Source organism: Taurulus bubalis (genome assembly GCF_910589615.1).
Source record: "Taurulus bubalis genome assembly, chromosome: 3".
Classification (NCBI taxonomy): Eukaryota; Metazoa; Chordata; class Actinopteri; order Perciformes; family Cottidae; genus Taurulus; species Taurulus bubalis.
The window spans coordinates 28957086-29029174 of record NC_136591.1 but is presented as its reverse complement, the minus strand read 5'-3'; the positions used below and the strand labels follow the sequence as shown (position 1 = coordinate 29029174).

Genomic DNA, 72089 nt, shown 5'->3' with positions numbered 1-72089 from the left:
GATTTAAACAAATTATACTAGAGCTGTCTGTAATTTTCCATTTTGTACTTCTCCTTTAATTCCTAGCTACACAGCCATTTTACAACACAAAAGACTTGTGCTGGAATAAAACATCATAAAGAAGCCGAACAGTGTTATGCTTTTCTTTTAACAAGTTTTAGACACATTTTAAATAGTGTATTCCTTTTGATTTTCAGTTCCTCTGTAGTCAAAGGTTTTCGGTATGAATGCATTGGACATTTGAAGGGAAGCTTAAAGGATTCTTTTTTTTTATTGGCATTATGCATCTTGCTGAGAATTAGATGAGAAAATTTATAAAAGTGCCACACCTGTCTGTTAAATATGTAGCTGCAGCCAGCTAGCTGAGCTTGGCATAAAGACTGCAAGCAGTGGGGTGAGGTAAGCTTAATAATCTTTAAGAATTATATAAATGTGATCAGGAAAAGTAAATATGGATTGATGGAAAAATAAGGAGAAAGAGAAAGAAAAACATATTTGCTTTATTTAACTGATTGGAGGTTGAAGGGAAAGGTATAAACCTTTTTATATATTTTTTTCATTTCATTTTGATTATCTAATATTTCTTGGTTTATTCTGTTGAAAAAGTCCAAAACATAATCTCTCGAAAAATCACAACTTGTAGCTTTAATACATTTTGTATGTATCATGTTAATTGACCTTGGAGGTATTTGTAACGTAACGCTCATTTAATCAAGTTGGCTTCGTATTTAACATGCAGGAAGTCGTATCAATTATCTCATCTCAAGTGAACGCTGCAAAAAACAATAAGCATGTTTTCCATGTCAAACTATTTAATTATTCTTTAACAGTATGTAGGAATCCTGAGGGTCTTAAAAAAATGTAACTGATTTTAAATCACACTTTTGTTCTAGACGTTCTCTTCTGTCTGCAACTGTAAATGTCAACTTTCCCATTGTCTCTTCACTCAGTTACTGGCTGAGAATGGTCTCCAGTGTGTGCTCAGTCCTGTGCTGTTGTTTAAATGATATCAGTCACCAGCTATTGAAAGTCACTGGTTTGTTACAGAGTTCTGATTTCAGCTGCGACGCCCAGTGGTGGACTCGTGTCGGTGTGAACTCTGACCCTGGCAGACGGTTGACTGCTGCATCAACCACAAAGGGATTGTTAGTGTTTCCTGTCTGGAACAACCCTATTGTACATTTGTGTAGTACTGTATGGAGAAAAGATATCCATTGAGGTGGAGTTGGACTGAGGGAAGCACTCTCAGGAGGCCCAGTCAGAGAAATAAAGAGGTATTTAGTAAAGGGTAGTAATACCTCAATGTAAAGGAACTCAGGCCTGCATTCAAAATCATACAGTATTTTTAGCAAAATAAAGTTCATGTAACAAAAGTGAAAGTACTTGCTAGTACTGTTATATACAGTATATTACAGAATGTATTATCACCTGTGCATTAATATGTGGGCAGCGTTTTTGTAAAGCTTTTTTTTTTGTGCCACAATATCGAACAATTTCTTTACAGTACTTGAGTAAATGTATTTATTTGCAATTCACGGCTGACATGAGTTTCCATCAGCACCAACAGTTTGAGATATGTGGAGGCTCTCACGGAAAGCCACACGCTTCAAGCAACCAATGGCAATTGAGGTTGAAAACAGCAGGATGTGAGCTGGAAAATGGGATTAAATATGCACAAAGGTTCAACAACCAAAGGGCTAACAGTCAGGAGCCGTGGTCCCATTGGGACTCCTGCTCCTCAGTACGGCTCCTCCGAAGGTCACCCACATTACAGACTCATTACATTGTCTCCAGAGGAACTTTTGTGTCCTCTGCAGAAGAGGTGTTCCTCTTCGGACGACTGCAATGAACTATTTCACGGGTACTGCTCCCCCAGGTCTTTTAATGTCACACTTTGATGCCTGCTCCCTCGTGAATGCTGCGGTGGTGGCCGTGTCCCTTGAGTCAGCAAGCATTAAAACATCCAGCTGTGAAGAGGAGGTCACAGGAGAGCATGATGGTGGCTGGTCGGACCCTCGGTGCCGTTAGGATCACAAAATTACAAGAAATATATTGTCTCCTTTGCTCCTATCTCAGTATTCAGTTTTCTGTCTCCAGCCCAATACAAGGGAGGTGAAACATCTCACCAGAGACGTCATCTCTCAGTATAAACCTCTGCACATAAAAAGGAAATTCTTTTTATTGTTATAATTGTTGTTGTAATCACACTGTCTTTTGCACAAATGAAACAACCATTTATATGTATTGTGGGAGCTTTAGAGGTGCAGGCAGGTGATTGTTGTGTTCAAAGCCAGGCTCGCCGTTTCCACCCGTTTGTCTTTATGCTATGCTAAGCTAAGCTAAACGGCTACTGGCTATAACCTCCATTAACCAGACAGGGGCGGTATCAATCTTCTTAATCTAACTCGCCGATAAAGCAAATGAAAGTATTTCCCTAAATGCCAAACTATTCCTTTAATATTACTGTTATTAGCCTAATTATCAGCATATTCTGGAGTCTGAACGTCCAAAGAAAAGAAAGCACCCAGTGGAAACCCCCAGTTATCTGGTCTTGAGAAGGCTCTTTGAGGGAAACTGTACCCAAAAAGAAAGTAAAAGAGAAACCTTCACAACAGCAGCACGGTGACCCCGGCAAAGGTGAGGAGGTCATCCTGTGATGTAGCTGTCTGTCACTCTTTCTCAACTCTTGGCCTTTAACAGGGTCAGCTGACTCTGAGCGGCCTCGGGCACCTGACTGTCTGTTGTTTTTAGCCGTCAGTTCTCCACTCTACCTCCTCCCTCCACTGTTCCTGGCTGATGTCCAAACTCCTCCAGCTCTTTGTAGGAGTAACCTTTGCAGAGGCAGACTGACAGACCGGCTCTGGCGCTCACTCTCTCGTGGTGTGAGTTTTGTCAGTGTGTGGTACAGGCAGCAGAGAGCAGAAAGAGGATCATTTGAACACAACTGTTACTGAGGCTTCCCCACTGAGAAAGGCGTTACCGATAGAAGACTCAAGCAGGGATATCAAAATGAACTTGTAATGAGAAAATAATCCTGTATCTGTCACATGGAGGAAATCTGAAATGCAATTTTAAAAAATCATGATATTACTGCAGCCAATAACCAGATCCAACCAGTTTGTTCTCAGAATGTTTCAACAAGAGGATATTTATGTAAATGAAACTTAGACATAACACCAGTATATAATATATTACCAACATCAGCGAGATAAACTCAGTGTAGAGTAGACGGAAGTTGTTCCTTGTAAAACTGTAAATTGATATCTGGGCGTTCATTTACCTTACATTTTAGGGGAAACAACATATTTGAATATCTAAAAAAGGGCTGTTTGACTATAATAACGTAAAGATATAAGTAATAAATCCGTCAGTAACTTTTACAATCAAGCTTGGTTAGTAAAATGTCATTTTTGTGAAAATTGCCCCTCTCTCAAGGTAACGTCTCAAAATAGCTTATTTTCTCCGATTAACAGTCCAAAACCCAAAGATGATACATTTACAGAAACATATGAGAGAGAAGCAGAACATCCTGCCATGTGAAAAGCTGAAACCAACATATCTTTGGAATTCTTGCTTTATTTATGGCTCAAGCAATGAATCGATTATAAAAACTTTGGGGATTAATTGTCTGTCAATAGCAGGCATAAAACTGCTCTGACGGCAGCCTGCAACCTTTTCCTGTAATCAGGAATATCGATGGATTACACAGTGAGGAGAACAAAACCCTGAAGATCAGCCACTAGACTTTTTAATACAAAATAGTATTTACTCCTGCTATTTACAAACATATTCATCACGGAAGGACAGTTAGCCTGTTCATTTCAATTGAGAAGATAAAAGAGTGTTGAAATGTTATTTGGTCTTTGGATATTTTTAGTGAGCTATTCTTACCTTTGCTTAATTTTCTAGACAGCTACTTTTACTCTGCCTTGAGAAAAACTGAAGTCCCAGGGCTTCAGCTGGAAGAAAACGTTCCCAACGTGATCAAATTGTGATCACTGTTCAAAACATGTAGGCATATATCTTTAAAAAATGAAATGATTAGTCATGCAGTTTATATTGTTTATTATCACCATTAGTTTTTACTTTTTCAACAACTACTACTCTTGTGGTCTATAGTAAGATATGCAGTGTTATCATCAAAGAAAAAACATTTAATATTGTAAACACACCTTGAACCAAACCAAACATGGATTTGCAGACATTGAGTAGAACGATTAACAGTAAACCTAAATAAATAGGCTACATTTCTATATCCATACTCTATATCTATATCCATACTGCAACGGAAGTAAACTTATACATCTAAGTGTATTTACACTTATTTATTTTGTCTATCTTGAAAAATAACCTCTTTAATGTTTTTGGATGCTTTTTAAAAATTAAATAAGAGGTTCAGGCAGATTATTCATTGAGCTCAGGCTCTGTACATAACGTGCATCTTTTTTTAACCGTTGATAAAACAATGTATTTCATTTTGCATTACACCGCTCTACTCTACTTAGCATTTGTTAAGGTGCTGGAAGCATCCGTGAGTCCAAACAGATAGAAGAGATGTTCACACACATTTATGCAATGTTTCACTTTGCGCTTTCGGTCTAACAAGCCTTCATCGGAGCATACACGTTTCAATCATGGGCCGGCAGGTAACCATTCCCACTATCAAGGGCAGTATGTAGCACACCTGTGCACATGGGGGATGATGCTCCACATCTTTAATTGAATTGTGTTAAGTACTGAATGTAGAACTGTCAGGCGCAGGCTAATACTAGAAGCGTTGTTATAAAATACAAAAGAGGAACAGTTAATGAATCAATCAGAATCTCTTTAGCATGCCTACCATACAATTGCATCACACAGTATGTGACTATGCAATCCTGTAATTTCCCCACTGCGGGACTAGTAAAGGATTATCTTATTTTATCTCATCTTATCAAAAGGTGCATTTAGAGTCGGCTGCTGACATTGTCCTATAGACAAGGCATTCATATATGGTGCAGTGGTCAAACAGGAATTAACCTCATTGGTCTAATCAACATCAACAAGTTTTCCAAATACTACCAGCTGCAGCATTCAAGTGAGACCTTGAGAAATCTATTGAACATTAATGAACAAAAATGTCCCATCATCCATCTTATTTTTTTTTATCAAACTATCTACCATTTCCAGGAAACATGGCTATGACTTGTGTTTCTAGCGCCATCCCGTGGCGAAGTGAGCGCGCGCCATCTACCCGCTCTACTCTCGCGGGTTTCAGACGCTTAGCAACCTCCGAACTGTATCATCGCATTATCCAATCAGGAGTCCCCATGAGGAGACAGCTGACCAATCACGATTGAGGATTTGGGCACCAATTTAAACGGAGAGCAAACGCTTCCTGTTTTGGTTAGCGTCTCTTCAGTACACACGAGTGAACAACCAAAGAAACCAAAAGCCAAACATTTGGTCTATTTCAGCCTCTTCACCGGCAACAAAAGCATCCCCAGCAGAAACGTAAAGTTAGAGGCGAATGCGGAAGTCGCTGATTCAACTGCAACCCAGTCAAACTTAACGTTCGCTTAAGTCCGGTAACTTTCAACGTTAGATTCGGGTTTAAAGATGCCCTCCCGTGTCGAGGACTACGAGGTGGTGTTCACTATAGGCTCAGGCTCCTATGGAAAGTGCCAGAAAATAAGACGGAAACATGATGGCAAAGTGAGTAACGTTCACTCGTTTTGTCTGCACTTAACCACTGCCCACCTGTACATCAGGTGTACCTGCCTGCCGTCTGTTATCGGTGCTCGATTGAACTTTAACGTGTAACCTCCTAGATAACGTTAGTTGAGTTAAAAGCTGACCTGCCGGCTGTGATACTAGTGATGGTGTGCTATGTTTAATATAACGTATATGTAACCTGTGTTTCCTCCGTCCAGGAACTGGAAGATGAATGAAAATGGTGTTTAGACGTATTTTTGGCACTCAAAGTCAGTATTTTGGGGGTAATTGGTGCTGAAACGACATTATAAATGGATGACGGGTAATGTTACGTTGTACTTGCCAAAGCCAAGAAATATCCGAATAAACGTTAAAACCTAGGAAAAAAGGTCAGTCCTGTTGGTCGGCAGATGAACCCCAGGTGTGCATAGTTAAGTCAATTCATTAACATGTCATGGCGGCTTCTTTCCATTCAAGTTTTGAAGTAATTGCCGACACCTTGATCTACTGCCTAAAGCTGAACAGATTAGTCTAGTGGGCTGTGGGGGGTTAAAGGTACTTCTGTATCTGACAAGTAAAAATGTATAGCTGCTGAAAGGCAGCCTTGGTATATACAACTATGTAGCTTTTGAAACAAGAATAAACACAAACCCTTAATTGTAACAGTGGCAACTGTTGGGGAAATCATGATGGACTCAACGTCAGTTACTTAAGCTTGTCTGTTAGTTGATCTTTGACTCTGCTTGCTTGACGCTACATTTTTATCATAAATGTTAAGTTCTCTTTTAATAATTCAACTTCTTTTGTCCCTAGATCCTAGTGTGGAAGGAGCTGGACTATGGTACCATGGCGGAGAGTGAAAAGCAGATGCTGGTGTCGGAGGTGAACCTCCTGAGGGAGCTCAAGCACCCAAACATAGTGAGGTACTACGACCGCATCATAGACCGGCCTAACGCAAAGCTATACATTGTTATGGAGCACTGTGAAGGTGGGGACCTGTCCAGTCTCATCACCCGGTGCATCAAAGAAAGGTGACTATGATTCTTTGTCTTGAATTGCACCAAGTACTGCAAGTTATGTGTTTTTATGTGCATTATAAAGGGTATCGGTTATGTTTCCTTTCTTTCTACATCTGTGCTTCCTGAAAATACTTGCAGAATTAAGAGTGTGTGTTCTTACCATGGCAGGCGTTATTTGGAAGAGCCCTTTGTTCTGCGTGTCACGGCACAGCTCATGTTGGCCCTGAAGGAGTGCCACAGACGCAGTGATGGCAGGGCAACGGTTCTTCATCGAGACCTGAAACCAGCCAACATCTTCCTCGACATTAAACAGAATGTGAAGCTCGGAGACTTTGGCCTTGCAAGGATCCTGAACCATGACACCAGTTTTGCGAAGACATTTGTTGGGACACCTTACTACATGTCTCCAGTGAGTTTAATCCTGCTTTTTTTCTTTCTTTTTTTTTTAAATATTTGGAAAATTTGACCTGATCCCTTGGCCTTCCTGATATTAGTCTAATTAGCCACATTTGCCACTATCTTTCAGGAACAAGTAGACCGGATGTCATACAACGAGAAATCTGATATTTGGTCACTGGGATGTTTGCTGTATGAACTGTGTGCATTATCGTAAGTTTAAAATAAATGAATAAATAATGTAATTTCCTCGACTGGATTTTCTCACTTTGTGGTTTGTTCACTGAATCTGACATGTTCTCTGAATTCCTTCTGTTTAGCCCTCCGTTTACTGCTCGCAACCAAAAAGAACTGGCAGAGAGGATCAGAGAGGGCAAGTTCAGAAGAATCCCATACCGGTACTCTGAGGAACTGAACACCTTACTCTGCAAAATGCTCAACCTGAAGGTTAGAAATTAATTATTTTGTCAGAAACTTTACTTGTGCTACCAGCTAAACAGATTGGGTTGTCATGTAAGTAGGGCTCAGGTCTGTTACTTTGTTGACAGGACTATCTGAGGCCCTCTGTAGAGTCTATTCTGCAGAGCCGTCTGTTGGCTGATGCGGTTGCTGAGGAGCAGAGGGTCGCACAAGTGCGACTCCGAAGGAAGTCGGCAGACTCCGACTGTCCCCATAACAGGCCGGCTGAACCGATGCCCGCCTCTGCTGCAGAGCTCAAACTCAGGGAACAGGCACTGCGAGACCGAGAAAAGGCACTGAAGGAACGTGAGGAGAGGCTGGAGAGTAAGACTTTCTTTATTTCTACTCCCCTCTGTCCCACGCTGGCCCTCAGCTGTGTGACATTATGGCTCCTGCTCACCTGTAGCTGAGAGTCACGTTGAAAAACATTCTTTTGTGAAAAGTATTTTTTATACCATTATTCTGGCGTAACATTTTATTTAAATGTTATATATATGTGACTTAGTCGTTTTAATGTTAAATACACATTGAGGCCTAAAAGTGAAATTAGTAAGTAAACTTGTAACTGGAACAGGTGTTTGTGTTGCTTGTGACAAGCAGCCGAATGTTATAAAATGTGTGCAAATGAAGAAAGGTTACTGTCACATGGCAAGTGCTACAAATTTGAAAAATAAAGGCTTCTATTTTGTCAATCGCCACAGAACGAGAGCAGGAGCTTTGTGCACGTGAGCGACTGTCAGATGAGAGGCTTTCCAGGTAAAAAATAAAACTATCAATACTTTTGTAATTTATGCTATTTTGATCATTCGAAAATATCAATCTTAATGCCAACTAATTGGTGTAAACTCTTTATCCCAATATACTGTTACAGAGCCGAGACCTTGCTAAGGAATTACAACGGTCTACAGCAGCAGAGGGGTCTGGCACCGCTCTATGGCAAAGACACAGGTATGGGAATTAGACGAAGACCTCTGGACTTACTCAACCAAAACAAGAACTGAGCAATTTGTATGGGTTCATGCTACCGTTTTGAATGTGGATGATTTAAATTATGTTAATGTATTACTTTTAAAATCATGTAAATTGTGTTTTTGTACATCAATAAAGAATTATTACACACCTAGCTGTCATGTTGTATTGTTATACCTGATGTAAAGTTGATCCTTATTAATCGGTGTCTCCTTACTGTTTGGTCCTAGATGTGGAGAACCTCTCCCCTGGCAAGAAGAAGGTCCACTTTGCCGGTGAGAGTAAAGAGAACCAGAGGCCTGACGGCCGTCAGAGTGTAACATCCCAGGAGCTGATTTTCAAGAGGCTGCAGGCGGCTAAGCTACGTGCTCAAACACTGAATGAAGTGGAGAAGACCTGCCAGTTCAAGAGCAGGCAGATTCTCGGCATCCGCTGATCATACATCTGCCACTGTCTGACTTGTGACTGATATGTGGAAGCGAATAGTCATAATAACTGGATCTAATTAAAGTGGTATTTATAATAATCCATTAGTTGTGATAGTAGTGAAGCCAAAAAATGCAGTCATGTGTATGATATTGCAAGCTTTGTAGTGTCAGATTTGTATTTAGTTGGACAGATTGATGTGCAGCTGTGTTCCTTTTATAGATGGTTATTGATTGTGAATGTTCCTGTGTATATTCTTGCTAAATTTGTATAGTTGCTCATAATCTGAGAAAAAAGGACTGATCGATTTGGACTTAAATCTAAAAGGAAATATTACAACTATTGTGGTTTTGACAAGAGTGCTAACATAAAAACTACTGCTAAACCTGTAGCAATGAACTCTGCTGAGAGAATGATTGTGAAAATTTGGCTCTTGCATACCTTGATTTCAGCTACTTATTGTAGATATAAGAACATTGTCAATCCTGAATGACATGTTCTGCCGAAGATGCTCAGTATGCATATTAATATGTATATTATATGTACATAGTCAAATGAAATATATGAATGTACTTTATAAAAGTTTGCCAAAACAATTACTCTAAACTAAATCATTTTCAATTTCCATTACACTTTACTACAAATACACACGTTTTATAAAGACTACTCCCACAAGGGGTCATCAGTTAACCATGACAAGTCGGCCACTCAATTGAGTTTTTGCCAATGATTATAGGCAACACAGCAATACGCCTTCACTCCTGAACATTGTTTGGGCTTGATTAATAGCAGATTAAAGGATATCATTATATTATGCTTTTGTTCAATAACAGGCCTCCAAGTTATAGTTGATTGAATAATCAACAGTTTCGATATGTTTTGAAAGATAGGTCTAATTATTTTCAAATATTTAGTTTTGACAAAAGATATAAGTAACCACGTATGATTTAACACCATAGCAAACGAGTGAATATATTTCTGTATTAAAACTAGTACAGTAAGGGAACACAACTATCACATTATCACCAGTAAAATATCATATTATCAACAATAAAACAATACTAAGGGTGTATTTAATGACAACAAAACTAAATTAAACCTTTGAGAAACCAATATTTAACAGACAGATACTGTCTTTTGATTGCCTCATGTTTAGTGATGATAAACACTCTAAAGTAATCACTTTAAATGGTGAATACGGCAAAGGTCAAGCGCTTTCACCCTTTTAAACACATGAATATTGAATGTAATCACGTTTTTTAAACGAAGTGCCGATAGTTAGATTTACATACATTAGTCATCGCGAGATTACAGGCGCAGTTAGCGTGCTTAGCAACCGCTGTTTACTCCGCCTACCTAGGAGAGTTGCACAATCTGACCAATCATAGTCAATCATGGATCCTCTCCACCAATAGGAACCGTCCGGGGCGTGGCATCATGGTGCCGTGTTCCGTGTGGAAAGTTTACCGGCTCGGGTGCAAAGTTTCAGCCGTCTGCAAACCGGAGCTCGTCGGCAAACGTATCTGGAATATGCTGGTGTCGGACCACGGTATATGTATACAGGAACTCGAATAATTTGCCGGATTAATTTACCTTTGCTTGTCTTCAGTTTAGCCGAGTGATGCTGCCGTCGCTGGGAAACAGCAGTGTATAGAGACGCTGTTAGCATCGACCGTATTGTCTCAGCTAGCTTAACGCCAGTCGTTAGCTCGGAGCGGTGTTCAAACGGAGAGCTAGCGTTAGCTAACATTAGCCGATGTCCCAGTGAGCTCGTTACAAGACAAAGTAAAACGTTATTGAACGTTAACTCGAAACTTGACTCGACAAAGGACTGAGAAGAAATAGAAAATGGCTTGCGAGCCTAATCGCGTGCGGCTGCTATGCATGCTCTCATTGACTTTTGGTTTTTTTATCGTGGAGGTGGTGGTCAGTCGGATCACTTCATCCCTGTCGATGCTGTCGGACTCTTTTCATATGTTGTCGGACGTTATTGCCCTGGTCGTGGCTCTGGTCGCGGTGCGATTCGCCGAGAAAACCCACGCGACCAACAAAAACACCTTCGGTTGGATCCGGGCGGAGGTGATGGGGGCGCTCGTCAACGCCGTCTTCCTCACGGCGCTGTGCTTCACCATCGTCCTGGAGGCAGTGGAGCGCTTCACCGAGCCCCAGGAGATCGATAGCCCGTTGGTGGTCGCCGGAGTCGGTGCCGCGGGGCTCCTAATCAACCTGCTCGGACTCTGCTTGTTCCGCGGCCACGCCGGCGGAGGCCACGGGCACTCCCACGGAGGTCACTCTCACGGGAGTAAAAACAAGAGGGGCAAAAACGGCAAGTCGCTGAAGGCTGGCAACGGATCTTCAGGAGAGGAGACCAACAACTTGGTGGCTAATCACAACAGCCCGGGAGATGCGAGACCGAGACATGGTATGTACCTGTGTAGCCATTGTGTGTAAAGAGGGTCTTATTTCTCTTCCCGATGTAGAATAATGTAATTTAATGTTAAAGTGTACTGTGCATGTCAGTATATAGTGCCCCGACCCTGTGACTCCAGCATCATTGTGTCCTACATCGAAACTGACAGCATTGTGCCAAACTTTGTCTCCATTGTTAGCAGTCCTGGTTGCATAACAGTACATGTATTCAATGTCCCAGGAGGACACACTGTCTCAATGACTAATCCTTATTATGTCTGCGGTGGTAGTGGCATTTAGACAAATGCGTCTGTTATCAGATATTTATCTGAGTGGGTTATTCTATCCTTGGAAACGTGGCCACCTTAAGTGGCGGCCTCGGCTTTCAGGCTTTGAAACAATGACCACTATCAGATGGCTTGTAATTACAGATATGTGGACGCTGAGTAACGTCCTCTTTTTCACAAGTTAAAACTTGCAAGTTAAGCGTCTCGTCGATCAAAATTGCTTAAGCTCTCGTGCATGATTCTTAATGCTCACAATTTCTGAGAAAAGGTACTCTTGGATTCATACACTAGTCATCAACTGAACCAACAAGCACCCGACCAACCCCCAATAGTTCGTCCTTGTCCACGGAAGGGTTAAACCCATGCAGAAAACCTTTTCTCCCCCACACTGTTAGGCCCTGCCGGTTTCAATAAGTGGAGGCTATAACCCCCCCTTCCCTGCCCTCACCTAGCACTGATGGCTGTTACTGGGTCATACATCAGTGTAACAGTGGACTCGACAGCCCCAGCCACATCATTAGCCGCTGATGAATGACCCAGTGGTGTCCTGGGATTGGAAGAGAGCAGCCATTGCTCAGGTGCTATTCCCTCAGAGCTGTGTACTCTACCACACTGCCTGCAATTACTAATGGAATTTGTTGATGTGAATAACTGCAGTGTTTCTTAGCGTCTTTGAGTATCTAGAAAAGCGCTATATAAATTGAAATTATTTATTATTATTAGCAGATAGGATCCCAAATGCTGGGAGTTTCCTTTCATATAATCCAGCATGGTCGTTGTAGCCCTGACCGGTTATAGTACTGACTCAGTCACTCATTGTCTACCAAGGTCAAAGCTAGAGCGTTGTTGGCAAGACAAAACAAATCACCACTATGTCAACTCATGTGTCTTAGTAAATTGCACTTAGTCATCATCCTCTTGACATTCTGATGGAATGTCAACACGTTTCACCTGATAACGTCGGAGGCTGAGTTTGGGCTTTTTTGTTTCAAGTTTCAAACGGGCTTGGGCTTTGACCTCAAATGATCATCTCATGTCTTGCTGGTTAATTTGTTTTAAATCTGCAGTGACGTTGTTTTATTTTTGACTGAAATTTCTCAAAGAAATATTTCTATTTTTGATGGTTTCAGTTTTGTCTATAATATATCTATTTTGAATGCTGTAGTAGTTTATCAGTGTTGAAGTCCAGTTGATTATTAAAAGTTCACTTCAAGTTCTGGTAAACTAAACCTTTGTTTTTATCTTCAGAAATCAGCTCTAAAGACAACACAGAGGTGCAGATGAATGGCAACCCCCACTATGAGGATATGGACCATGACCCTGCGGGGCAGCTCAACATGCGTGGCGTTTTCCTCCATGTGTTGGGTGACGCCCTCGGCTCTGTCATTGTGGTGGTCAATTCTTTAATATTTACCTTTGTGTGGCAGCCCTGCATAGAAGGTGAGACATGTGTGAACCCGTGTATCAACAGCCACTCCACGGACCACCAGCATGTTAATCACACGCTGGTGGACCTGCTGGATGGTCCCACTATGTCGGCCATGAAGTTTGCCGGCCCTTGCTGGGTTCTCTACCTGGATCCCACACTCTGCATCATCATGGTGTGCATCCTGCTGTATACTACCTACCCGCTGCTCAAAGAGTCCGCCCTCATCCTGCTCCAGACCGTGCCTAAGCAGATCAACATGCACCGACTCAACGAGCGCCTGCTCGGTCTGGAAGGCGTCCTTGCTATCCACGAGCTGCACATCTGGCAGCTGGCCGGCAGTCGCATCATCGCAACAGCACATATCAAGTGCCACGACCCCACATCTTACATGGAGGTGGCAAAGCGCATCAAGGACTTCTTTCACGACGAGGGCATCCATGCCACCACCATCCAGCCCGAGTTTGTCACGTTCAACTCAGAGTCTCGAGACTCCCTCTGTGAGCTCTCCTGTCGGACTCAGTGTGCTCCCAAGCTGTGCTGCGGCTCTGCAGACAAACAGAACACTGATAAGAAGGCCAGCGGTGACGGCAAGACTGCTGCCGCTTCAGCCCTGGAGGTGATCCATGAGACCCCGGAGCAAGCTGCAGCGGTTGAGGTGCTCCCTCGGTCAGAGACCGAGATCACTATCACTAGAGAGGTGGAGTCGTCTCTGTGAGATGGAGGGGGTGGAGAGAAACGGAGGAAAAGCTGGAAAACCACCACACTGGACTGAAATCATTGTCATGGGCGCTGTTCTCTTTTTGACCTGTGGCTCGAACAAGAAATCCTTTTCCATAGCTTTTGTTCTCTGTCATTACCCCCCCCCCCTGTTATAACTGACCCTGAACCCATCTGTGTTCTTGTATTTGAGTCATTCTTTTTATTTTTCCTCTGTGTACCTTTTTTCATTCCCTCTCTCCCAGACTCTCTTGTCACTTGGCCCCTCTCTTGTTGCCCTAGCAGTATGGCCGCAATGCATGTTGGGGTTCACGTACCTTATTTCCTCCAGGACTGGAGCGAGGCCTGCATGAGTGTTCCTCATTAGCACCGTGTTGTGATGCGTCATCTCGTCCAATGGTGTTTATGTGCCAAAGCTTCTCACTGTAAGACTGAAAGGATCTGAGAGACCTGCTCTCCTCTACAAGGACACGCAACACATGCAAGTCGGAGCACACGTCACTAGGTTATGTTGCTTAGCATTTGGGCCAGTTGGCACCTTGTTTTTTGCGCAGGCTTTGAGCAGATCTATTTTCTTACCCTTTGGCGTATTGTTTAATAATTTAAGTATTTTAAGTTATTAGAAAGGATATATTTCTCTCTGTAAATGCTGTTTGTAATATTTAGTTTGGATGATAGCAAAACCTTTGCAATTTTTCTGTCTCAAATTCTTGGACGGACCATCTATGCTGTAGGCAGTTTTTCAAATGTGACATTTTATAATGATTTTGTTTCTCAAGACTCTTCTCTGGCCTTGACTCAGTTTTACTTGCAGTCATTAGTTGGATCCAGAAGCCGTATCAACATCGCTCTCACCTTGCCTTTTTAAATACAAAAGACCTGCGGCCGCTATATACTCAGTAGGTGACATCGTGTAACTGAACGTCTTGTATTGGCCCAGTCACCAGCCTGAAGGTTGGGTGTGTTGTGAGAAAATGAGCACTGTATGCTATTAATGAAACACTATTATCTGTATGAATCTGAACTGGAAAGCTTTCTGGTGATAGCTGTTGGTTTTCATTTAAAATCCTCATGAATGTGTTCGGCACCATGTTGCATCCGTGCTGAGGGAGTTTTTGATATTTCTAGAACGTTCTTCTACGTTTGCATGACCAAACTGAGACCTGGTGTTCGACTTTCAGGAGCGCTACTTAGAGCTCCAGTTGCTGCTTACCAGTACCTGCTGGTATCCTCCAACATTACTCATAACTGTAGGGAATGACTCGTCTTATAGCTTTTCTGTCTTCTGCTTTGGGCAGCTGAGCAGGCTGTTTTTGCTGAATTGAAGTCCATACGGTGGCCTTTGCAATTGGTGAATTTTCCCTCATCACCACAGATATCATTTAATGGTGGTCTACTGATGTGGTTCAGATTTCCACTCCTGAGTAAATGTGTATGCAATATAGAAATGTATTATGACCCATTCTTTCATGTTTGGTCACTTTTATTCTGTTGTTTTTAAGACTTGAGCTCGATGTGCAAATTGAAAACAAATGTTTTTTTAATTTTAGATATGAGATGTCAACTGATGTGTTTTTGATATACTATATATCTACAGTACCTGTCCAATGTGTCATTGTGAAATAAAACAAAAAAAATGGCTGTTTGGTACAGTTGATAAACCCAAGTTTGTCCTTTGCCTTATTTTTACTTTCTCGAACCCTTTCAGTAAATAAACAATGCAGTGTTATTTTTTTTTTTAATTTCATTTAATAAAGAGCAAATGACCACGAAGACACCCAACGACCACAAAGAGATGCAAAATATCGTGACCGCTGTCGTGAATGTTTTTAGTCTCTTCCAGTTGGAGTGGTTGGGTTTTTTACCCGTCTGTAACTTCTGTTTATGGTCTGTATCCGGGGGCCTGTTGTCTCTTAATCTGCATGGCTGAAGGCTAGTTGGTGTAGTTTCATGTTATGATACTTTGTTTATTTAACGTTCATTTATTACATTGAATAAATACTGTAGCTATTAATACTGTGCAGTTCTTTGTCAAGAAGCAGGTCTTTCAATTAAAGTCTTAACAATCAAATCAATCGCTAAACCTGAAACTGGTGTAACTTCTTTTTGTTTCAAAGTCTTGAATTATTTTTTTGATCCAAACTTTGCTCTGTAGTTAATTTTTGCAGAGTTAATCCACTTTAGCCAAAGAAAGGAGATTAAAGAGGAGATTTAGGTTGAAAGGAGCAGGGGTTGTGCACAGGCCGGTATTTAATACACTCACATAGCCTACATTCCAGTTTCTTGTAAAAGTCCAATGGGAATTATTATGCATGTTTTACTTTGCTTTGTAAAGCACATCTTGTGAGCACACAACTATGATAATTCACAAACAGGAATAATCCTAAACATACTGTAAAGGTAGAAGTTATTCAGAGCCTTTATTTCAGTAAAAGTTATTCAAAGTGAAAATGAACCATTACATGTAAAAGTCCTGCATTAGAAACCTCACTTAAGTTAAAGAACAGAAGTATTGTTGGCAAAGTACTTGTTACGCCAAATGGTTTAAAAATTAAAGATTATTATCACTGATGCATTAATGTGTGAGCAGTATTTGTGTTGCAGTTGTGTACTAATCTAAGTGTTGCACTGTTTAATCTACAAAAACAACAACTATTGATCTTTAAAAATAAATGTATTCCAATAAATTTGTTCTAAAAAAATAATTTTGCAGTTTAGTAACATTATTGCAACCTGTTATATCTTCAAACTAACTAGTTTTTCAAACTTTCAAAGAACAACTGCCTGTGTCTGAAAACAAGAATTAAGCAGAAGTTCACTACAATGTGATTGGCATTGAAACAGGTTGAAATATTTCCTAACTACAATGCCCAATTTCCCCCCAATGTTTTCCTTTTTACTTCTCTAACCTTACTTTTTTCTCTGAACAATGCAGCGTAGTTTAGAAGCACAATATTCACCTAAATATAACAATAACTACTGCTAAATGTACGGTACAATATTCCCACCTGAAATGCGGTGGTGTCTAGGTTTAGTACCTCAAAACTATACTTACAGTGGACTACATGAGTAAATATTATGTTTTTACTTTCGGGTAAGTATGTTAATACAACACATTAATTCAGGTAAACAATATAATGACAATAAGAGAACATAGAACCAATAACTGTTTTAAGACTGATGTATTAATAACTGATATCATCAACAGAGCCAGAGTTTAAATCTAACTGTCACGTACAACTACATGAACAAACACATGTTGATCTACAACAGGAAGTGTGTGGCTCATGGTTTCTGTCTACTGAACCTCAGACTATCTAAACAGTAATAATGGTCACAAGTAAGCCTGAAGAGTGAGTTGTGAAGTGTCACGCTGCAATTACATTTAGGCCATAATTGCAGCGTCCCACAACTCCCTTCTGCGGTGTAAAGAAGCGGATGCTGGGTTAAATGTCTGCGGAGCTTCAGTGGCTGCTGAATGTGAATGTGTGGCTGACGGAGCAGCCACTGCCGGCCCGACGGGACTTATGTAAGAGGCCCGGGGGCATTCCAAAGGCAACAAGCAAGGGGCTCTACCCAGCATTCCTCACTGCTGCCGGGCCGCTCTCCTCTCGCTGCCTGTCCCTTTTCATGTGGACAGAAAGGTTCTATTTTTGTGCTCTTTGTTAAAGTCAGGTGTTCGTTGCCCCTTTACCGCAGCTCATTGTGTGCAGACAGTAGAGTTGGTCTGTGTGCATCCACTGCTGACCACTGTATTATTGACCCCTGCCTCCAAAAAACAGTGATGTATTGGAAAAGGAAACATAAAGCCACTCGGATTATGTTTTGTATTAACATAATGATTAAGTGACTAGTTGACATATCTGGCAAGTGGCAAAATGGTTGGATTTGAGCGTATCAGTAAAATGTTTATTAAAAAAATAGGCTTTTCAATTCTCCTCAAAAACAGTGTCTTAATTAAGCATTTTGAAACATGTTATATGTCTCCTAATCAAATTTCTGCAAAATGGCAGACATTCCCAAATGCTAAAAACTCTTTAGAGCCTCTTTAGAGCTGATCCAATAAGCATCCAAGCTGATGTACTGGTCTGAACCTACTGTGTGTGTGTGTGTGTGTGTGTGTGTGTGTGTGTGTGTGTGTGTGTGTGTGTGTGTGTGTGTGTGTGTGTGTGTGTGTGTGTGTGTGTGTGGCAGACACAAGGCCATCTGTGTCTCTGGCTTTGTCCCTGTGATTTTCAAACAGGGTGAGCAAGACATGAGGCTGAGTTTCAGGGGGAGAGGGGCGGGGGGAGCACTGGACTTGAGGGTGAGAGGTCACTCTGCTGCTCAGTGGATTGATTCACCTTTGCCAACATGGCTTTTGTACACACAAAACCCCAAAAGAGGCATCCAGATGAAGCTTGACTCCTGTATGTGGCCTCTCTTGTGTCACCAATTTATTGTAGTCACCAAATTAAGCAGACATTTTTCTGAACAATAGTCATCAGTTGGTCTTTAAAAACCCTAAGTCTTTATGCTTAGCTAAGCTAATGGGCTGCTGCCTCTAGCTTCATACTTACCAGACATAAGTCTTATCCATCTTCTCTCATTCTCATTTTTTTAGGAAAGAAAAGTGTTGCTTTTTTGGGTTCTTAAATGAAATGCAATAGGGCTGTTTATCTTTGCTCAGTAAAAGTTGACGTTTTGGAGATAGTACACGTTTTCCACAATGCAGTCATTTTTTTGGACTTTATTCTCAGTAGAAATGAGCCCCATTTTCTGTGCACTATAAAGGTTACCTATATAATATACAGAGCATCAAACAACTTGCCATGTAAACGTAAAAGTGGAATAATGTCAGTCTACCTCTGTGTGTGTGTTGTACATAGCCGGGCCGGACACATGTGCTTTTAGTGCATGCTAGTACATCACAGTTGCTCTCATGTGGCAGTAACAGCTGATAACGCGTTCTGACTGATACCAACGTAGTGAAGGCGTCAGACCCATCCTCCTCCCTGCCATGGTGGCACAGTGTCATGAAGTGGAGCTTCTAATGAGCACCAAGACAAGTCTGGTATGAACGGACTCACTCTACTGGTGAACTGCAGTATTACAACTGTTAAAGCATTGAGAACGCGTTCTTGCACCCGACATGTATATATTTTCCACACGTAACATCAACATTAGTTAGCGTCAATAAGCACGTATCATTGTACTTTCTGCCTTCAAAGTAAAAGCACTTCCTGTTTCCATGCTCTTCACAATAAGAGTAAATAATGTATTAAAACAAGTTACAACATACAGGAGGGGGAGGAGGAGATTGGTGGTGGTGATAGCAGGTGAGTGTGCTAGCTAGCATGTTGATGTTGTGGATAAACACTCATTCACTAAATGTTCAGAAACGTTGTCTCTGAACTTTACTTGACATAATAGATAGCGTGTGGTGTAAATCAATGTTGGAAAATGATATACTATCCTGATTAATTAACCACTATTTTATGGTGCTGTGGTTTGAGCATGCAGATCTGCTTTTTCACAATTTTTATAATTACAAATCAGGTCACCAGAGTTAAAGTGTTTTAAGTATCAATATACTTTCTTTAAGCTCCAATTTGTTCAAATATGCTTTACCTATTTTTTTCTGTCAGTGTTTATGGTTTATTGTCCATGCTTTTCTTTTTTTTGAACACTTATTTATGGACCTTTTCAGATTAAATTACATCAAATAAGAGACAAGGAGACAATGACCCATTTCAGTATAGTAGTGTTATTAAGGGCTTGTGTGATTATATGCACAGTATCTGCGAGCGGATTGTGGTGGGTCAGTCTGGACCAAAAAGTCCAGGGCCGAATTTTTGTCCCAGTCCAGGCCTGAGCATATCTAATCTATGCCATCAACACTGGACTGTTGTACCGCAGCGCATACCTTGTAGACAGAATTTAAATGGATAAAATAAATGCAATATACGTAAGAAATTGGGATTGCTTTTGGACAGAGTCCCAGTTTGTCTTCTGTCTTGTTAGGATAAAAAGGCAGTACAACCAACAGTGAAAGTAAGTGGTGAAGCTGCAATCAGTGACCCGTGAGCTTTGTGAACCCACTGTATCATATTGTCACATTTATAGACACTAGGCTGGGATTTCACTGCTGCTGAGGTCAATTCACTCAAGAGCTGGACTTGTGCCGGAACATTTACTAAAACATTTTGTCTCCAAAGGGCCTGATAAACTTTAGTTTTTTACTAAATCACTTAAAACAACAACAGCTGCAGCAACACCTGCTGGAATATGTTTTTGTTTGGAATTTACTTTGTTATATTTGACCAGATTCACATGTGACAGTGAGCTTTGTGGTCGAGCCAAACTCTGGCCAGTCTGTCTCGTGTTTTCTTTCAATGGAACAAATACGGAAATAGTGAACTGAAACACTGACATGTGGGCCAAAAAGCAAAACGATGACCTTTTAACCAGTTAATATGGAATAAATGTTGTTGAAGGGCACAGGTTTGGTTGCATCACTCAGTGTCTCGGCTGTAAAGATGAACCGAGGACTCAGTTGACTTTAATGGATTTAAATAAGGATGTGGCTTACAGCTTGTTTCACTTCCTTTTTCTGCACGTTCTCAGCAGCACTGTTATTTCCTTTATTCAGTATGAGGCTTTTTAAAACTCTGTAGTAACTGGGCTAAAAAAACTATACCATGCGGTTTGATCCTTTTTTATTTGTTTCATTACTTTTGTTTCATCAATTTAGTTTTTTGTGAGCAGTGTGGCTCTATTGATTTTAATGTTAGACTCTCAGTCAGTCTTTGCTCTCGACTGAAACATCTCAACTATTAAATGGATTGCTAATTTTGTACAGACATTCATGTTCCCCTGAGGATGAATCTTCCTGACTTTAGTGATTCCCCTGAATTTCCATCAAGCCCCACCATGAGTTTAACATTTAAGGCTTTGAGTGAAATGTCTCAAGAACTATTGGATGGATTGCCTTTTCCATTTGGTACACATATTCACGTCCCCCTAATGAATGATTAATTGTAATGAAATTGGTAATCCAGCTCTGCATGAATGTTCTACCGTTTTTGTTTTGTAATGTTTCCTTATGTAGCAAATGGACTTCTGCATTTGGTTGTGCGACCCTGTGTTGCATAATTAAAATATATTATCCTTGAATACTTGATGTCTAAATAGCTGCAACGACAACATTCCTATCAGCTTCAGCTGTACTTTGCGTTTCACATTTAACTCACTGCTGACTCAGTTTATTAGAGGGAGATCCAACACTTCTGACTGTGAAAAAAGCGAGAATCTCCCTGGACTTTGCTCCAGATCGTCCTCTCCCACACTTCTCTCAGGAACCTTTAATCTGACCACTTGGCAGGTTTGTACCTATAACAGACTTGTCCATCTCTGAGAGAGATTAAGAGGGCTGGAATGTTAACCAGTTCTCTGGTGGTGACGATGATGATGATGATGATGATCAGCGGCGGAAGAAGTCCTCAAATCCTTTATGTAACTAAGATAGAAACACAGCAATGGCAAAAATCCACCGATCATAACTTTTAAAGCTCACTAAACAAAAAATATTTTGTTTAGTCCATACAAACTCAAAGTAAAAACTTGTTGTGGGTCTCCACTATGTGCCAAACCTATTAGGGGCAGTTTGTACCGCGATTCATGTTTTCACCTTTAAGTTGCCAGACAACCAGCGGAGACCCTCTATAAATTAGTGAGCTTTAGAAGTGCTGGCATGCATATTTTGTTCCCTTGAGGGGGGACTTCATGACCTCAGTAAACCCAGAAACTTGGCTACAACTCTTTGACTGATAACACCAATACTTTATGATCCCATGCTATGTTAAATGTAAATTATTAATATGCAAAGAAGGTAAGGATGTAAGAAGAATCATAGATGTTTTAGTTTCCTCCCTGTATGATAAAAGCCAAGCGACAAATCAAACATTGTGTTTTCTCAGGACAGTGTTGGGGGGGAAAGACTTTGGGTTAATGTTTCACTGATTGACCATACTGTACCGTCACTCACCGAGCTCTCAGACTTTGATCATGGAGTAAGTGGGTTCAACCCCAGTGACAGAAAGAGTGCGAACAACTCCAGGAAGAGAGAAGATCAACACAAAACATGCCCACTCTCCCTCTTCTATGATAATGTAATCTACATACAGTAAAGATAAATGGCATCTTTTACCAGCCGCTATCAGTTACTTGAGCATGTTAAGGGACACATTCACAAAGAATGGATTGTGACCGCTGAGAGCAACGTGAATTATCCCTTCAATAAGCCCCGCCCCTACTGCTACTCATTCAAGCCGTCAGAGCTACGTGAATATGGAGCCCACATTGCCACTATCTGCACTCCCTGCATAAACAATACAACAGTTTTGGAAAAACTAAAAAGCGATTTCAGAGCAGACTGCAATATGCGTTTCCAGGATGTCAAACTGATCCTGCAGTGAAAACAGGTTAAAAAGATAAAGGTAGAAGCTAAATCCTACAGATCACGGTGTAAAAGTGAACGACCACATCAAGATGAATGTCTGCATTCAGTAACTAGTGAAGCATAGAAGTGTTGATGTTCTTTTCTCTGCTAATATAGCTCAGTGGCGGGCCGTGGATTTTTTAACTGGGCCTGCAGTTTGCGCCGCAGCGAAACAGCTGAACATTACATTATAAAATAGATATAACTTTTAATTATAAAAAAAAATAGCTATAACTTTGTGATTCTGTTTAGGCCTGCAGAGCGGGCTTAGCAGGTCCTGCTAGCCCGCCACTGGTGTAAAACCAAATTTCATCTTATTTCAAGTTTTGTATGTCAGTGCCGGAAGCATAACACACTTAACTTTCATCCCGCTTAATTTACATATGTAACTTAAGTAAAGTGGTTTTGCTGTCAGGCCTACTAATCAGTGATTACTCTGAGGTGATGCAATTTGTTGCACATAAAGCAGTTAACTCTGGCTGTTACACAATGTGTTCGCAGCTCTTCCTCGCTCCTGATGTCCTCTTCCTCCAGCTCACAGATTTTTATGGTTCACATTTATCTTTGGAAACAAACAAAGGCTGCTGTTGCACATACCTCATGCCTTCCCACACACACACACACACACACACACACACACACACACACACACACACACACACACACACACACACGCGCTATCACACACAAGGATGTGTGTGATAGCTGACAAGAGGAAGTCTGTGAAAGCAGCAGATTCACTGCTGAGAAGAAGCTCCCGGCAAAGCACACTACAGCTTCATTTGGCTTTGATATTCTCCCGTCCCACACACACAAACACAGATATACAGACACATCTGTGAATATAGATGTCTCTCATGCATTTATGTATCTCTGTCCTCTGAACATATCTTCAAAAACTATTAATTGGATTACCATAATGTGCAACTATTAAGACATTCATCACTGCCCCGTCAAGAGGGCCCCGAGTTTGACGGCCCTTCAGTGTGGAATTTGCATGTTCTCCCCGGGGTAGCGTTGGTTTTCTCCGGGTTCTCTGGCTTCCTCCTCTCACAAGGTACATCTCAAGTCTCTTAATTGTCGTAATGCTTCTCCATGCATCTCTGGTGGGAAACAGGGATGCAATTAAGAAAGAGACTTGGGATGCACCCACAGTCGAAAGACATGCAGCTTAACCAATTCAAAAACAGGCGATTGTTATATAAAACTGTAAATCATAGCTTGTTTTATGAAAAAAAGCCCCAAACTGCTGTATTTGAATATATTGAACACCATCAGTAATATACAAGTGAAATATATGGTTTGGTATTCAAATGTCACAGATGTGTGCAAATGTGCCCCAATGCAAATTTTTGAGACCTCGCCTGAATTCTCTCTAACTTTGTTCTGCTTTACTTTATCAAAGTCAACCTTTGCAGAGAGAATGTTCACATATTGTGCTATGATTTGGGTTAGAGTTGGACCTTGCAGCTGCATCATTTCAAATAATAATTATCCTGACAGTGCTTTTTTTCTAGGCAGACCTGAAACCTTTTCATGTTTGCTGTGTGATATTTACATGTGTAAATATCAGTATATATGTTAACAAAATATATGTAAAAAAATTTGTTTTATATATGTTAACAAAATGAACAAAATCTCACATGTGTAGCCTTTTATTATAACACCAACATTATTCAAATAGTCCTAGTGGTTGCAGAGATATACCCTTTTTAGTTTGGGTATGCAATTTTCGAGCAGAGGCCTAAAAATAGGGTGGTTTGATGACTCCAAATTGCCTGCAGGGGTGAGGGTGAGCATGAATGGTTGTCTGTCCATAAATGCCCTCGATAGCCTTGCGGCCTGTTAGGGTGAACCCTGCCTTCAACTCCAGCCTCCCTGCGACCTTGGATAGGATAAGCGTTTCGGGTAATGGACACAGCAAGACATTCATGCTTCCAAGAAAATGAAGACTACTGACTTTAGTGATCCTCTGACTTCTCCTCTTGCACCACAAGCAGAGTGATGCTTCTAGATTGACGTCTCGATGCTTACATTGAAAGCAATAGAGGCGGCAGCCGCAACCGGTCTCTGTGCGAGACCGCCTTTAGTCTTGTTCCAAGATCAAGAATTAACTTTCGATCTCAACGTTTAAGCCAACATGGTCAAGAAGAAAAAATTGAAATTTGAGAATCTACAATTATGCAAACTCAATCTGCTGAGGAAGCTCCATAGCAGCTCCTAATGGACCATGTTGTGAAATTGTACTATTGTTTTATTAATTCAATTTCAATTCAATTCAATTTATTTGTCTTGCCCAAAATCACAAGTTTGCCTCAGAGTGCTTTACAATCTGTACACATAGGACACCCTCTGTCCCGGTGTAACAGGCCATAGTATACCCCCAGTCCGGACTATACCTGGGGCTAAAGGGGCCTAGGCTAGATTATACCCCGGGTATATTTTGGCCTAGGTCAATTCATACCCCTCAGGCCAGATTATACCCCCATGATATCAGTAGTGTTGAGTGATATACACAAGAATTACTTAATTTTTCTACATTTTATTGGGGGTTCAGCTTTGTCAGGTAAGTTAAGTGAGAAAGCGAACTGACTTAAATCTTAAAACTCTAAAACATAGACTTTTATTACTTCAACCAGATATTAGACTTCCACAAAGATTTAAAGATTACCACGTCCTGAAACTTCAACTACTAAGACTAGCAAGTCCTTCAGTACACTATAAATGTTCAAAGTTAAACACTGATAACAACATCAAAATGATCATGCTTGTTTTCAAGATAAAGTGCATGTTCTGTTGATGACTGCAGATTGAAGCTTGCGGGATAGGACAACCAATCCATGGAGTCACCGACCTGTGTGTGGATGACGATGTCACAACTCAACAGAGAGTTTACCCCTGGGGTATACTCTGGCCTGGAGGGGTATAGTTTGGCCTAGGACAGTTTATCCCCGGGGTATGCTCTGCCCTGGGCTAAAGTATAGCCAGGTTTAATCTGGACGGGGGTTAATTTGGCCTGTTACACCGGGACCTCACATAAACAAGCTTTAAACAGCCTCTGTGATTACAAGCCATAACAAGCCATGACATTACATCCCCAGGGGATGGCACACCTATATTCGCGCTTTCGAAATGCACCTGACCCTGATGCCGACCCCTGCAAGTGGTGGGCCCACAGGACAGCGAACCCATGTTGATTTTTTTGGGCTGTGCCCGGCCAACCTCATGCCTCAAAGACACACGCTGGTAAGCCCTGCTCCCAGGTCTGGCTCCAGGAGGAAGCCCTGGTTTCCCTTTTCCTGGGGATTCTGGCCGATCCCGTCAAGTCAGGGAATCACTGGTGGTCTGGCCCCTCCCCTGTGACCACTTTGCCTTTGGAGACCCACCCAGGAGCTATTGCCATCAACAACATGGCTCCCAGGGTCACTGTGGCACACAAACCCCTCCACTATGTTAAGGTGGTTTTTCATTGAATCAAAGAGGAATTGATTCATTAATTTCCAGCCATCTGGCCTGCAATATGGCCATGTAACAGGCAGAGAATCAGCCCTTGGGGGGTCTGTGCCAAACTTAAAAGCTGACTGAAAGATGGCATGCTGATCTGCACTGCAGGGGAAACTAGGATATGCTTTCTATAACGAGTTTAAAAAGCATGTCATTGATCTTCTTGTTTGTGTGTTTCTTTGAAGATGTTGTTGCCTCAAGCAGAAAACGACACTTCCACATTGTACCTGCAGGCGCATCTCGTCACTATGTGTTTGAAGAGTTTTATATTGCAAGGTTTTATTGAAGGTGCATGTGTTTTGTAAGTAGCGATCATACGACTGGATGAACGAGACTTGGATTATACTACACGAGTTGTGTGAGAGTTTGTAAATGGATGTTTTGATATAATTTTGCTGTTGTTAAACGTGGGCCATTACTTCAATTCATCCAGACTTTTCAGCAGGTTTTTGATTCTCTGTTCACGTGGACGCATGGGAGAAAAATACACGGGGTGAGTATTTGATAAACAAATGATGATTTTGTGATTAAAGTATTGCTTTATCACACAAACATGAAAGGGATGTTGATCTTCTCATCTAACTTCTGGCCAGAAAGTAAAAAATCCCACGCTAGTGTCACTGTAATTATCAGTTTCTGAGAGTTATAGTATAGTTATATAGTATATAGTATAGTAGAGTTGTAATAGATCCAGCTTGACACTTATTAATATAGAAGAGCCTGAAAAACAAACATGGATGGCTCATCACACAGCGTTCTTTCCTACCTCTACCATTCCACATGTCGTATGCGTAATTCTCAAAACGTCAAACTTTTCCTTTGAATTTGCAATTATATGCAGGGACCTTAAGACACCTCATGGGTCCTTAATGAATAGTATTATATGGGATCCATTACTTTGAACCTATAAATGTTAAACCTTCTGGCCATGACGAGGTGTTACTGAGCTTAATTCTTCTTTATGCCGGCTTATCCAACCGCTCAGACCATATGAGATGTGAGAGTTTTCAGCTCCCAGTACAGATTCACTGACCTTAGTACTCAGTCCACTGAGGCTTTTCTAGTGTAATGGGACGCTGGACAAAGGCCAATGAAAAAGGGGATGTCAGCAAATCCGAGTTGTTGTTTTTTCACTGCACTCATGTGATCTGCCCTGAACTTCCCTCCCTTTGGTCATAGCAGAAGGCAGCGAGGTAATTTCAGTTCCAGTCAGATGTTATAGAACATGTCTCTCGTTTCATGGCTTTGAGATTTCATAATAAACTTTGAGCAAAGGGGAAATCTTAGTGACTGTTTACTGAGACAGATAAGGAAGAAGCTCGTGAAATAAGAATACATGGTTTTAAGCTACTAAGACCAGAGTTAATTTACTGAACAGTGAGTGAAATGTCACAATGGCAGCAGCTCTATACATTTGTACTGTGAACTAAGCTGTTTACACCCTCAGATGTCTCTATTTTAATATCATGATCCTTCTGTTTACTTTTCCTCTTCTTCCCTTCTGTTAGGAACTCCCTTCTCATCACGCTGCTGCAGCTTTTTAATGTTGTCATTTTCACTATAACTGATGACATTATTTAGAGGAATAATCTGTTCAGCAAGTACTATTTATACACTACTTGCTGAACAGTAGGAGTAAATGACCTCTCAAGTGTATTTAAGTACACTGTGTGAGTACATTTACTTATCGATGTCGTAGTCAGGATTTTTAAAACACTGAGGTGCAAATAACGGAGTAATACAATTTTAAGACATTGTTCAACATTTTGGAAAGTATGTTTATTCACTTCTTCTCATGTAAACTTCGACAAGAAAAGAGAATTAAGTATATTTCCCAAAATGGGTTTTTCCTTTACATATACTTAGTTTTAAATATTCTGGAATCAATCTTCAATGTAGTCATTTCCTGTTATTTAATAATAATCTTGAAATTTAGATACATAAAATAATGCTTTGTAACACAAATATACATGATATTAAATATTATGAGTTTAAAGATTATCACATAAATACATCCATCGACACAAGAGTTAAAATCATAAGCAACTGCGAATATCTTCTACACTTAAATGTTTCTTTCTGGAGTGAACCTTTAATGTCTGTATGTTTTGTGCTCGGCTCATCATGTGATTGTTGCTCACTTCAGTGTGGAGTGCACAAAGCGTATGGGGCCTCAATGCTACGCTGCCAGACAACTTGACAAAGATCACATCAGCTGAGTTTGTGTCTGTGAAGACACTCAACTGTTGGGCTATATAAAATAAACTGAATTGAATTGTTTCTTCACTGGAGGAGCCAAACGCCCTGATTGATCTGAAAAAGTATTTCTTAATTCACTCCACGCTTTACTTTAATACTTATCTCACTAACTGTCTCTGCCTACTGTTTTCATGAAGCCCCTTCCCTCTGCTCTGTTGTTATAGCTCCATAGAGGAATGTGTTCATGTATGGAGTGATGCATATTTGTTCAGGAGGTGTGGGGACATGTTTGTTTGATTAAACTTTTCAGCTTTTTCATCTCAAGAATGTGAAGTAGCCGATGTGTTCTCAAAACAGAAAAAGTTTATTTTTTTCTTTCTTCACCCCAAAACTGTACAACACCACCTGGGATGATTACCATCCCAACAAACTGAGATATTACAGCCAAGATAAAGAAATAATGAGGCGACCAACTTGGATGAAGCCTCTGCAGCTAAAATGGTGAGAAGCTCCCCTCTAGTGGCGGGTTAGTGTGCGGACAAGCTCCTTTAAACTTCATCAAACAATAGATGTCATCCAAAAGTAGATTTCATGTTTTATTTTTCATTATATAGGCATTTACTAAATATACTTAACAAGGGAAGTTTATTTGTATAGCACCATTCAAACACAGATGCTTTACATAGACTGAAGAAAATCATTAGAATTAAGATCATGATAAAATAATTAATTAAAATAGAATACGATTTGTTCAAGTAAATCATCTATTATTACAATATTATAAAATACAAATACATATAAAGTTGAGCACCGCAGTAATAGGTTGCAACCAAAATAATAAAAGGAATTAAAAGTGAAGAAGATAAATTAATAAATTAAATTAATTTGACCTGGAAGTGAAAGGTCATCAGGTTTTACTTACAAAATAAAAGCTGGGTCAGTGGCATTTTCAAACCACCAGACAGTGACAAAGAGCAGTATAAAAAAAATCTAAATGCGTTGATACAAAATTACTTTAATTAAGGGGTTAATGGGATCAGTTGGATCAGAATTTGCTTTCAGAATTCTCCACATAAAACAATATAAATATAAAACCATCTGCATTTCATAGCATGCAGTAGATTGTGTTGTTCAGGCTCTTCCTGTGCTTTCCTTTGAGTCACACTGACTCACCGTCTATATATATGACATGTGCTGATCACCTCCCGGAGATAAAGAGGCTTACATATCAGGATCAGCATCTGTGTCTCTATTACAGTAAAAAAAAGGACATCTGATGCAGTTTTCTACATTAAATCACCTTTGATAACAGAAATAATGGATTCACTAACACAGAGATTTAACTTGACCCTATTTAGCGGCTTAACAGTGTTTGACCCATCAGGAAGGAGGGAGACATCTATTAAATCACATCACATATATGATATCTCAGCAATAACATCAAAGTAAAGTGTGAATCCAATTATCACAAAGAGAGCCTCATACTCCATCTTAATGTCATTAATCTAACAACCAAATGAAAGAAACTCCACCCGTCTGGTATTCATTGAGGGTCAACACAAACACCGGGTGTGACCCTGGTGACACCCATTTGCACAGGACCGGGCTCTTTTTATGCTCAGGTGTCTCCAGCCATCAGCCCTCCCAGACAAACATCAGAGCCCGGTCACAGAGAGGTAAACATGGAGAGGGTGGAGGGAATCACTTTAGAGGATTATCACTGTCATCTGTTTGGATTACAGGGAGAGCCTATAGCGTCCCATCTGCCACCTTCAAGATGAGGTCAGAACACTGTCTTTACCTGTCGGAGGCCTTTGTTTTTTAAAATCTATTTAGATTAGATACAGGACTCCGTGGTGCTGAACAGGAGCAGTGTCATTGTCTGGATTGAGCTGCTCTTCTGTGTTAGCTTCTTACCTCTCATGTACTTCATGTACTGTTTGTCAACACTGACTGAAGTACAGAGGGCTTTGAGATGAGGAACGTCAGGGATGTAGTAAGTGAAGGGTCAACCCACCAAAACTCAACCTGGAATCCGGATTTATGTAAGCTATGAGAGTATTATTCAGATGTACAGTGCTCGACTGATCAATACCTCTTTTGAATTAGGTACATGTTATAAAAGGTTAATAAAGTCTCATATCTTCATGGTAAATGAGGCTCTGCAGCCTTTTTCCATCAGATAAAAAGTCAAACATTCCACTTGAAGAGCCTTTATTATAAATGATAGACATACAGCAGCCATGTGAGGCAACCTGGTAACCTATGATGTAATGACCTTATTAAGAGCGTATTAGAGCTCTGGAAAGCTGCATTAAATTCAGCATTTAAAAGAATCACACAAATACCTATAGGTGCTTGAAAAACACCATCATTAAAATTGTTTTATACATTTACACCCTTCAAAGTCTGAATAGTTTTGATAGTGTAATGTTATGTCCTGACCATGTGCAACCTTCTTATTTATAGTTTCATTTTCAGGTTATATATGCAAGTATTTTACCTTTGTTTATTATTATTTTATCACTGTATCTTGTTTTATTTAAAGCTCTGCTCTTTTTTAATAGTGTCCATCTTTGCTCATTTGCTCTTGTTTTATGCCTTGTGAAGCACGTTGTAACATGGTTTGACAACTGCTTAATGTAGCTTGTTATCTTATTTATTTAGTCTATTTTTCTTACTTGTATTAATATTACAGTGTGTTATATTAACCAACAATGTGCCCTATATTTTTAGTAGATATATGATTTCATTTGTTTCTGTTATAATGTAATTTCATGTAAACCACCTATTTAGTAGCTTACTATTGTTGTTGTATTGATGCTTACTGAGATGCATATAAGACTGGTTATGTACGAGTTGAATTACTTACTTTGAGATGGCTTGATGGTTTAAAACTGATGGTTTTGTTATTTTATATTCAAGAACTCTGAGGACCAATTTTAGCTCTTTAGAAATTACAATGTTTTTCTGTTCACACTGTTGGATGCTGGTGTTTCTGCACTGACTTAATAGAGTTCATAGTTCACCCCGCATTTTATTTAGCAACACTGAGGAAGAGGAGGAGGAAGAGGAGGGTGGTGGTGTTGTGGTGGTGGTGGAGGTGTGACTGAGATTTCAAGGTTACTGTGAATATATGCAGAAGGAAACCATCTGGGTTTTCTGCTCACACCTACACACAGAGTGAGCCAACAAGCCTTGATATCCACCTACACAACGGCTGCACATTTATCTCTCTGCTTCTCTATCATCTGCAACACCCTGTTCTGGGTCAGTGGGACTCGTTCTCTGACCTCTTGCTGCCATCGCCACACGGTGAGCCCTCACTGCACTAACCCTATCCTCCAAACAACATCCTTTTGATTTATCTCCCTCCTTCCATCTCGCCGCTCAGCCCACTGTGTGTGTGTGTGTGTGTGTGTGTGTGTGTCTCTTTATCTGCCTCCTCGTCACTCTCCAGCTCCCTTTCCGCTGATGGAGCTTATTGTGTACAAATAGGCTTAGGAGCATCACTATAGCAACTGCGAAACGTAGAAAGGGACATAAGCACTTCATCAGGGGCCGTGATCCATTGGCTCCAGCTGGAGATGGTGCCCCCAACCTCCTGCAACAAGTACAGGCAGGACAGAGAGGCTCATGGGAAGAGGAGGAGGAGAGAGGCGGGAGGAGAGAGAGAGAGAGAGAGAGAGAGAGAGAGAGAGAGAGAGAGAGAGAGAGAGAGAGAGAGAGAGAGAGAGAGAGAGAGACGGAATAATCCATTTCTCCTCTCTCTCCCTGCTCTTGCCAGTCTCGTCTCTTCAGCATCCGTCGACCCTTCGGATGTCTGGCGACTTTTCTCATTCTGCTTTTCTAAGAGTCTTAGAAAACTTTAAAAAGACGAAAAAGGTAAGATAACTGTTCATTTTCAATTCAGCTTCGGAGTAAATGGTAACACATTGGACCAAAAGATGGGATGTTGCAACATATTCATGTTAGAATCTGTCAAAGGCAGCATGGATACATGTTAGTTGTAAAACTGAACAGTGAGGATAAGAGAGAGAGAGAGAGAGAGAGAGAGAGAGAGAGAGAGAGAGAGAGAGAGAGAGAGAGAGAGAGAAAGAAAGTTCAAGACAGTTGGAAAATGTATTTTCTCTTTTGAGACCAGTTTTCTATAATTTCTGGGAAATAAGGTAAGGATATGTATTGTCATTGTAAAAACATACAATGCAATAAAGTTGGCGACTCATCAGTCAGTACAGCAGTAACAGGTAAAAACATGTATGAAAACCAAAATAAGTCAAATCTGAATGCAACAAAAGCTGCTGAATGAGATAAAACATTGCTAACCTTTATAGAGAACCATTAGTCCATCAACAGGAAATGAATAGCAACTATTTTCATAATCGTTCAAATACATTTTTAAGCAAAGATTCCCAAACATATAATTGTTACAGGTTTCCTGCCCTTTATAATAAATTTAATATTTTGGGGTTTTTTAAATGTTGGTCAGACAAAACAAGACACTTGAAGGCATCACGTTGGCTCCCAGTTGTGATGGACATGTTTTCATTGTTTTCTGTTCAGCTGATTATTCAGCAATGAAAACAGTCATTAGTGCCGCCCTGCTCGTGTTTGATTCTTATGAAAACACTTTTGTAAAACAATATTTAAATACACAGCACAGTCACTGGTCTAACATGTGAACACGTGTTTGAAAGACTATATTTGTCTGCAGGTGAGTGATTCCCTTTTGACGGGCTCGTCAGCTCAGTGACTGTTGGGTCCAGAAGTTAGAGCAGGTGAACGCTTCAACTAATGTCAGTCCGTGAAAGCTTTTTAATCTAAAAGACATCCATGTTGTTACAGTGCAGCAGTGTCGTATACAAAGCTTTTACAGCAGCTGCCGTGTGGAGGACAACCTCAGCACCTGAACAGATTAACCCAAGATTAGGAGACTAATGGAGACCTGAGAAAAGAAGATAATACAGAAGGAATAGATTACCAAAATGTACAAAGATACAACATGAAGGTCATGTGTACTTCTGCTGAAATACAGTTTAAGCATTGAAGCACTTTTGAGGAGATCACTGTTGCAACTAATGATTATTTTCAGTTTCGATTAACTTTCCTATTATTTTCTAAATGAATGAATCTGTCATTTGATCTTAATAATGTCAGAAAAATGCAAAATGCTCCTCACACTATCCTGAAGCTCAATGCTCGATTCTTCTGTTTTGTCTGACCAGTTAACATATATATTCAATTTATGGCTGCAGTTCACGATTATTTTCCTTATCAATTAATCTGATGATTATTGTTTTGATTAACTAATTAAAGAACATCCCATTGCAACTTCCCACTACTCAGGGTGACATCTTAAAATGTCTTGTTTTGTTGGACAGTTCAAAACCAAAAATATTCAGTGTGCAACCTTATATGACATACAAGCAGCAAAAATATGGAATATTTAACAATAGTACTTAAAAGATTACAAATAATGATTGGAATATTGAAATGGATAGTGATTTATTTTCTGTTGATCGTTGAATCATTGGAGCACTAATCATTGTAGTCATAAAACGTTTTACATTACATTAAATCACTACATCTTCATCAGTGTCCTCTTCTGTTACGCAATTGTACTTTCATCTAAAAAAGAAATGCAAACAAAAGGCCTATTGATTAGAATACAGCATCAGTGTGACACCTGTAGAACAAAGAGCCGTGTGGATGAGAGAGATGAGGTTGAGGTTTTGTCCAGATGTTGAAAGCATTCAGATGTGGTGATATAAATGCTTCCTCTTTGTGGTAAAAACCTTGAAAAGAAAAAAGAAAAAACCTTATTCAACTGAACTAGACAATTCCAGAAATTATACCATTATACCAGAAATCGCTGCAACTCTGACCTGTTTGTTTAGTTTTAGTGGTTTCACCTTTCAAGCTCTGCAAAGCACAGATAAGTCAATTACTGTACAACATTTCCTAAATGTCTCATATTGCTTTTAATAAAAGCAGCAAATCTAATACAGGCCTATAGCATATTGAATAACCACTGGTACGAATTCTACTTTTATTCTCCAGTCACCTTGAAACAAATTAATCCAAGCAAATATCGTGTGGGTGTTTTTGGTGTGATCTCAAATCATTCCAGTGATCGTCTCCGTCTCATCAGGGGCTGTGAAGGAGGACAAGGCCATGGCCTCCTGGTTCAGCTGGAATGAGCCGTATTACCGGAGCCCCCGGCGGGACCCGGTGGATGTGGTCACAGACACCCTGATGCTGGAGTTCAGCTGGCAGCTGAAGGAGGCCGAGAGGCAGCAGAGAGAGAGGGACAACGAGTACCGGCGCCTCGAGACCGGAGTGGACTACGGCTGGCTGGCCGACACGCCTCGCTGCTCCTACAGCATCAGCACCGGGGAGCGGCTCGGCCTGGAGGACCTCTGCTCCAAGGTGCCGGCGCCGTGCTGCGGCCCGGTCATACTCAAGTAAGGAGAGACAAAAACTACAGTTTAACGGATATTACATCAATGTCTTGACCATGAAAGTCCACTTTGAGGATTATGAATCTCTCTTAGTTTTATACTCTTGGCCAACATCTAAAAGGAGAAATATCGGATCCAGATCACCACCAAAACTGAATGAATTGTTAATCAAATTCAAAGCGCCCTTTAAAGATCAATTAAAGTCAGCTGGCCAACCTCCTGTTGTCCATCACACGACTCTGTTATTCTTTGGTGCCTTTGTCCTTTAATCTGCAGCAGGGACCACCGGAGCGTGTTGCAGCATCTGTTCACAGCTGCTGAGGTCTCCGGTGTCTTGTTAGCGATCGGCAGTGTTTTTGGGGAAGCAGTTTGACTGCTGGTGTTACTGTGATGCGCTAAACGCTGAACAACACACACACACACACACACACACACACACACACACACACACACACACACACACACACACACACACACACACACACACACACAGGGACTAACTGCAGTGTGTTTGTGTGATTTTAATTAGCTGCACAGCGGAGGAGACCTATGTTGAAGGTACATCTGGGTTTTCCCAAATGCCAGCCTGTCCCTATCTCTTCTTATTATTATTATTTGATATTTGGAATCCAATTAACTTCCACAAAGCAGGCTACACATAAAATTATAATATTTTGGATATAGATAAATAATTGAAAAGAGGGGATAGTGAGTTTTAAATGTGGGACGGTTTTATATATTTTGTATTCTTCTTCTATTGTCTTTCTCTTATGCCACACATACATATTAGAATTTTACTCCCCTATCTGACAATTAAAATAAATAGAAAATGTAAATAGTTACACAAGAAAGATGGCTTCTCTGTTATGAGAAAACTCAGAAAGATGCACAGATACAATAAAAAGAATCAGAAAGGCCAGAGTGTGGACTTAATATTCAGTTTTGTCAAATAAAGCTGCAGTAAAATGTTGCCTTACATTTGTAAAACTGGCTCATTTCCAATTATTATATATTTGAATAATCAATTATATGTGAATATACAGTAGTGCAGCTTTCAGAAATATATATTTTTTTAAATTACTAAAAAAGATTGTGTCTTTAACAACATGATGAATTTAAAGTGCGAATAGATGTCTAACATAGACGTACAACAGATTCAACAGAAGATAAAGTGTGTTTTGCGAGCCTTTTCAATCAATAACTTTATAATAACTAACAATCCTCTACTAAAGGTCAAACAACGAATTTGAAGCTGATAGCAGGTTTCAATCCTGTATTTTCAAGTTTTCATTGACAATTAAATCATGAATCGTGCCTTTTAATTGAGCTCTTTTCCACATTCATTTGATAAAATTCAAAAAGATTTAGCTCATTGCTAATAATGCCAGTTATAGTTAAATTTGAAAGGTTAAATATAATTCTGGCCCTGAATGTGTCCTCAGAGCTAACATGTGTTTGTGTCGAAGCAGAAACGGGCCAATCATCATCAAACTGGAAACACTTAGTGGGGAGCAGCTTCATAAACAGAATCTATTTAAAGGTTTGCTCAGGCCTCTGCACCTCTTGTTCGTGAGAGGAGTAATTGGGGCGATAGCCGGAGTGTGCAGGTCGCCCAGGTGATCTAAGGGTGCCTCATAGGACTTTTGTAATTTAAGTGGATGTTTGTTTGCTCAAAAGCCAGAATAATAACCCTGTGATGCATTACATGCTTTGCTTATGATGCTAATATTTCTTACTGTTTCATTATTTTAATTGACATATTTTTACTCTACTTTTGCATTTATGTTTTGGTTTGATCCTACTTCCTTGTCGTCTGTGTGTTACAGATGGTTAAGCGTAAAACTGGGATTTATTCTTGCACTTAGTTGTGTATGTGGGCAAAAATGGAGGCAGACAATGGATTTACATTTTTTGTACTTCTGATTAAATTGTTTTCCTTTTATATGGCTATATGCTGTATATGCATTATACTGTATAATTTAAATAGATCACATGACTGTAATATCAAACCACTGGAGAACAGGTAAAAAGGATTATCTGTGAGAGAATATTGTATGAAGTCTAATAAATTGTTGATTGGGTCCACATTTGAACATGAAAAGAAATCTGAATGTGGAGAAATACGTGATCTTACAGGACCTGAGTACCAGACTGAATTGGCAGCAGTTGCGTTGCATTGTGGATAATGTATGCACCAGATTTTGGCAGGAAATAAGAATGGCTGTAATTTTAAGAAGTCCATATCTCTGGTTCTGTTGCATTGATCAAATAAAGGAATATATTATCTTATTTGACTAAATACTCCCAACTGTAAACCTGATCCTTGCTCCCTTCCAGGTTCAGGGAGGTCCTGCAGGCCAACGAGCCCGAGGTGCAGGAGGTGTCCGACCTGTTTCGCTCCGTCCTCCTGGAGACCTTGGATCACCTGAAGGAGGAGCAGGAGGCGCAGCGGCTCGCCCACCAGTGGAACAACAAGCCCGCCATGAGCATGTCCCTCGTGAACTTCAGGTCCCGGATCAAGATCAACCCGTTTGGGAGCACAGTCGGCCTGACCTCTGCTGGGACTGACGGGACCGGGATGAGTGACCTCAAGACCGTGTCGGAGGATGTGGAGAAGGGGACGGAGAGGTCCCAGAGAGTTTGGAGCATGCCCGACTTCAGATACAAAGGAAGCAGCAGCAGTAAGGTTGTCTGATGTGGGGCGTTCACGGCCCAGGACCCGCTGCTACAGCAAGTCCACTTAGCACCAGGCAAGGCCGGATGGACCCCACACCCGTCCTCTTTTCAGTAGGAGACCAATCAGCACCGGCCCAGTTACTGATTTACCTGAATGGGCAATGTCAGGTGTTTTCCATCAGATCCTCTGCAACTTGACAGCACTTTTTTCGTAACTGAAACAGTTCAAATGTTGAGTAAGAGTATCGCCTCCGGTAGTCATGCGTCTTATATTTTGTAGACATTGGTATCTAAGCATGAAGGGCTATTTACTGTTTGTGTAATTTAAAGGCTTTCTTGACTCTTAAATATTGCAGGAACGCATGAAATATGTTGGTGTTGTTTTGTCACACAACACAAAATGCCTGCATAGGTGAATGGTCTTTTATGACAGTTCGCAAGTATACATAAAAACACACACATATATACATGTGTGTGTGTGTGTACAAGTTATTGGCGATAGTCAACGTCATTCAGAGGGTGATTAATGCTCCCCTTCTACATCCCGCTTTGTTTTCCCCCAACAGCACACAAAGAATCAGCACAATATTTCATCGTTCAAGGTCGACAAACTGAAAGCTTTCTTTCTGCTCTTCATTGAAAGGTGTGAACAAATAAAAGAAGTTTAGAAATGATCACTAAACCGGCCCTTCTTTGAGTGCAGAAAAATCTTCCCGGTAGTAAATTTTCTTTTCCATTTGTCACGCATCACAATTGAGCAGCACTCTACAGGTTTACTCCATATAAAGCTTTCAAGTGGATTGATTTATTTTAATTTAACAAAATGTCTGATGTTGAAACAATATTCATGACAGAATTTGGGGGAATGAATGTTCTAAATAAGACATACAGTTACCATCAAAGTTGATTCCCATACAGTTTGAAACAAAATGTACACATTGAAATATCAGTACACGCTGATAACACTCTGGCTCTCACATTTACTGTGGAAACATAACAGTTAGTTATCTACAAAAACTAAATAATTATGGGCAATCTTACATGTACGGTTGACAGAGCCAGCAGGTAAACAATATTTTGAACTTTAAAGGAGAATCGATTTTACACATTAAAGTCTGTTTAATAAGGGGTTGAGGAGTACTACTGCGTATGCGAGAGTACGAGTACAAGTTGTGTGAGGTCTTTTGTGGCTTCGGAAGGAGTTCCGTGAATTCTGATACTTTGACTCAAGTGATGTCACTTGAGTCAAAGTGGGTCGGGGGTTGGTTAGAAAGAAGTGAGTTTACCAGATCTCTGCGGCTTGTCAAGTTGCCTTTTCAGGTAGTGGAGGCGGCCTTTGAAGAAGAATGCATCAAATAAAAAAGATGAAAGAAGAAAATGTCTATGGTCCACTGTGAGTCAATGTTATAGGAATAAAATGCTCAAATGTTGGAGTACACTTTTCAAACCACAAACAAAGTTGAGGAGCTTATCGCTGGCCGTCACTGGCCTTCATCTGATGTAGGTAATTACAGAGACAATTTTTGACGGCACTGCTCATCATAAACATTTGTCATATCACAAAAGCTATCAGGCCTAGCTGAGGAATCCGCCACGTGGACAGTGCCATGGTGAAAACCAAGCCAGTGGTCTGAACACAGCTCCTTCACTTCATCAGGCTCGGTGCTGCCTGTGTGTCAATGCAAGTTGTATTCACCATCTCTTTCTCAGAAAACTCTTCATTGTTGTTCTCCTGGAAAGCCAAATTGTTGTTTCCTGAGTTCTGCCGACGTGTCTGAGCACAATTACTGCCTTCCACAGCGGCATCACAGGGTGGAGTTCAGGAACTCAAGAAGTTCTGCTCGATTTTTATCGCGCTGTAACAAAAAAAGAAAGAAGCTAATAACAATCCATCCGCACACTGTATTGATACACATGGTTGCCTACATGACAGCAAAAATGTGAGATTACCTGTTTGTCCTTCTTTGACTTCTTTACTTTCATCTTTATCTTCTTCCCTGAAATCATGCTGTACTTGCCCTTTTTCTTGTCCTTCAAGTACTGAAAGAAAACACATGTATACATTTTGATTTATTGCAATCTAGTCCTGTAAACTTACAAGTTAGTTGACTAAATTACAAAGCCTGTGATTATAAATGTAACTAGGTATGTTTAGGTTTAACTTAACAAAGCAGACTTGATTTTAGAGCTCCGTGGAATTCAATGAATGGAAGTCAATGAGAAAATGGTTACAATGTAATGTAGGGACTGTCTAGAATAATGTGTCGATGCATTTTTTTTGTGGTGTCTTTGTGGTTACATAGTAAGAAAATGATTGTTTTGTCCATTGGGACCTTGATGGGCAGTTTACCTTGGAGATTTGTACAGGTCCCGTGTTTTCCTCTACTCCTTTTGCTTTCTTGTCTCTTTTACGTTTGTGCCGTTTTTCTTTCTTCCCTTTCTGCTGCAGGACACAAAATAAGTTGTGTTTCATCATTAAAGCAATTCAGTCACTGTCACTGATACTTGATGTCAATTATAAAAACATGAGATAAAATGCACAAAATTACTTTTTTCTGTGGTTTCTCCTTTTTCCTTTTTTTAGACTGCTTTCTGGATTTACTGTCAGAGTCTACAAACAACAAAACACATTCAGTCTAATATTAATATTTGTACCGTTAGGTGGTAAAACATTCACATAATACAACATTAATAAAAAAAACATCTGACATTAATACAATTCAACACTGATGAAACCCAAAAGAGGTTTTCTTTGCCAAAGATTCTCATGTATTGTAGACTTTAAAGACACACTTACCGCTACTGCTCGAGCTACTCCGACTGTTGCTCGATGAGTTTGATGAGCCCGAAGAAGAGGAGGATGATGATGATGAAGATGACGACGACGACGACCTAGAAGAGGATGACGAGGAAGACCTACTTCGACTGCGTTTCCGCTTCATTTTTTCTCGACCTGAATAAACAGAAGACAGATCTATAAAATATAAACATTTGAATTTGCACAGAAGTTGACATTAGAGTCTTTAAAGCAAGACACAAGAGAACAATAACTAACTGTCTACTCATTTGTCGTTACTAAGAACTGCAGATTTTGAGGATGAACTCCCAACTGTGACCTAATGCACTGATGATATCATGCTCTTTAGGATGCCATTCTCCCTTTACAAGTATACAAATACAACTTTGTAACCAGGGTAGAGAGTGACATTTGGAAGACGAGACTAAAAGGACAATCAGGGGGAAATGAATCTGTCAGTCCTCACGTTAAAAGCGCACAACATTGCACTTGAGACAGTAGTGAAATTGAGAAAAACAACGGAAACACAGTGGACGTGACTGTGAAGTCACACTAGTCAGGTATTTTAGCTCGATGGGTCAGATCTAAGAGGTCTTGCCTGTACTCCGCGATCTCTTCCTCTCGTCTGTTCTGGAGCTGGAGCTGGAGCTCGACACCCTCGACTCCGCGTTCGTTGACTAGAAACAAAGACACATATATTATACCACATGTTTTCGAGTACGACTACGTCCTGGATGCGACGGGAGGCAGTTGTTTTATGGAAACCTGATCTTCGCTCCGTGGAAGAAACCGCTAACATTAGCTAACCTGATAAAGTTACAAACGGCAAAATCTACTCCACTGTTCAAAACAGGGAAACTATTGCATATAATCGTGGCTATGTTGAGACAATTCTGATAACACACTCAGAAATTATTAAGGCTTATCTTAATCGTCCTTTCACTTGTGCTTAACAAGGCTACGTTTACTAAGCTAAAGCTAAAATGCGCTTTAAGCTATTAACGTTGAATGATCTAATGCTGGTGAACGAAGTTCTGTACTCACCATGGCGACAGCAGAACACCGTTAATTTATCATAAAGGTACACTGACACGTTAACAGCTGAAAAAACAGTGAGATATATATTTATTCGCGATTATCTCTCGCAAATTAGCATTAGCCAGCACTCTTAGGAGACATTTTGTATCCCATGATGCACCGCGTCACGTACGTTCAAAACAACGGAGCGACGACGGCGCAGCCGCGCCGAGGAAGAGGAAGGTGGGGAAGAGGAGGAAGGGGAGCCGGTCAAAGTGCTGCTGTGTAGTTAAAGCTGTAACTTTAAAGGTAGAAGCAACGTCACACCTCACGTGAGCTAAAAGGATTGCAAATCGAAATACGTATGATGTTCAGGATAAATGATTCATTTGTAATATTGTGACCAAGATGTCGTACATTTTATATTAAAATATAAACTTGTCTTTTTTCCCCTTCTTTTTACAAAGCTATTATATTGAGTACTTAAACAGCTGCCTAGGAAGTAGTGTTCTTGTATATGTTTCTGGTGCTTTTATTGTGAAGGGAAAAAACGGAAATAGAAGAGGAGAGGAAATAATCTAGTGGTGTGCGATAAGGATTAAAGTGGTGCAACTACGGAGCATCGTGTTGTTGTTGTATTACTTTATTGGTAAAGTACAGGCGCAAGATAAACCCTCGGCTACAATATCTTTCTCGTTACTAGTTAGTTACATATGCTTACTAACAGAGGTGTCAAGTAACGAAGTACAAATACTTCGTTACCTTACTTAAGTAGAAATTTTGGGTATCTATACTTTACTGGAGTATTTATTTTTCAGACGACTTTTTACTTCTACTCCTTACATTTTCACGCAAATATCTGTACTTTATACTCCCTACATTTTAAAAATAGCCTCGTTACTATTTCATTTTGGTTTGTTTTCACTCCGGCTTGTCATCGTTCAAAAACACACACACAAAAAACTCTCCGCCCCGTTGCCCACAGATACGTGCGCGCGCACACAGGTGAGCGCTGAGCACACACAGCAGCGGACAGAGAGCGTCGAAAAATATGTCGCGTGAAAAGTAGACCGCTATATCTGCGTTTTAAACGCTCCCAGGGTGAAGATGCAACAGCAGCTCTCCTGTGAGGAGCAACCGGAGTTCTCATCGCACCGGAGCAGCTCTCTGAACCCGGAGCAGCTCTCCTGCTCCAGGTGAAACGAGCCACGGTGCTCGTGTCTTCTACCAACAATGAGCTGCTGGCTTCACATATTACAAAAGTACAAAGTACACGGATCTAAAACTAAGTCATTAATAAATACATGGACAAATGCCTGTACTTTCGGGTAAATGGTTACGGTACGCCATTAACAGGTTACGCTTGCGCATGCGCGATTTGACGCGACGCCGTGAGCTCCGTGAGCTCGTCTTTTCCTGCTGTTGCGTTTCTCAAAATAAAAAAACAGATCTAAGCTCAATATTGAGCATGAATTGAGAGAGGCCGTATCAAATCTACAACCCCGTTTATAACATATGTGTCGAGGAAAGCAGCTCACTGCAGCCACTAATACTGATAAAACACATGTCTGCACTCATTCTGTTTTGTTTGGCAAAAAAAAATTAAAAGCTTATTGTTTTCCACAATGAGCTACTTAGTAGTAACTAAATATGAGTATTTTTTTGCACAGATAGAACTTACACAAAACATTGTCTGATGGGGCAATCTGATTTACTTGAAAGTGATTGCAATTTTCTTTATTCTGTATAATAATTATATATTAATAATATATATAAATATTGTATTATATATATTATATAAATATACAGCTATAATTATAAAAGCACAGATGAGTCACACAATTATGTTATTTACAGAAAAAGTTTGAGAACCACAGCTTTAAGTGTTTGTGTCGGAGTCGCCGCCTATTTTGCACTATTATAATACTTATAGGCAACTAGTTATCATGTCTTCCGCTCCATGAAACGCATGTTAATGCTCAGTAGTACACATATGGTACTTTAATGTATTTGCATTGTATTAAAATGTGATCATTTTAAATGGGCATATATGCAGCTGAAACGGGTATCCTAGTGCATCCCACATTTTTCAACATAACATTTTAAAACATTATGGCCTTTATAAAAATGATTGTTTTGGGGGAGGTGGGGTAGTGCACTCTTGGCCCCTGAAACGCGGCTTAAGAGTTTGTCCTTAATGGAAAAAAAACATTCCCCTTACATTACTTTTATACTTTTAAGTAGTTTTGAAACCAGTACTTTTACACTTTTACTTAAGTAAAAAGCTTGAGTTGATACTTCAACTTTTACAGAAGTATTTTTAAACCGTAGTATCTATACTTCTACTTGAGTAATGAATGTGAATACTTTTGACACCTCTGCTTACTAATATAAACGTGTTGGTTGATGCACTGAGCTCTACTAATTGGTGCGCAACACAAAGTAGACATATTTGGACCAATACAAATGTTGTCCTGCTGGTGGTGCTTGAGGTAAAGTCAGGGGATCACACACGTCATTCATTCTGAGGGGACGTGAATGTCTGAACCACATTCATGATGACATGACAATTGATTCAAGATTCAAGATATTGTTATTGTCATATGCACAGTTACTTAAGATTACCTTTTTTTAAAAGTGCTATAAATGCTAATAGTATAATAAAATATATAAAATAAGGTATGATTGTATTGCACAGCGCATAAAGTGCACTATGCATTGATGCAATAGTTAATGAGATATTTCACCCAAAGCCACACTTGGCACAATTAAATCAGTGTGCAAAGTTACAGTCAAATGTAAGAAAGTTATTCAACTAATATTTCCCGCAAATATCTGCAAGATTACTCATAAAACACAGAAACGCTGGTATTGTACAAAACCATATTTATTATGACAGTATTAGTATATTATACAAATAAGAGCACATCCCCAATGTATAAAAATACAAAATCTTGATGTGTTCCGGACATAATACATCATTTGACAAACCAAAATATTGATTAATTCGACTGTATGTATGTAGTCAGTTCCATCTTGCCCCGCAGTTCTATGTTTAATGTTAAATACAAACAGTCTGTCCTTCATCACTCAGACACCATACATCTTAAAATGTTATTGAGAAGTAAGCCAAGGCTGCTCTTCAATCCGGTGATATACACGGGAGGTTTTTGTTGCAAGTGGCACAGTTCAAAACTAAACTAAACTCACTCAAGTAAAATAAAAGACGCCAACAGGGCTGAAAATTATACAATGGTACAATGAAACTGGTATTAAAAAAAGTGTATTATTTGTCACATTTCCATTTTCTATAAATGCCAGCCCTTTCTTATTTATCAAGTTCCTGTTGAATTATTTTAGGCATCTGAAAAATATTCAGTACCAGTTGCTCTTTTTTTTTTTACATTGCAGGACTTCAATAAAACTGACCATGTCAATTAATCTAAAAGCTACACTGTATGTACATGTAAGAATAAATGGGATATAAATTGAAAACAAAAACAATAATGTTAGCTTTCCCAGTGACAGCCAATCTATTGCTAAATGCATTCCTCTTTGCTTTAAAGAAATTGTTTAGCTGCCGTTGGATAGATAGAAAATGATTGTAAGCAATGGGAGATAAACAACGCAAAGGTTCATTAGTTACAACATATTATGCGAGCATCCCTGCCCAAATCAGAGCCTCATTGCTGGTTTCCCACAGTCTGACTCTGACTCCTTGCAGAAGGACGGGGTTCCAGTGAGGTGACGTGAAGCAGCAGATTAAAGCAGATTCAACTCCTCTTTGACCTGAGCCTCAGCTGAAATACAAATGTGAGGTGTCTGGAAATATAAAAGAATGTATGAAAAAAAAAATCAAACTATACTAATATCTTAAAACATGCTTTGATGCTTCATTATATGATATAAAAATGATATAAAGGAAAAGCTTGTGGGATGTAGCTGTGTATCAGCAGTGAATCTATGGAGTGACCCACTGTGCTTTCAACATGATTTATCACAATTTTCAGTGTAAAAAATCCCTAACAGTCCTTGTTTCAAATTCATAAAAGTTGTTTTCTTTATGTAAATGGTATGAACCAAATCTATATGTTGACAATAAAAAAAAATACTTATATGTTTTGGAGACTCTGTTATGTAAAACGTTCACTGCCCACCGTAACTTCAAATTTAAACTGTACTAAAAAATACACTGCTGTAGATAGCTTCGCTCACAAAACAGTCTTTAAAATTGACGTGTGTTGGTTAGTACAGCAAATCCTCTATAAAAAAAAAATCACATTAATATAATTGAAAAATTTATATGAGTAGACATGGTGGAGCAGGTTAATAATCCTTTACTTCATAGTTTTCAAGCTGAATGGACGGTGAGCAGATATTTAAACCTCTGCTTTGTTCTTTGAGTGATCGGCGTGAGCCAAGCTCTCCTCGTTCTCTTCCTCCTCCTCAGGAACCTGGAAAACATGTCATCCAAATTATTTGCCTGTAGCATAATGAAAGAGACCTACATAAGACATGGGTGAACGTCATATGGACATCGAACAACTATTATCTGGTGTGCTGTACCATGCGGGTGGAGTTTACCAGCAGAAGAGAAAACAAGCAGTACAGGACAAACTCAATGTAATCTTGATGGTGATGATGAGGTGAACCACGTTTTTCTCATACGATACCAAAACCACACATATAATAACGTTCTAATAATATTACTTGTGATGCTCGGCAGTCAAGAACTAGAGATAATATTGATGAGAAATGGGATTTCTTACCTCCCAGTATATAGAGTCATCATAGCAGTTCTGGTCTGGAGGCTGGCCCCAGAACGGCAACTTCATTATTAAACCTTGAGGAAGAAAAGGCATTGTTTGATTGCGCAGACTTTTAAGGAAATCCCAAGAGGATTGATAAATAAGGATGGCCTTTTTTGTTGAGTGACCCTGTGCTTAGGAATTTAACTGTTGTGTCACGTTGATGGCCTCATGTTTCATCTCCACCCACCTGTAACAGCCCCTCCAACCAGAGCGAACCCGAGGGATGAAGCCAAGGCAGCAGCTTGCATAGCAGCATCACCTCTGAAGGGAGGAGGAGGGAAGACGGGGATGTAAGCGCTGACATTTAACTAAAGCATACATTACTTCAAGGCTACAATACTGTTAGGGCTGGGTGATAATTAAATATGTTAATTTGCTGTCTTTCCATGGAATCGTATTGTGATGAAATCATGTATTTAGATATCGTGATGCACAATTACGTCATCTAAATTGAAAATAGAACGCCCATGATAATTCAGATTTGTCATGAAGTCTAATCATTTTGCACTAAAGTAAATGAGATTATACTCAATTGTCAAATATGTACATGTACAAGCGTGGTTATTTTTTTAGTTGCCAGAAAACATGCTATATATCGTCATCAAAATATGAAATTATCTACAGTATATCAAGATAGAAGCCCAACCCTAGTGTGAGTGCCTGTATGTATGTATATGTATTTATATATACATACAGACACAGACACACAGAAACATATAGTCACATGTATATGTAAGATTTGTGGCAATAAGGATGGCCCTTACCCCTCTTTTTTCCCCAAAGCCACAGCCACAATACCAGCCAATCCACCTAGAATGCCAGGCATGCCGTGCAGATTGTGGACGCCGCAGGTATCCTGGATGCCCAGGTTGGAAGCCAGGATGGGCTACAGAGGAGAAAAAATACTTTTAAAAAAGGTGAAACATACATTTGTATTTTAAAGACAGTTGACAAAGACATTTTTGGGTCAGGATTAGTTATCGATTAGACTACCTAATATTTTCTTATTTTATTGTTGGTCCAAATATATGGTAACACATTTCCCATCACAGCTTCCCAGACCCAGGGGCAGGGGCGTTTCTAGGATTGAAGGAAAGGGGGGGCTTAGCCCCTAGAGAACTTTTTTTCATTGAATTTAATTTATCCATTGTTTCAGACAGTTCATAGATTGGTTCAATCAGAAAGAGTGTGATTTTGCTCTGTAGTTTTGCTTGCATTCATTCAGTATATGATAATAGAAGAGACAGAATGTCAGGGTCATAGTGAACACAAATATGAACCTTTCTCAAATAACGAGAGAGAAATACTTTTCCTGTTTGTAAAGGAAAGACGGATAAACTAGCTTTCATATCCACGTCACTCCCAAATCCAATGGATGGAGAATGGACCTGACAGTGTCAACTTTTGAGTTGTTTACTTGTTTTATTTTGAGCAGAAGGGAATAACATTTTGATCTATTTTGTTGTATGTGTAGTTTTTACAAACCAATGATATTTTATGCTAATTTGGACATTATCACTGAGATAAAGATGAACTAGTTCAGTGTCAAATATACCATTCAATAGTAAAAAAAATGCATGAATAACAAAAATAAAAACATTTCAAGTACATCTTAGTTATCAAATGATAAATATTGTATGATGGTACTCATTGGTATAGTTTACGTTGAGCTAAACTCCTTGGTATAGTTCACTATGGGATAAACTCCTTGGTGTAGTTTACTATGAGATAAACTCCTTGGTATAGTTTACTATGAGATAAACTCCTTGGTGTAATCCTGCTGTGGTTGATGAGAGACATTACAGAGTGAGAAAGCCAGCGCAGCAGCCTCCCCAAGGTCCTAGTGCCCTAAGGTTAAGTATGATGATAGGCTATTGGATTGTAATTTCAAGGGGAGAAAACATACAAACCAGAACACACGCACAAATGTAGCATGTTAGAGTTATAAATAAGTTGTCCATGTGAGAAACAATAGTTTAATTGAATGACATCACCAAAATAAAAATTTAAAAAAAAAGAATTTTTATTTTTTTATTTTTTTAAAATAATATTCGGGGCTAATTATAAAACATCTGGGGCTAAATTAATTGACTAATCAAATACATCATACATCTAAAATCAACCTTTTTCAATTTGCTCCATTGCTTTGTCTTTCAACTTACAGTCAGGTACTTGAAGCCCAGGGTAGACACGATGCCAGCCACTAATCCAATCAGCATCGCCCCAAATGGCCCGATGTTCATGTCGGCACATGTTCCCACAGCAACGCCACCGGCCAAGGTGGCATTCTGAATGTGCACCTGTAGCATATACATAAAGTAAATAAGTATATGATGTCTTATTATTGATTGAGTGTTATTAGATATGAGTGGAAAGTTATCTGACCATGTCCAGTTTTCCTTTGTGCTCCACCAGGCTGGAGATGGCGTAGGCAGAGAGCACGCAGGCAGCCAGGGAGAGGTATGTGTTGATCACCGCTGTGAGCTGGGGTAAACCGGGCTCAGCGATGGCCGAGTTAAAACTGGGCCAGAACATCCACAGAAAGACGGTTCCTGTAGAAGAGGGTGGTGAAGAAACCGCATGAGGTCAGTATCTCCTCAATATCACTGCACAGGCTGCATGGTTATTTATGTCCACTAGGTGACATGAGTGGTACATGTTCAGGAGGCCAGTGATGAACCAGTGAGGGAAGATTACAGCAAAATAAAACTCATATCACTGTTAAAAATGTAAACAGATGACTAGTATATTATGTTAGTTTGAACGTAACTGTCTCTTACCAATCATGGCAAAGAGATCAGAGTGGTAAACAGAGCCATCGTTATCATGTCCGTTTTTCAAACTCGGTCGGTAAAGTACTCGAGCCACAGCCAGCCCAAAGTAGGCTCCATACGCATGGATGATCATGGATGCACCGACGTCATTAGCCTGTGAAAGAAAATGTGATTCACTTTATTCAAATTCAGTTTACACAAGGAATCTTCCGAGTCGTATTGCCGGAATCAACAGCGTACTTTGCTCATCTAGTTTATCAACACATGCATGTGTCATTGTTTGCTTACTCCGAGGACATTGGCCACCAGATGTTCATTGATGGAGAAGATGGTAATCTCCATTATGGTCATGATGAGGAGCTGCACAGGGCTGGTTTTACCCAGAACAGCTCCGAAGGAGATCAGGACTGTAGCTGTGCTGAAGTCTGCGTTGATTATTCTACAGGAGAGTGAGGAAAACAAGTCTTTAGGAGAACATATAGGATATATAGGATGATAAGGAGAAAAGCTGGAACACAAATCTCCAGACCAGCACAGTTCAACATTCATCATTTACTAAACCTAAATCTGTTAGAGTTACCCAGCCAATATGACAGGTCGCTGGTTTATTGAGAAGCTACTTAGTTGGTGATATATGTATCACTGCATAAATATTAATCAGGGGGTAACTGAAAAACAACACGTGCAGAGAAAGGCATTCATACTTTAAGATGTTAACTTTGATCTTGCCATCTTCGAGGTGCCAGATACCCTGCATGAGAAGGCCCCACTGCAGGCCGAAGGCAGCCAGGAGCAAGTTGAGACCAACGCTGCTGAACCCATATCTCTTCAGGAACGTCATCAGGAACCCGAAGCCGATGAAGATCATGACGTGGACATCCTGAAACACTGGAGACGTAAGAAGGGAGGTCAGTTCTGCTGCTGATTCCATGACCGGGCGCTGCTTTGTTGTGAGAGTGCCACTTTAGCCTCCGCTAAATGCTGACATGAAATGTAATTATATAAAACACTTTCATGTTTCCTTTATGTTTCATTTACTCTGCCTTCGATTAGAAGGGAGCACTTTGCCTGACATGGTGGTATTCTTTTGACTTTGTAGTTTAAATGATTTATCGAGCAGTTCTCAAGCAGTGCTGCACTTCCCTTGAGTCACTTCCCTCCACAGGGGCTGTATTGTCAGCCGTGACCTGTTAGCTGCAAAAGCAATTAAATCACACTATGAATGGGATTCTGGGGAAATGCTTCTGCTGTTCCTGTTTCTATTAAGTACATATGATCTTAATGCATCTTACTTTAGGTTGAGCACACACTTATCTATTGCTCTGCGTTAATAGTTGGACAAAGACAATAGGGTTTGGAATTCATTTCATCGTCAGTTCATGGTGTTTTCACTATATTTTCAGCAATAAGAGCACAAAACAAGAGCTCTTCAAGAGGAGATTCTGTGTGTTAAAGCGGATCAACGTAGAACTAAGCGAGCGTCATCATGCAATCAGGAAATGGGACTCCTGTTTCCTAAACACTTGATAGATTGTGTCCTACATGTGGGAAATACATGGAGGTGGAGGTGTGCGCAGGCTGAGAAACAATGTGCTTCATTTCCTGTTGTCCAGACAGGCCTCTAAGGTTGGGCGATGTCTACTGAATTGGCACATGACATTGTCCGCAGTCAAACATACCAATGGACAATATTGTTGTTGCTATAGTGGTGTATGTGGCTCAGTAGGGCGGTTATCACGTAGAGCGTTCACTAATCACAACTTCAGTGGTTTGATCCCTGCAGTCTGTATGTCGAAGTTACCTCGGACAATTAATGTCTGTACCATCTATCTGTGAGTGTGTATGGTAGCTTCTGAATTTCTGAATGTGTTTGTGAATGGGTGAATGCTGGCATGTGCTGTTCCCAGTCTTGCTAATCTTGTGCTATCTACACTTTCCATGAGCTGGCTTTAGCTTCATATGGTGGTATTGATCTTTTCATCTACCTTTCTGCAAGGAAGCAACTAATTGTATCTCACAAAACTATTCCTTTAAATAACATTAAACATATAAATTTCATGCATTACACATTATCACTCCACTTATCTAAAACGACAATTACATACGTATTGTAGATATGAGGAAAACAAGTACACTATTCTATGGATCAAAACATTCCTTTAAATATTTATGTTTGTCATATAAAACACAGAATATCTTGCAAGCACTTATGCAGCCACTTTAGAAAGGTACTATGAGGGAGATTAAATTCATCCAGATCTTTTTTCACAACATTTACATTTAGAGTATGTCAGTTCATTTTAACATGACATGAAAAAAAGTGAAAACACCTACATCTACTTTTGTTAGGCAGAATGTGAAGATGCTACAAAGCAAATACTGTGTAGTGTTTTACTGGGTTTCTATAAGTGCTCCAAAAACTGTTTCCTTTAAACGGCTGTTATACTGTAGGCTGCTCTAATCATTAACCAATCAGATGAAAACACAACTGCTCAAATCTTACTGAGTCATAGCGGTTGCCTGGCTGCTCCATATTCAGTATATGGTTTTTAGTGGTTTTAGGGGGTAGTAATTAAAAATCAAAAGGGATTAATGTTTTACTACTTAAATCTGAAAAAGTACCCTAATCTACTAAAAACAATACAACAAAACAACACATGGCAGAGTGTTAACTTTGAGTATCTTATCATCAATCTGCATTCACGGATGATTAAAGTCATACTTTATCAACCTAACATTTACGTTCTCCAATGTTTAGTAAACCAAAGAATCTGAATCGTCTTTAAAGACCAAGTATGCATGCACATACTAGGAATTTTATTCTGTTTTTTTTTGCATCTCTTACATTGTACTTACACTTAAATATAAATTACACCAAGGCACAGAGACAACACAGCTGGACAGATGAAAGTACAGAATAGACAGGACTGTTAAATACACAAATAAGTGACAATACATATGTAAAAAATAATTATATACATATATAACAAAATAATTATACAAATAATAAAATTTGAAGTGTTCCTTAAGTTGGAAGCAAAACAAATGGTATAATGAGTCGGTATAATTTAGCGCTGCACAACATGTGGTGCGCACTGAGCACTGATATCGTCAGCAGCCAATCGAGGTGTAAATATTGATTTGGCTCACATCCACAGAGCTGTTGTGAAAACAACCTTCAACTTGTACTTTGACCCCCATCCCAAACTCAGCCGGTTGACACAGACTTGCTTTTCTTGTAGTATCGACTTCTAGTGTACAGTAGTTTGAAGATGGGGAGGATGTAAAGCTGGAAAGCAGCCACGGTGTCTGGCACCACGCCCAGATGTTCAGTAACGCTCAGTAATCTCCTGAAGAACTGGGTGAGCCAATACAATAAAGAGAGAATCCCCTCAGGATCTACTGCCGTGCAGACGGTAGACGATAGAGGAGGGATGCAACCGGTGCTAAAACACAAGTTATTATTTCCTTTTTTTAAATACTGTAGCAGCAAATTTAGCTGTTGTCTTAAAAAAAAGAATCTTCAAATCCACTCCTCATTAAGATAAAAGGATTTTCCCAGAGTCTTCATTAGAAATGCATGCAGTTTTGTCTGTCATTGACATTATTGGATGATTGATTTGAGCCGCCATAGCTTTAACTCACTCCAGAGCAGTCCACATGGCTCTGCTTATGCGTCTTCCTTTGATCCCACAACTACAGATGGTAGTTCTGGTTTGCAGATCTCTTTGCACACAACCGCAAGTCTTCACGTTATCCAATTTCCTTCTAGATGGTCATGGCTCATTCAACAGAATTTACATTCTTGATACTTGATACTTTTAGGTAAACTTGTTTTAAACAACGGCTTATTGTTACCTCACTTGGATGTTGGCATGTGACTCATTTTAGGAATGTTTAACATGGCAGCATAACATTTTTGTGGAAAAAACGTATTAGACACAAAGCAGAGGATTCATATGCCTTCAAACATGTCTGGTGAAGACCGTAACACATTTTTGTGATCAAAAAGTAAAGAAGAAACCAAAATAGTCATAGAAATTCTGAATGACTATATTGCTGGGCATGTTGTAGCCTATCCTATCTAAAGTAGAAGATATACTCAGCGAATGACCAATAAGCTAATCTCTTTGGAGCATACCTGCCCCACCCAATAATGAGCAGACATTCAACAGCTGTGACATCTTAATGCAGATAAGTTTTCAAGATGCAACCCCCCGCCCCTGAACTGCAGAAGCTGCTCTGTGCTCAATGAGTACCATAGTTTAATCAAAAACACAGTCTTATTCTGCCATATCTACCTACTGCTATTATTCTCTGTTATCTGTGTGTTTGACACATTGATTTAACTCACATGTGACCTCCACTCTATGAGACCTGACACTTTTCCCTGCAGGATCCTCTTTGACTCTTCAGCTGCATGTGTATGAATAGACTTTGTGAGAGATGGGAATGTGACCCCATGACTCCTTATTGCAATCAGCAGACCTGCTCTGGAAACAGAGAATAGAATTCTTCTATTTCTGTTTCAAATAATTGGAACATTAAACCCTTAAAACCGAATTAACATTCTTCCAATGAAGGAAAGGCCTTTTCAATTCACTCATCTCTTCAAAGTTAAAGACTAGAGAACCAAAGCTTGGAAATATGGGACAGTTATAGATTTATAGAAATTATTCTTCATTTCAGTATATTCCCCAACACACACACTTGTGTGATATTCTACTGAAAATCTGCACAACAATTAAATTTTTTCTCTGTCAATATCAAAGCTGCAACAAAGGCAATGTGTTAGAACCATCTGATAAAAATTTGATTATCCATCATTTTTAACCTCTTCAAAAGAAGTCTAGTGACCAAATAGTGCAGCATCCAGTAGCAGAGCATCCCTCTTTTAGCAGCCCCCCGTAGACTTACTGGGGTAGAGATCCATGGGCTTTGCCGGTTCATGGTGAGTCTCATTGGAGTGTGCGTCGTGCCCGTGCCCGTGACCTTTCCCATCATCATAGACCACAAACACAGCAAACAGGATAATGGTGATAATCTCCAAGGCCAAGGCCACAATGGGGAACTTCATCCTCATGTTGGTGGCGTACGCAGGCATCCTGAGACCAACTTATCTCTCTCAGTTTCCCTATCTGTGTTTTTTTAGGGGTTGTGCTGTGTGAAGGGAGAGAAGAAACTGGTGTCTGGTTTTAAACTGATGCAGGTTTGGTGGTGACCAATGGCAGGGCAGAATCCCGGGGTCTGGGTGGGGAACACACCCCTCGTGGACTTTGCTCACGGGGATGGGTTTCCTCTCTGGGCGTCAGTGGACCAAGCAAAACACAAACGTAATGACGGTCGGCCATTGAGCGGACATGAGAGAAGTACTTAATGACTGCATTTTTCACTGTCAAAGTTTTGTTTGTTGACTTAACTTAAATGTTGGGACTGGTGCATGTCTTTCATGTCTTACATTAGAAAAAGAATATTTTAAAATAACTGTTTACTATTTTGAGCTGTTGTTTGTTTAAGACAATATTCTCTACCTTTCATACAATTTCAGTTTTTGAGATTCCTCTTTTGTCTGCTCTACTGATCACTGTTCCTCTTTCTTACTGCAGAAGACTTTTATTCCCTTGATATTAAACCCTTTGTTTTTAACACACCTGCTTTCGGATACATTACTGAACTAAAAGTAGTAATACAACAATGTAAATAATACTAAATTATAAGTCCTGCTTTTTTTTATACAGATAAAAGTACAGAAGTAGCAGCAAAAAAGAATAAAAAGTACTTTACTTTTATGGTGTATGGACTGGTTATAACTAATCCATTCATGTACAAGCAGCTGTTTAATGTTGTAGCTGGTTGAGGTGGAGCTAATGTGTCTGTCCATACATGTTTTGTAAATTAGTTTTTTTGTATGTAGAATCCTAATTTGCATATCCAATTGCAATTTATATGCATATGACATCAGGACAGCAGTAAGTCTCTACATCTTCCGTTGCAAACTAAAAACACATCTTCTTCAACTACACCTTGAATAGGGAAAGTAGCACCGTAGTAGCACTTTAGTAGCACTTAAATGGCACTTACTGATTGCACTTTGTAGTTTAACTTCATTGAAGAAATTGTACTGTCTTGATTCTTGTTGTTCTGAGTTTCTACTCATGGTTGAATGCACTTATTGTAAGTCGCTTTGGATGAAAGCGTCAGCTAAATGAAATGTAATGTAATGTAATATGCAGTGATACATATGCACAATATAATTAATAAAATAAAATAGCCGTTTTATTGTCATTGCACACAGTAAGTACCAGAGCAATAAAATGCAGTTTAGCATCGAACCTGCAAAAGGTAGAAAAAGTGGATATAGATATATTTTAAGAAAGACTAATTCACATATTGAACAATAAACCAGTTGAGTACTAACATTAACAATTGATGTAACTCTGCTAAATATATAACAAACAAAACAATTTAAAGTATATATAATTGTACAGTAAATGAATGCAACTATTTCAGTAATATAACTGCTGTACAGTATACACAGAGACATAACATTGTATGTACAGCATAATTACTTTTGTTCTGCACTATAAACAGCAATATAATAATATGTACAATGACCCAAACACAAATCTTCTCCTTCAAAAGCCAAAACGGTAACTGTCAAATAAATGTACTATGGTGTACAAATGTAATTTCTTTGTTGAGTTGAAATACAAAGTAGCATAAAAACACAGCGTTCAAGTAAAAGTATTTAAAAATTGTGCTTATGTACAGAATTCCTGTTATCTCAACTTTCCACTACTGAATCCCGGTGAGGCAGATGTGGCCTCTCGGGTGCTCTGGTAGTTTCATCACGTTGCATTGACACTGGTGTTCCATCCGTGACCCCGGCAGACAATGTGAGCAACTGTGATCATGTTGCATCATAGTTCAAGCCCTTCACCGACAGCCGTTACATACAGTACATGCATGTGCTTCCTTTCCCACTGGAAACCATCCAAGCAATCTCCTCTGATTGGCCTGTAGGTCTTGATTCAGTAAATGGCTCCCCCTGGGAGTGTGGTGACAATCTCTCAAGGCCTCTCAACAAATTACCTCAGGCCAGAGGTCCTTCATTTGGATCCAAGAGCTTTATGAATGAGCAGAGTTGTTAATCACTGCCAGCAACACATTTCTGTTTGTCTTGGAGCTGAGCTCAGTGAATGATTTCCCAGACCCTTTTGGGAAATTACTTCCAAATGTTGAAAGATATCAAAAACTCGTCGACACTCCTAGAAATAATCCACTCGTGCTGAGCATGTGATTTACAGTGTTTTGTTGTAATATTTCGCAGACAGTGGAGGCTTTTTCATTGGGCGGGCCAGGTTTCTTTTTTCTTTTTTTTTTTAACACAAATGAGCTCACCGGCAAACTTGCAGAGCACGAGAGGATTTGTGGTCCAACTGCTACAGTTATTCATTCATGACGGTCACGTATACTTCCTCATTAGCGTTCTCTTATTTTAGCTCTTTTGAAAAATTAAATTTCAGACTATTCATTACAAAACACACGGTGGTCGTTTCACATCTCACATTTAACAAACAGATCATTTTTGCCTTCAGAGTAGCGCTAATCCTGGGAAATGTTTGTATAATGGTGAAACTCTAATCTGTAATTATTGAACCAATTTTTATGTCTGTAGTTCCGCGATCAACTTTTCTCCACTCAGCGGTAATCTGTCAGAGTTTTGACCGAGAGCATGAGAACTGTTTATATAGTCAAGACTGTTCAACAACAGTAAATGCTCTGAGTCTCACATTTTTCCGCATAGTATCCCAGCGGTACCAGTGCCCGACGGCTGTTGCTCTAGGTTTTATGACCTCCCTAAGAAGCATGACTGATTGTCTTGATTAGACATTAAGACCGATAGTGGTAACATGCTTTTATCACCTAGTAAACAGGAATCTCTGTCTGGAGGATGGATACTATTTTGATTTGCTTTCTTTTCGAAAATAAGATGAGAAGGCTCATGCATGTGCCTTAACTATGTAGTTACAGGCAGGAGACAATAGGCAATATCCACACTGCAGGCAAAGCAGGCCGGAATCTGATTATTCTTTGCGCATATTTGACACAACTGTTTTGTTTCATAACATTGTGAACTGCACAAATCACATAGAATCTAATCTTTTAAATTCTGATTTAGGCCACTTTCATATGTCGTCCTAAATCAGATACAAGCCTGATTTTTTGCAATCCAACCTCAATCTGTGATAGTCACATCGGAAATCTGCAACTTTTACAACCTCTGAACAACAGTAGTAGCCATTGCTCCACATGAAGCCATAAATGAACATTTGGCTCTTGCTCTCTCTTATCTGCTCACGAATTTGCTTGCTTCCCCTGCACATCATTATATGAATGAAATGTGAAGACGGACTCCGTGTTTACTTAGGTACGACAGCGTGCTGCGAGTGATGTCTTTGTTGTCTCTTGAACATGTGGGTCAGCTCAGGACCGTGACCAGTTCACACAGGAATCTGTTATTCTACTGGCTCCACTTGTCAGACCCGTAAGCTGCCATCTGTTTGTATGACGCCTCCTTTCTTTATTTTATTGCTCCGTCAGTCTTATGTGGAATATTTAGGCTATTTCAAACAAACAATCCCTATCATCGCTACTGGAAATAAATGTGTTGGCTTGTTTAGGGTTCACGGTATCTGAGAATATTGAACGCTTTAAATATGAAAGTCATAAAGCTGAGAAAAAAACAGCCAAGCTAAACAGCTGAATTGTTTATCAGCTCAAATCAGTTGCAATCTAGCCTCCCTGTGAACTTTTAGAAACATTCCAGGAAAACCATTAAGTGATTTATCTCTGGTCACTCACAACCACGTGAGTGAGCAGAGATAAATCGCTTAATGGTTTAAATATGCACCATAAAGCATAACGCGTAGATTTGTGGAAAATAAACAAGCCATCAGGCCCAAATGAGCTCTATCCTTTGTCTGGGATCCCCATGCAGCACACATGACTACACAGACCTCTCTGATGTCCGGGCTGCTTTGAAACCACACTGACTGTATAGTTGATACTTGCTCACTTGGTCCATCTGTCACAGATTGAGTCTCACCGTAGTGGCACGACGACTTGGTGAGTGTGAGGGATCAAATAGCGAAGTGGCTGGATGATGGAAGCCTCCTTTAGTTCGCTTTAGCTTTCAGCTTCAGGCCATTCCTGCAGGCTCTGGTGCATGTAAAGGTCAAACTGAGGTTCAAAATGTATTTGCCTCATATTGTTCTAATCATAGCATTTTGATGAAACATCCAGGAAAACTATTAGTTTATCTGAGCTGTTAGAGCAGATACTGTAGATTTATTTGTCATTTATGGTGAAAACATTCACTTTATTTATTGAAAAGTTGCATGTCATGTTTAAATCCATCAAACAACATTCACTCAGGGTTTCTACTCTTCTATCCTGTGGGAGGCACCACCTTGCAGCTGATATTTTGTATGGACATTCCTCTGTGTGGTTGTTTGCTCAGCTCTTTCACATGCAAAGGTCAACTACACATGCATCGCTAATATTGCGTGCCCCATATTCACTTTTTAACACGTCTAATGAGGACCAGTATGTCCTCACAAGGAGTCCTCCTTTTACACTATATGACACAGACCTGTGCACTCCTGTGAAGCTACATACTCAGGAGATCAACATCACATTCCTTGGGAGGATTCCTTCATAAGGAGATATGCATGAGGCTGATTAGAAACAGGCCCGTTGGTGTGACAGCCAAACCCCAGCGCTTTTTTTCCTCATTAATCTAAATTGTCTTTTGTTTCTACACAGTCACAAACAGGTTTCTACACAGATGTGCGTGAGGTCTCGAGAGCTTTGAATAAGCCATATTTTAAATATCCCTGTCTGATTTACGAGGCCCAATAAATATCTGCAGGGGAGTTGCTCCAGTGACGTTGACCTTGCTTCAAAGTGAAGCTGTGGAGACACTTTAAAAGCTTCTATGAAGCCAGTGCATCCACTGGGGAACCTGTGTTTTTGCTGTTTCTGTTTTCAATCTGTTGCAGGTTCATAGCAGCAATGCAGGTTTGCCCTGCCTGAGGAGCTCAGAATGCCAGAAGCTGGAAGTTAAAAATACTGCATATTTGACTAAAATACCTTGTATCTGTAAAAGTAACCACGTCTATAGAGTTGTAGCTGTGAGTTTACAGTGGTACTGGATAGAGGACTAACTAAATGTCCACTGAAGGTCAAGCATTTTATGTCATATATTTTTTCATGATAAGAGAACTGAGCTAATACAACTTCCTGGATCATGCAGCCACACAAACATCACCCTAACCTCAATAGGTAGTAATCCCCATTCATAATTTGTGAAAGTGCACCAAATGTTCGGTGTTACACCATGTTATGGTGAACAAATCAATCCAAAAAGATTAGCTGGATGAGAATAAACAGGATTACTGTATATTGATAACGGAATGGTATGAAGAACAAAGCCCTAACCAATGAATTATCTCCACAGAAGACCAGAAGTAACCTAAACATTATAATACAGTTTTGGACACATTGGCTGTCCCTCTGTGACAAAATACTAAATGCATGTCACCACAGAGGTCAGGGCCAGTTTGTAACATAGAGCAGATGAAGTTCAGTGTTTTGCTCAAGGACACTTTGACAGGTGTGAGTGTCGCTGCTCACTGGCATTTAACAGACACTTGTGTTATGGCAGTTATGAAACTGTGTCTGTCCCCACTGTAGTGAGTCTCATTCTGTGTAAATACCACTCTCCTCTCAAGTACTACACCTGAGAAACAAGCATGGAATCTCTTGGAAAATATATACATATTTTGGGATTAGACACTGATGGGATTGTATTCCTATCTGCGGTACATATTTCACATTTCCAGCTCCAGGATTTTTGTGTACTCGGTTCTTTAAGATAGCAGTTGTTGACACTCTTGTGATGACAAATGTGAAGAGAAATTCCCCAAAAAACGTGTCCTGCTTATTTTCTGTGAATAGGGTTTTTTCCTGCTCTCCATTTGTCACCGTGTGTCATTATCTTCATGTGCAACTGCAGCCCTTTAAGCTGTGTGTAATGTGACAATCGGAGCAGGGGTCAGTAGGCCTACGGGGGTCAAAGAAGTAGTCCACATTAGACGCTCAGTGGGTGACTGCTGTTGAAGCTAAAGATGAAAAGCAGGGTGGTGAGGAGAAAGAAGATGGTCTCTTTCTTCAGAAGAAACCATAGAAGACCAGATTAAAAGTCCCAGGCTAAAGAGTGTGTTGTATTTGTTCTGAAAATGATTTCTAAAACAAGTGAGACATTTTTCATTACTATATTCTCACTTGCTTAAGATAACTATTATTCAAGAAAATATTTGTTGTTTTGTAGTATTTAATTTCCCTTATTCCATTAACATTTCACATTGTAAAGAACAAAACAAAAAGTGTGGCTCGAGTAATTTTTAATTTACACTCAAATCACACAGATTAAGATTTGTTCAGCAACTTTCATGTCAATCTGCAAATTTGATTATGAGACATTTGACACGCAAGTCCTCAGTATGCCAATCTGCCGTTACATTTGATTTTTCAATATATGATCATGATGCTAGCTAGAGGAAAGCTGAAATGGTTATGGACCAAATTGTTAAAAAGTAAATTTTTTGTTGAGAATGATGCTTGACTCTGTGTATCCAACAGGATTGTGTGAGACTATGATGACTTTGAATCCTATGGCAAGGTTATCCCGAGGCCTGGAACCATACTAGGAATCATCCTCTTAGGACCACAACACATTCAATTGCAATGTGGTCTGTAGCTTTTGAGAAATCTTGCTCTGATCCAAAGTGACACGCAGACATTGTCATGCTCCATCACCAGAAGGGCAAAACGTATCACTTCCAGCGTCACAAGACACATTAAGTCCTCCACATTTTATTCCCAACACCCCTGATGCATCATGGGGGTGTGAACTGGAATGAAAAGGATGATAGTGCATAGACACTCCTCCTCTCTCACCACAGCCCTCCTGAAAACACCCCACCCCTTGTTTCCTGTGGCTGTGGCTGAGGGGAACAGTTGCACACCCTGATAAGCCTGCTCGAAGGGAAGCCTATGCATGCTGGTAATCAGCGTGTTAGATGCTGGCAATCAAGAACAATTACAAGCTCTCATCATGTTTATGTTGTGGCCCTTTTATGCTATTTAAGTGAATGGCAACTGTTTGCTTCAGATGAGATGAAAATAGTCTAATGGAAACAAGTAGAGGCCAAATCGAAAGTAAAGTAAGGCTTTATGAATACCGTTCTGTCAGTCAAACGTTGAATCTTTGGAACAGTTTCTCTTACGCCAGCACCTATGCACCTAAAAGACATTGCAAACAACAGCAGATGCTGATAGGCAGCAATGTTTGAAAAAGGCTTGAGAGCACTCGAATGCTTAACAGGTGTGCGGACGATTTAGCGCCATGCCTATCGAGTTACAGTGGGATTTGAAACAGGCATCAGTCAAAACAGAGTGCAGACAGAGGAGCGTGCGTATGAATGCTGTGAAACCACATGTGCAAAATGTGATACGGAGAACTTCCAGTTATGTGTTTTTTTTCCCGTGACAGCAGGAAGAAGTGCAGTAACTGACCCTCTGATGCCCTTTCATGCTTTTCAAAGAGGTGTGGTTGTTCCTGGAGGGTTAGATATTTAAATAAGTTAAACTTTCAGCAGTATGGAAACACATTTTGGGCTTTTGCAAAAGATTTTAAGAGAATTGAGTCATTGTCTGGTAATTAGAATGACGTAATAGTTTGAAGGCATGAGCTGGTTTCCTGTGTAGGTTTGGCGACATGAAGACCTTATATGTCGACAAATGCATTTCAACCCATGCTTACTGTTTACAGATATAATATGCGGCCTATTAGAGGGGGAGGGGTTAGTTTGGTTACTTTGTAGTGCCATGGGACTTCTTCCATCTGCTTGCACACAGAGATAAATCGTTTCTTTACTTTCTAGTTTCCTCAATTATAAAGATTACAACAGCAAGTTGTGGTCCCAGGCCACCGCAAGTACGAAATGTATGATAACACTCATTAACATTTCTTCTGGTAGAGAAAGTGACGAGAAATGCATCGAAAGACCTCGACAAGAACTCATAATGTCACTCTGAAGCCACATCTTTGTTTTCAGTTTTAAATGTCAAGCTCATCGAATGCATAGCAAAGTGCCAGCATGAGCAGTACCTCTCTTGTTTCCTTGTTTTTGATTTTCCCACAGTTTTTCTCCGTTTAAATCCTCCCAGCCCGGAAGGATTTGCCTGTCATATTATTGTTGGATGAAAGCCTTTGGTAGACAGCGCTTCGGCTTCCTCAGTAGTACATCCTGATGCCATGCTGCATTTTAAACATGGAGCCTCCCTGCAGCGATGTTGTAATTGCTTTATCTAGCGCAGGCTTCTTTAAATGACGCCTAATTGAGGGTCTTCGCCGCACCCTTTCCTCATGTGGCTCCATGTGGCAATCAACCTGCCACGTTATCACCACATCTTAATAAAAACTAAAATGATTGGACCACAACCCAGGACTTCCCATAGAAATAGGAAAACGAGGGAGGAGGGATGCGGTAAAAAAGCAACTGAAAAGAAAAAACATCCTGACCTAAACGACATGTGGAGTGGGCTTTCAATACACAGGATGTAGAGAGAGATTGGTGGTTTGAGGCATGTCGGTGAAGTAGAAAAAGGGATGGAAAAAGAGAAAATTACTTGTCACGCAAACCACGGAGTAGACCACACAGCAGGGAGGAGCTTCGTGTATATATAATATGATTAACGACTACAGTATTTAAAACATTTACACTCTGAAAAAGTGCTTGGCATCCAGTAGAAACACAGAACAGTCATGCAAGTTTTAGCTGTGTAATGAAATCCCTCTTGAAAATATTGTTTAAAGCAATTAACTAATTGTATCAAAGAATTTCCATTAGCCACATGAAACAGAATATATGTTGAACATGTCTTTTGCATGATGATCCAGCTGTTTGAAATGCTTCCCCACATGGTAGTTATTATAGGAGGTATGTTAATTACATAAGCGCTAGACACAGATGTACAGTATAGGGTTCGTTTACTGTACATGGGAAACCATATGTTTCTTCTCTCCTCTTGAAACTATACTCATGACAGTTTAAAACCTCAAGCCAGATCTGTGATAGAAACACCATAAATCTGGAGGGATATGGTGAACTTCAAATGTTACAAGCCCTGTTTGGGTTGTACAAACAGCTTAATGTGCTAATATTTACAATTTTCTTAGAAGGTATGTGTTTGTATATGTGCGCGGGAATGCAATGTTGGTTGAAGTTCACAGTTAAGGTCACAGTGAGGCTTATTGAATGTACGTACTATGGGTGACGAGCTTATTCTTGGGGAAGTAAAATGACGTTAATGTCAACTTGTACCAGAAAAGCATTATTTAGGTTTTTCTAATGAAATGTGAACTTATTGTACAGATAACTCCTCATGTCATCTTCACGAATAAGCCATTCATCTTCCAGCTTTGAAAGCGAGCGACAATAATGAATAGAAACAGGGCGTCAATAAACTTTTAGTGCTGAGCAGTGCCGGTTTTAAAGTGTTATTTTGTGTACAATTAATGTTTAAATTGGCAAAAATGCTAGCCTCCCATTTTAGTGTGTAACTGGCAGCATTTTTACATCTTCAGTTTAACTTGTTATTCTTGAAGTCACTGGGAATTCAGAAATACTTAAAGCTTTTCAGTCAAATTAGTTTTTTGTGCAAGTTTAGCATGAATAAATGTGACCATATGCCTTTGCGTGTTTAAATTATTGCAATAAGTGGATGTCATTTTTTGGAATATGCGCACTTTAACTCTGCTTTAATGCCATAATTTGCCACACTAGCTTTACTGCGCATAGCAGAGTGGAGCAGATCCTGAAATGAAATTGAAACTGAATCGAGAATCAACTTTGAATCAGGAATTGCTTTGAATCATGAGATACTGAAAGATTGCTAGTTTATTAGGTAAATATTGTCATGTAGCCACTCAAAGTGGTTGCAATGGTTTAAAGACTTGAAACCCGAATTTAGTGACTCACTAGTTTGAAACTAGCTAGTATAGTTGTTACTAAGAATTTATTAAGGACTTTAAACACAAACTTAGTAAAGGTTTTGCAAATAGTGGTGCAAACCAATCCTGAACTTTAACCTTTAAACTTTCTTCTCTCATGTCACATAACTGCTGTACCATGAATGCATTGGCTGCCACTGAAATAATGAAGTGAGTGATTGACCCTTGCATGGCCAAGCCATTCCTGAGTGAAGCTTATGGATTTGGTCCAGCATCTGTCTGACACAGCTAATTGCAAACAGATTTACCAGGATGGGGAAAAGGAATGTTCTCCCTGTCTTCTGTTCAAATGTCAGGCCCAGCAAATGTCTGTGGCAGATTACTGTGGCAGCAGCGATAAGCAGATGTAAAGACCCGTGGGGCTTATTTATTATTAAGGCAAAGAGTGGGAAAAAATAACCAGAGCGCTGCAGTGAGAACAGCGCTCTGGAGAAAATAACGCACTCATGCAATATTTGTCAGGGCATTGCACCTCCCTCTTGGGATAATACACCAGATTGGATATACAGTTCATGCATTTTTCCCAGATATCAATTTTCAAGAATTTTCATGTAGAAATAATACATGTTAAAGTTGACAGTGAAGTTTGAAAAGGCACATGAGGCAAACTTTGAAAAAAAACAGAAGGTGGCTGTGAGGATATATGAGAATACATTGAGTTTCTGAGCAAAAATGTGTTTGACTCTGAGCGCTGTAGAAATGTGGTGGCATTGAAGTTGCAGTATACGCAACAATGACATGAATCCTCCCATTAGGGGTGTAAGAATGTACCATGGCACAATATATTGTGAGACAAAAATGTAAATCTGCACCCTCTGTTGGCATGGTATTAGTAAAATTGTTTCCAAAAATCCCATTATTATAAGAATTCTGCACACTTCACTACGCACAGGATTCTAGGGAGGGGGGGGGGGTATACTGTGGGAGTTAAGCTAACAAATTGTAAAATAGCAGTTTATAAGCTTAATATTAGTTTCTAACTATATATGCAAGTGCTACATTCTCTCCTTATCTGTTTGGAATTGATAACAAGATTAAATTACTTTTTCAAAGACCTACAGGCTTAACAAAAATGTAATAAATAGTGCAATTGCTAAAGATGCTTTTCAGTCACGTGACTTCTGACGATGTCTGTTATTGTCGTTGCCATGTTGGGTACTGTTGTTACACACGTAGGTTTACTGCTTGTGCTTTTCACTACCAATTCAGTATTTTCTCACCTATATAGCAAAGAAGCGAAAAGATATGCAGAGAAAAATATGAGATCGAGATAGCTGTTGTGATGGAAGATTTTCTCTATCTTATCGGGAGTGAAGAATAAAGTCTCTGCATCAAAGTTGTCTTATTCTGTTTATTTCTTGCAAGAAGGAACAAGTCTGTTGGACAATGAACGTCCAGCAGAGAAGTGCACATTGGTTTTGGGCTCAGTTATATACTCTTCCTTCCGAATCGTAGCATACGAACATGAAAGGGAGGGGTGAAAAGTGCATCAGAGGTTCGATGGTTTGCTTCATTGTATCATGGCAATTGTGGAGGAGGTTACAAGTTTCTGGGGTCTCAGCGGCAGGTCCACAAGCCGAAGGCCACAGGAGACAGATAAGAAAGAGCTCTTGTTAGGGGGGGTACGTAAAGAATGTGTTCTTCCAGTCAAAAGGGTGTGCTGATAAATAATGTGATTTCTCTAAAAGTCTACCGATAATGAGAATAACTCTATGGAGAACAGGGGCCACAAAAAGGTCATTGCCAGCATAAGCACAACATAGTTATATGAAATATAATATATGATTATTCAATGATAGATATTCAAACCTGCAACAATTATAACGTGCATTATTTTTACATAGGTTCCATTGTGTTATGTTAAGATGTGTTCAGGCTCTGTCCAGTAAAAAAAATATTTTTTGCAAAGGTACATTCTAAGTCATCATGATGTGTTTAAATGTTACCTTGTAAAATGTAGCTTTTGGTGAAATGAACTAAGACGATGTTTATCATATATAAAATAGACATTACCGAGGAAATTATACCAGTTTGACTTTCTAACACAGCTCTAAGCAGCTTAAAATACAACATCTAAACTGCTATTCCAATTTTATCAATCTTTTATTTCCTAATCATTTGAATTGTTAGTTGTTATGCACATAACTAATACAGATGACAATAACAAAGTGAAAGGATAACTTTGAGAACTTTTGATGGTTTACACTTACGTGTGGTAAAACATTTTTAAACAGCCTGGAGCCTTGTGTACCAGCTGTGTTTATGATCCATTCCACCCCGGGCCCTCAGGCAAATACTGTCGTTCTGTTAGCACGTTTGTCATAGTTTGTACTGTTAGCACCGCTACAAGCCTCTAGTTCAGGCGTTGCCGTGTTGAGAGCAGTTGAGAGCAGTCTAAATTCTCCCAATCTCATATCTTTCAACTTTAAGAGAATCTCTCCTCAGCTTTTCTGACCAGATACTGCCTGACTTTTCTTTTCATAACATTTATATCTACCGTACACCACTTTTGGGGCGACTGTGGCTCAGTGGTGAGCAGGGTCCTCCTTCAATCAGAGGACGCCGATCCTCTCATTGAAGGAGAACCCTGCATGTGTTCTTGGACAAGACACTTAACCCAAATTGCTAGCTGTGCCTACGGTGTGTGAATATGTGTATGAATATGTGTATGAATGTATGTATGAATGTTAGCTACTCCTGATGGGCAGGTGGCACCTTTGCTCCTCCCATCAGTGTATGAATGGGTGTGAATGGGTGAATGATGATAAGTAGTGTGAAAGCGCTTTGAGTGGTTGGAAGACTAGAAAAGTGCCATACGACTACATGTCCATTTACCATTACTACCGTATCGCTCATGCCTCCGGCCACTGCCTTTAGGATGAGTGCAGCATGATTTATCTACCGAATGGAGGCGTAGACCGTGTTTTCACATGAACGGCTGTTTGGTGCAGGAGGAAGGCAGACCTCAAATGCTCTTCCATGCCACGCAAATTAGACTAGAATCGCCTACAAATGATCCAGAGACATTGGAGTGGCCATTAGCAGCTTTGATATGCCCTCAAACACAACTTTTAATCAAAAAGCAGCAAAAAACAGCAACGTATGAACCATTTGTAAAGGTAGCTAACTAGAAAGTGGCAGTTTGTATCGCTCAAACATCAAAGAACAACAATTTATTTAGCGACTGTTTGTTTTCCTTCCAAGATGATTACAAATATAATGAGTGTATCAGTCCATGAGTCCCATATTGTGTATTTACCCTGATTAAACAAACCTATATCTGTATAATTACGCCTCTATTGTCCTAAACGAAAACTGATTGGATGTTTGTTCAAAACTGCAAACTATTTCATTATTTGTTCTCACTCATGATTTTATTTTCTTCACAGTTGTGATTGTGTGTGAAGGATGTTTTGCTCTACATTGTGTTTAGGATACGCCTACACCCACTTTAACCATTTCCTCCACTGCTGGCTTGGGACCCCTATCCCAATGTTTGTTCAATGTACATTTTCTGGAGGACTATTGAATGAGACAAAATGGCAGCGGCTAGGAGGGAAAGAACAACACCCGTCTGCTAATGGTTGGCACGATCCAGGCCTGTTTTATTTTACTGGGTGTGCTGGGAGATCTCAGTCTTTGGCCACTGGTTGAACTTGTGGCCATCACGCTATCATGGCAGCACATTAAACAATGAGCACGCTAACAGGCACTAGAGCAGCGGCCTCCAACCCCCGGGCCGTGGCCAGTACCGGTCCGTGGGTCCCTTGGTACCGGGCCGCAGAGAAAGAATTTATGAAAAAAAAAGACCGGAAATTAAGGTAGAGTATACTGAGATCGCCAAAAAAGCTCTCATATTTTTCAACCACACCGTGAAATCCGTGAAAATATTGTCTGACACAAAACCGGTCCGTGGCTCAAAAAAGGTTGGGGACAGCTGCACTAGAGGACGCATAGGGCACACAAAAGGCCCATACTGGGCACCCAGGTCATAGGTTGTAAACTTAATATTGGGAAGTATGTGGTTTCTATAGAGCCAGCTACCACATACAGATTAGAAATGAAGTGGTTGTCATGGATACAACCCCCAATTCCTTCAGGTCTAGGTTGATGAAAGTGATTGACTGTCAGTGCTGTGGAATGTGGCAGAGATCTGTTTTCAGAAGGCGTTGGTTTAACCAAAGCGATGTTCCTGTATTTGTGAAGAAAGTTGAAGAGGCGAGCCGACGAGCCTGTTAGCACGTTTTGTCGTGCTGCATCTCAAAGCACTCAATGAAAGGAAGGAAGCAACACTTGGCTTTCATTAGACGGAGGTCTGCATGTGTCTGTAGCACTCAGTGGGCAGGAGCTCACTTGTAACACAATACAGTGCAGCATTGGACCGTCTAGGATAAAGGTCCTGGAGGGCAATGTTTAGGTCACTCAGGCATGCATGAAATGAGTGAGGGGGAGTGTTGACGACACAAACTTATCTGATTGTAGGCGATCTTGTTAGAGACTTAAATACAAAAATATCAGTGTCAGGTGGGCGTAAAGTAGATTTAAAACAAACTCACCTACCATGAGCTGTGGAGTATTTCATCTTGGTTTCAGTCAGTTTCAGTCATTTAAATACAGTTTGCTGCACTGATCCCTGAGGTCTTTGGTCAGATTCAAATGGAGTGAGCTCTTTTTCAGCATCCTGTTTATGATGTGGTGAGATAAGAGCCCAGACCAAATGACCCGTCTTCAGTCTGGACAGACTGATGTAACTGATCCCTCAGTGTCTTCCTGCCTGTCGTTTTGTTTTCTGCCAACTTATTCCTATTTTTTCTCTTTTCTCTCTTTTTTCACACTTGTATCTCCTTCTTTTCTAACACTATTAAAATAAATAGCTAGGGAAATGTATCCTTTGCACATGATTACATTTTATGCTGCTAGACATGCAGAGAGCCGTCTGGCGGAGCTAAAGTAAACTTTGTTAAAATATCTGATTTGAGTCTGAATGAGTTTAGATGAGTTAACTACACAGCACAGGCCAACTCTTGCTGCAGAAACATGAAGGATTAACTTGGTCACCTTGTTGATTTGCATAACATTTACAATAATACATGTGCACAGTCACTATTTTCCCCATATTACACAATCTACTGTTCAGGAAGCCAAACTGACGCCAGAGTCATAAACATTTTCTGGCCCTGGGACCAACTGTTGAGGCTTGCTGCTGGAGATGATAAGCCCCACAGGATGGCAGAGCCGGGCTTATCGAGCTCAGCCGAGCCAGAAGACCTCTGCTATCGCTGGACTCGCAATCGCAGAGAAAAAACTCATCCTTTTATCTCCCCTCTGCTGGGGGAATAACACTCCCTCCAGCTCCCCTGTCACCACTTCAGGTGGTGCGCTCATCGGCCTTCTGAGTTGACCTCATGGGGATTATTGCAGCGATGGAGCCGAAACAACAGCTTCAGACTTCTGCATGACTCCTGCATGCTGTGGTATGAAGCGCCAGGCTTTTTTGGCATGCAGACAAGATTACAGACATTTAGCCCAAGTGTTTATTTTTAGTGGAAGAAGTTTGATATCACATGAAAGGGAGCTCATTTCAACACAATAGCTGTGCGTGTGACAACGTGGCAATAGGAAATCTACTGTTGAAGTGAGAGCGTATTATTTAATGAGCAAAAGGAAAAGCAAACTCTCCTGTGAGTACAGGGTGGAAACCCAGAACAGAAGGACAAAAACATCCACTTGGACTCAAGGATGAACTGATCAAAATGTGGAGGTTAAAGATCTCTCAAAATATGTTTGGCCAAAACTCAAGAGTTGATATGCTAAATATTACAATTTCGCTCAAATGCCTAACAAAATAAAATTATGAAATGATGACATATTGGACAGAAATTGATTTAAACTGCAACTTGACTGATTAGCAGAGAGATACAACTGCAAGGCAGTCATTCTAGTTTAAGCATACATGTAAACATAAACATAAACAGTTCAAATACAAGTAGAAACCTGAAAATGAGCGCGCCATGTCCCCTTTAAACATCTTCTTCGTGACCAAAACCTATTTTTTCTCACGAGCAACAATGAAGGCCTTTTACACACCGGGGTCTCGACCACTAGACGACACGATAATGAGAGATCGTGGTCATGCTGGCCAGCGATGAGAAATTGCGACAGTTACAACACTTTGTTGGGATATGGCAGGAGCAGGTTCAGTTATTAGCAAGTTTTAAAACTGTTTTATTGATATTAGTAACATCATTCACATCAATAGGATTATTAACATATATTAATAATAACTGAGCACCACTCCTGGATCAGGGACCAAGAACCAAACTGTGAATTTAAGTCTCAAAGTGTTATTGACTCAAAATGTTGATAGTTAATGTACTACTTTCACAGAGGGAACAGTGAAGAGTTTAATCTAAGATCTGACTACAACCACCAGCTACTACGACAACACATATGCACAAAATAATCACAGAAACCTGCTCTTTAAAGAGTTTTTTTACCTTTAGCAATACTGATCAAAAAATCAAAAAAAAATCTAAATCAACACAACATTCAAGCATAATAGACATAAAAGCAACCAACAAGCACGTGGTGAGGGTGTGTGCGTGTGTGCGTGTGTGCGTGTGTGTGTGTGTGTGTGTGCGTGTGTGTGTGTGTGTAGAGAGTGAGCGGGGTGGGGCGATACTGTTACATACAGCAGCAACAACTATGCGTATGGTGCGTTCTTCCATCCTTCGTTCACTCTGTTGGCGGGTGAAGCGGCAGGCTGGTCCTAGCGGGTGTCACCTAGAAGAATCCAGGAATTTGTAATCTTCCTTCTGCAGGTGATCTAAGAGAGCTGAGGGGAGCAGAAGTTATCCGTCTCTCTTTCAGGATCCAAGTGTGTGAACACAAAAACAGTCTGTAGTTCATCCAGCGAGATTATGACTGTTACCTAGGGGTTTCTTTTCGTGTCCCAAAGTTGTTCCCTCCTGCAGCAATGGAACTATTTAATGGGAAGTGCAATGTGAAGGTGTGCACCGGTCTTTATAGCCTTGGTGATGTCATGACCGTGTCACAGGGACTCCCTTGGGTTCCTGTGGGTTTTGTCCAATGAGGCACCAGTGTTGTGATTTTAAATCTTACACTCACTCTTGATGGAGGTTTGGTCCGGTTTCATAGTCTAGCCTTTTCGTTTTACATATTGGCCTTTTCTGTCTTTGGTTCCCATCAACAAGTCCCAACAACTTGTTAAATATAATGTTCAAATAGATCCTCCCCAGCTCACTCTTCAGACTTTAGGTACATTTTGCTGATAATGTGCACATACTTGAGCTGTATTTAACATGCAGAGCATTTATACAGCAACAAACAACTATTATCTATGTAAAGATATTGTGCATATAGTTTACCCGAGCAGAGAATTAAGTTGCTCTTCCTCTTGCATGTGTCGTTATCCAAGCTTCTCCTTGCTTAGGTGACATTGCCAGGCAGACTGTGCGTGTTTTTAGTGCATGTTAGTGCATGTAAGCGTGCACCTTTGGTTAGTTTAAGGCCGCACAGAAGCAAAATAGACTTAAAGTAACAAAAGCACTCATAGTGATTCATAGTGCTTTATGTATTATAGTATTAGTATCACTTCTTATCACTCATGCATTCATGTTTGAGCAGCATTGTTGTTGTTGCTGGTTGAGGTAGAGATGATTTTAACACCTCATAACGTGTTTGGCTGTTAAATCGGCAGAAATACAATCTTATCAACACATTTCGGTCAGTAGTTGAGTCGTAAAAATATATATTTTGCAATGCAATCTAAATGTGTCAACCGGTTTGAAACAAAGAAAGAACAAGAGACCTATGCTGCAATACAATTATGAAAAATACTAAAATGCGAGGCACCCATTTCAGACTAAAATAAATTGTATGCAAAAGAAAAACCTAGTAATGATTGAAAAGTACAATATAGGATGTTTAAACTGGAAATAATCTAAATGAATGTACTTAGATTCCACCATTTGGAATGCATTACACATATTACATTTATCGACACTTCCTTTGAAATGGGGAGCAATGTGTTTTTAGGTCAGGTTTCCATCTTATCTAACAGGGAGCTACTTTTCAGCGCCCTGTGACATTCATGCAGCGTGGATTCCACAGGAAACCCTCCCCAACTGTACCGGAAGTGTTATCAATGTATCATGATAAAATGAAAGGGTGTTCTCATTGGTCTTAGAACATTAATCAGTTACCTATTTTGATGATTTAATCAAGACGAATGATGTCTTGAGTCAAACTGCTTAAAGCTTGGATACACACAAACAATTATTATCAGTCTTTGTTGTTAGCCATAGCCAACAGGTGTGGTCGCAAACTGTGGTTGTTTCTTGGCTTAGCCAGAGGAAATCCATGAGATATTACTTTTGCTCTGCATCTCTGCCAAATTCACTC

At 40.0% G+C, this 72089-nt stretch overlaps 5 protein-coding genes across 6 annotated transcripts; 3 read left to right on the top strand and 2 right to left on the bottom strand.

Annotated features, from left to right (window-relative positions):
* Positions 1-5598: 5598 nt before the first annotated feature.
* Positions 5599-8973, top strand: nek2 (NIMA-related kinase 2; the record flags this gene model as incomplete). The annotated part of the gene is made up of 9 exons (XM_079214850.1): positions 5599-5694; positions 6508-6725; positions 6882-7122; positions 7240-7322; positions 7430-7556; positions 7658-7892; positions 8270-8324; positions 8440-8516; positions 8768-8973. The coding sequence occupies 9 exons, from the start codon at positions 5599-5601 to the stop codon at positions 8971-8973; spliced, it is 1338 nt and encodes a 445-aa protein (XP_079070976.1).
* Positions 8974-10811: 1838 nt separating this feature from the next.
* Positions 10812-13803, top strand: slc30a1a (solute carrier family 30 member 1a; the record flags this gene model as incomplete). The annotated part of the gene is made up of 2 exons (XM_079215372.1): positions 10812-11385; positions 12908-13803. The coding sequence occupies 2 exons, from the start codon at positions 10812-10814 to the stop codon at positions 13801-13803; spliced, it is 1470 nt and encodes a 489-aa protein (XP_079071498.1).
* A 20358-nt stretch (positions 13804-34161) lies between these two features.
* On the top strand, positions 34162-37143 carry rd3 (retinal degeneration 3, GUCY2D regulator; the record flags this gene model as incomplete). Its single annotated transcript, XM_079214762.1, has 2 exons — positions 34162-34451; positions 36786-37143. The coding sequence occupies 2 exons, from the start codon at positions 34162-34164 to the stop codon at positions 37141-37143; spliced, it is 648 nt and encodes a 215-aa protein (XP_079070888.1).
* A 764-nt stretch (positions 37144-37907) lies between these two features.
* Positions 37908-41056, bottom strand: LOC306734877 (uncharacterized protein). Of its 2 annotated transcripts, none has more exons than XM_079216282.1 (7): positions 40966-41056; positions 40520-40598; positions 39922-40077; positions 39674-39735; positions 39475-39567; positions 39075-39164; positions 37908-38980 (listed from the first exon to the last, which is right to left on the bottom strand). In XM_079216282.1, the coding sequence occupies exons 1-7, from the start codon at positions 40966-40968 to the stop codon at positions 38930-38932; spliced, it is 534 nt and encodes a 177-aa protein (XP_079072408.1). In that variant the 5' UTR covers positions 40969-41056; the 3' UTR covers positions 37908-38929. The 2 variants fall into 2 exon arrangements, with proteins under 2 accessions (XP_079072408.1, XP_079072409.1); XM_079216283.1 differs by having other exon boundaries at positions 39475-39564.
* Positions 41057-43813: 2757 nt separating this feature from the next.
* rhag (Rh associated glycoprotein) lies at positions 43814-53627 on the bottom strand (the record flags this gene model as incomplete). Its single annotated transcript, XM_079215556.1, has 10 exons — positions 43814-45392; positions 45708-45781; positions 45937-46010; positions 46514-46635; positions 47912-48049; positions 48135-48301; positions 48530-48677; positions 48812-48962; positions 49228-49411; positions 53441-53627. 10 exons carry the CDS (start codon positions 53625-53627, stop codon positions 45318-45320), a joined length of 1320 nt encoding a protein of 439 aa, XP_079071682.1. The 3' UTR covers positions 43814-45317.
* Between the last annotated feature and the right edge of the window lie 18462 nt (positions 53628-72089).

What these genes read in the sequence shown, in the direction of transcription:
- LOC306734877 (XM_079216282.1), bottom strand. An exon ending in GACCTGTACAAATCTCCAAG is followed by an intron (nt 39,165 to 39,474) that starts GTAAACTGCCCA and finishes GTTTTCTTTCAG; the next exon opens with TACTTGAAGGACAAGAAAAA. An exon ending in AGTCAAAGAAGGACAAACAG is followed by an intron (nt 38,981 to 39,074) that starts GTAATCTCACAT and finishes TTTTTGTTACAG; the next exon opens with CGCGATAAAAATCGAGCAGA.